The 64,498-nt window shown below is 38.8% G+C and overlaps 1 protein-coding gene across 5 annotated transcripts; it reads left to right on the forward strand.

The window, feature by feature from the left end:
• The first annotated feature begins 7,596 nt into the window (after positions 1–7,596).
• Positions 7,597–57,369, forward strand: TAB3 (TGF-beta activated kinase 1 (MAP3K7) binding protein 3). 5 transcript variants are annotated; one of them, XM_065677230.1, is made up of 8 exons: positions 7,597–8,062; positions 36,975–37,163; positions 41,105–42,239; positions 42,384–42,557; positions 45,689–45,849; positions 48,799–48,892; positions 50,083–50,166; positions 52,776–57,369. In XM_065677230.1, exons 2-8 carry the CDS (start codon positions 37,062–37,064, stop codon positions 52,922–52,924), a joined length of 1,899 nt encoding a protein of 632 aa, XP_065533302.1. In that variant the 5' UTR covers positions 7,597–8,062; positions 36,975–37,061; the 3' UTR covers positions 52,925–57,369. The 5 variants fall into 5 exon arrangements, with proteins under 5 accessions (XP_065533302.1, XP_065533301.1, XP_065533304.1 ...); XM_065677229.1 differs by adding an exon at positions 10,103–10,296 and having other exon boundaries at positions 7,598–8,062; positions 41,105–42,557; XM_065677232.1 differs by having other exon boundaries at positions 7,598–8,062; positions 42,420–42,557.
• Positions 57,370–64,498: the final 7,129 nt, after the last annotated feature.

Raw genomic sequence — 64,498 nt, forward strand, 5'->3', positions numbered from 1 at the left:
AAGACCGGTCCCAACACTTATCCCTGAGGGACACCACTCGTTACCGGTCTCCAGCTGGACATTGAGCCATTGACCGCAACTCTTTGTGTGCGAACTCTTTGTGTGACAGCAGTATTTGTTTCCAGTTTCCATATGCTTTATACTACATCCTTTTACTAGCTTTTCCCAAACAAACAGTGGTAGGTGGATCAAACCAGAATCATAACTACTTGATGTTGTGTGGCTTGATTCTTTGACTACTTTGAAATTATTATCAAGGAATATGTAACAGCTAGCAAAAAGACTTCAGCAGTGAGACAAATATAAGGAGAAGTGAAGACTTTTTTTTTGCATCAGCTGTCATCACGTTTCACTTCAGCCATGGTAAACCACACTGGAAGTTTTAGAAGCAGCTGCTACTATTGACCATGGCATCAGGTAGAAGGAAGGGGCAATATTTTTCAGCTACCTGGAGATGAAAGAAGTCCCGCTTGGAAACTAATGCAACTCAGCAAACAAGTTTACTAACAACTGAAACACTACGTATGACCTGATATGACTCTGACAGTTAGAAGCTATGTGCCCCAGGTCTACATGAGACACATTTGTAGCTACCTCCGCAAAATCTTGTGATTTCATACAATAGCCTGCAGTACCATAGTCTGCAGGACACAGTACTACAAGCACTAAAGTCATATTGTGCACAGTCCTTGAGAACCACTAATAATGTCTCATGCTCTGCTCTGGCCTTAGATTACCGTTAGACCTTTACAAAATTCACAGATGTCACAGGCTGTTTGCTGCCCCTAAATATTTTAGTATGGCTGAAACTGAACATTCCATAGTAGGCTATAAAATACAATCAAAACCACCACAGAACGAGATCTGTTGTATTCTGGTTAATGAGTAGGATCCCATGTAAGTATTTGGCTTTTATTAATATCCTGCAGAATGGTTGCAACTTCCTGTAGTATTACAGAACATGGTTTGAAAATCATTTTCTATCATACTTGTGTATCTTTCCAGGAATATAACAAAGATATCAAAAGGAAGTATTTGCATCCCAGTCAAAACACACTGCTTCTCCCCTCTGGAAAAACCCAGAGAGCTTTAACACTCTTTATGCCTCTTGCCCAACAGATATGAGTAGGAAAGCAAGAAAGAATCTAAGAAATATTTGATCCTGAGACAGTAGTGCTTTTTATATGCTGCACAGAACTTTTATGCATTCCCTTGAGAACAGGTATTTCATTTTTACAGATGGGGTTTCTCTAACCCAATCATTCTGTCTGCTCTTACCAGCAACCATATCTGATGTGATGTGGTAATCTGCTATCTGCCCGTATTCCTGTTCACAGGATAAGCTGGCACTGAGTGATAACTGGGCCACTGACAGTATGTGATGATGACTTTAGACAAGCAGTCAGTACAGTTCAAAATTACTAACTCCCTTTCAAATGTCACACCCCAGTGAAATATCTGGGAACTGGAAATACCACCCTGATAGATCTGATTATAGGAACTGTGGCAAAAAATGTTACTCTCATCTTCAACATATTGCAAACCAAAGTTAAGAAACGTGATTTTTCTATCATCATAATTTACAAACGTATGTCTTTTACCCCTAAGATTTCCAAAATCCTTAAAAAGCAATTTTACAAATCACATACCAATGTAGGCATACGTATATAACACATGTAGGCTGTAAATGTCAAAGTGGACTTACACCATAGACATTGTGTCCACTGGGGAAGTACAGCCACACCTAAGATAAAAAAGGACAGCTAATTTTATAGAATACAGTAGTCCCACACAATAGTACTGGCACAGAAGGAGCAAATGACGTCATTCATTTAAATTCCTGTGATCACAAGGAAACTCCGGGTATTTAGAAACCGGAATTGACCAGAGCACCAGAAGTAATTGTAAAAAAATACACAGAAAGGAATCAATTATACTTATTACCCAAAAGATAAATATGGACTTCATGTTGCTGTAGAAAACAAACCCTATTACAAATACTCTTTGAATTGTATTATTAAAGCCTCTGAACACTAACAAGAAATATGCATGCTCATAAAGGCATACATGCAAGCACGTCTTTTCACTTCCCTCACACTGCATATCCCACTCACTCACACTTACGCCACAACACTTACTCTATATGTTACTAGTGATTTGATTCAGCACTCTTTCAGCACCAAGTAGCTCTACTGACGACTACACCAGGGCTGCAGCAGTGAAGATGACTGTGAAGGTGTCGTGGTTTAAACCCAACCACAAACCTCGTTCACTCACTCCCCCGCTTCTTGCCCTCCCCCTGCTCCTGGAGGGATGGAGAGGAGAATCGAAAAGAATGCAACTCTCACGGGTTGAGATAAGAACAGTTTAGTAACTAAGGTATAACACAAGCCACTACTGCTACCACCAATAATAATAAAGGAAATAACAAGAGGAAAGAATACAACACCTCAGCACCAGCTGACTGATAACTCGCCCCACTCCCCCCAGTCAAGCACCAACCGATACCTCCTCCAACCCTGCAGTCCCCGCCCGTCCGGGTAACTCCCAGTTACATCCTGGGCATGACGTGCTGTGGTATGGAATACCTCTTTGGTCAGTTTGGTTCAGGTGTCCTGTCTCTGCTTCCTCCCGGCTTCCCCTCCTTCCTAGCAGAGCATGAGGCTCAGAAAGTCCTTGGCCAGACCAAACATTTGAGCAGCAACTGAAAATATCGGTGTTATCAGCTCTCTTCCCAGGCCAAAAAATAAAAACATAGCACTGCACTAGCTACTAAGAAGGAGAAAAATGACTGCTACTGCTGAACCCAGGACAGAAGGAGTACTTGAAACTTTCCCTAAGTTTTCAAGGATGCTTATGGAGAACCTGCATGCCTGTAGGATCTAGTTCTTTCAAGTCACAGCTTAAAGAAGTGTAAAGCAGCAAACCTAGTTATGGAAAATGCAAGAGAAAAATCGGGACTTCTCTATGGCTTTTCTTCTAGAAGAGTGAAAGCCAACTAAAACATGCATGCCCCATATTAGCTCTATTGCTCTTCCCAGTGTCTGCGTTGTACTCTGTGTCAGACCATTCCCCAAACAGCAGCAGAGTTCTGTCCTCACTTGCTAGACAAACTCACAGAACTTGAGAGGTATAAAGGTACACCTTTGAGGACATTCTAGTGTATATACAGATGTGATCATTGTGTTTTATGTCTGAGAGGGAGAACAGAAAAGATAACAGTAAGGGACAATGTCTTCCCACCACTGGCCCTACATGCACGTTTATTCATATACCAAGAGGCTCCCCAAACTACATTAAGTAGCCCTTCAGAGGGTGTGACAACTAACAGATGCTTGGAGTTGCACTTCACAAGGCAGAAAACATTCCACCTTAAGAAATAACATTTTTTGAATGCTCTTAGGAATCTTTTCCATTTTCTCAGAGGTTTGACTTCTCAACTTCAGTATTGCTGTGTTTACCTGCAAGTCCATCATATTGAAAAATTATGACAGGCAGGTGAAGCTCCTGACGACTGGAAATAAGGAAATATAATGCCCATTTTCAAGAAGGGGAAAATGGATGACCCAGGGAATTACAGACCAGTCAGTCTCACCTCTGTGCCTGGCAAAATCTTGGGGCAGATTCTCCTGGAAGGCATGCTAAGGCACATGAGAAACAAAAAGGTGCTTTTGTGAGACCTCACCTGAAGTATTGCGTGCAGTTCCAGTGTCCTCAACATAAAAAGGATATGAAACTGCTGGAACAAGTCCAGAGGAGAACCATGAGGATGATCAGGGGGCTGGAGCAACTCCTGTATGAAGATAGGCTGAGAAAATTGGGGATGTTCAGCCTGGAGAAGAGAAGGCTGCATGGAGACCTCATAGCAGACTTCCAGTATCTGAAGGGGGCCTACAGGGATGCTGGGGAGGGACTCTTAGTCAGGGACTGTAGTGATAGGACAAGGGGCAATGGGTTAAAACTTAAACAGGGGAAGTTTAGATTGGATATAAGGAGAAGTTCTTTACTGTAAGGGTGGTGAGGCACTGGAATGGGTTGCCCAAGGAAGTTGTGAATGCTCCACCCCTGGCAGAGTTGAAGGCCAGGCTGGACAGCGCCTTGGGTGACATGGTTTAGTGTGAGGTGTCCCTGCCCATGGTAGGGGGGTTGCAACTGGATGATCTTAAGGTCCTTTCTAACCCTAACTATTCTATGATTCTAAGATATCTTCATTTTGATCTCAAGTTCTTGATCTATGATCCCAGTTAAAACAGTAAGCATTTCATACTGTTCTCTCAGAGTCACACACTGACACTAATTTGGAATGGAAAGATAACTAGGATACCCAGTAGAGTCAAACAGCTTTACCGCAAAAGTACAAAGGCTGATGCACAGGACCAAAAAGTTTTGACTGAATTTGGAATCTAGCAGATGAGCTGTGCTCTAGAAATTCGTTTTTAGGGCATAGAATTTGCCTTAAGGCGAGGAAAGGCCTTACAATGTAATGAAAGACAGAGAAATGAGGTGGTCTTATAAATCAGCGGTATAGGAATTATTAAGGAATAGCTAGATGGCTTGAGAAGTTTAAACTGATGTATCAGGCCTAGAAGTTCTTATTTAATTCTGTAAGCAGAATTAAAATTGTTATACAAAGGATATCCTTCACTGTGAGCTCTGGTTCTATAGGCTTCCACTTAAATAACCCTGCTTAGACCCTTAAGTCTGCAACTTCTTGTACACAAGTGAACTACTACAGCAGTCCACAGGATTTTGACACTAACACAGGGTATTATCACAGGCCTACAGATTACTCTGTTTAGAAGTCATCCCAAGAGAAAATTATCTTCCACATGGAAAATGCTAAGAAAAAAATGGCACCTCCTTACTCTGGGCACACATTCCTGGCTTTATTACAATTATATCAATTACTTCAAGTACACAAAGACCAAAAAATGTTACTTCTTTTTGTAACTAAAACTATGACAAATGGATTCATACTGTGTTCTACTTTATGCACCATCAAATAGATGTATTTCAGTCACAAAACACACATTACTGACCACAGTGTAATAGGGACAAAGAGCTCAGTTTGACTTTTTAGATTCAAGACTTAGATTACAGTGCTTACATTTTAAAAAACTGCACTTTTGATTTGTAAATAGAAGTAACTCAGTATAGGATCTATTCAGGCAGAAAACATACAGACTACCAGAGGGCCGTTTTATCAAGGTAAGTTCCTGGCTGCAATTCTTAGGAACAAACATGAAGAAAATTGCTTTCTTCCAAAACAGGAAACTTGGGTCTCTTAGATTGCTGTTCATAAAGAAAAAAGGGGAGTAGAAATAACTACATTTTTGTTCTGCTTAAAATGAATGTAGCATGAAATTTGAATCCCAACCCGAGGCCTTTTAATGACAGATAGTAATAACTGCCATGAGCATTAAATTTAAAAAAGAAAAAAAAAAAAAAAAATCACACAAAAGCCAGGGGCATTTTCATCACGAAGTTATTACAGAACCAGAGTCAGCAGTTAATTCCACTTGACTCTGAGTTACTGTCTGAGCTGCAAGCATGGAAGTCTATCGAGCTTTTCAATTCATATATTACATTTTTTAAAATACAGAAAAAAGGTATTTTAGAGCACTGTCTGATACACTGGCTTCCACACAGCTGTCCAAGAACTGCCCTTATTATTCCGTGTCAGCTCTCCTTGTTTCCAGCTGCTAAGTCCCAAAAGAATCAGCTAAAAATACATCAAATACTTTTCTAATACTACTATTTCCGTGAAATCAATTGTTCTAGTTGTCATATGGATAAGAGAAGACAGAAGAATTGGATCAGCAATAAAATGAACTCCTTTCAGAGATGTGTTCAGCAAAGTTAAAACACATGCAGTCTTTGATTTCTGGGGTTATAAGGTACCTAATACCCATAGGATTTTCTTCCTAAATTCTTTAGCAGAGCACTGTCTCTGCTGTGATTAACTGTGAAGTTTCAAGACAAAATTACAAAGTCCCTGCAATTTCTGTTGCAGTGCTCTGCTTTGAAAGTGCAATGAGTGCAGATAAAGGAAGCAATTGCTAGATGACAGTCTTCCATTACAGTCTATTGCAGAGGATTACAGAGGAAAAGCATCCTTTCCAAACAAAAGAAACAAGAAAAAGGACTGGCTGCTGATGAACTGAAATGGATCCATGGAGCTCACTGACATGACTCTGCGCTGGTTAGCCAATACAAGCTGGAGCTGCAGTACAGAGGGTTTACAGGGAGACAGTGAAAATCAGTAGAGGAAAGCCTTGACTCAGACGTTGATTTGAAATATTTGGAACCAACAAATGCTAGGATAAATTAAGACAGTAACTGGATAACATGAAACATGCTGAACAAGCCAGGGCCATAATCCAGGGCACAGAATGTCTCGTGCATAAGGCTCAAAAGCCATACAAAGGGCTGTTTCTCATATTTTAAGAAAGTGAGATACTAGAACTATCCATTGGGTCTAAAAGTATGCATTTATACTTGGAAATTATGGGGCTTTGCTGGGGAATGTGCTCTTTGGCATCTTGATATTAATTGTAATCTCTGTTAGATAACAGTATTGAACTGAGATCCTGTTTACTTCTGGTTTTGCATCTTGCCTCTCCAGAAATGCTGGAAAGGCTTGGCTTGTTTCTGATATAGGGATTAGGATACAGGAATTCCTTAATTAACTTCACGCAATCTCTGACACAGCAGCCAAGGCCTCTGCATACGGAAGATGACATGGAGACTCAGTAATGGCAATACAAGATCACCCCTTCATTTCCCTGTTATCTACCACAGAGACAGAAGATGGTTACAGGATCTCTGCAACTGCTCTGATTAATTTCAGTGCAGTGGAGCTCCTATGGTTCTGAAGAACACCGGTTAAGTAAGCAGAGAAAATAATCCACATAAGAGATGCCAGCTAAACAAAAATAATTGAACGCAAAAAAAGTAGGCAACCTGCGACAGTATTTTACCACCTTCATTATAACAATTTCTTCCTCATGTCCAGCCTGAATCTCCCCTCCTTTAGTTTAAAACTATCACCCCATGCCTTATCGCAACAGGCCATAAAAAGCCTGCTCCCATCTTTCACATGGCCGCTTTTTCAGTATTGTAAGGCGGCAAATAAAGTGTGTCCGCACAACATACCGCGGATGATAACACACGCAAGTTTCCATAACAGCCTAACCACGCTCAGGAGTCAGCTTCTGCCAAGGGGGCTGCCCTCACAAGCGTGCTAACCCCCGTTCGCTGCATCTCGCTCCCGGACCCCGGGTGCTCACTCAGCCTCCGAGCCTTACTTCCTCGCTCGCCAACGCCTCCACACAGCAACCACCCCTCACCTCCCTGAGGCCGACTACGAAGAAACCTTTATTAAGCGCGCTTAGGAAAACCTTCCGGCGCGGGAGCAGACAGAAGGAATGTACGCGACTCCACGACACTGCACACCTCCCCACGCGCCCCTCACCACAGCCCGACCCCCTGCAAAGCCCCATACCCCTCCCACCCTCCACGTCTCGCGAGAACGTAGCTGGGCGTCGCGCGCGAGCCGCGCCATGCCGGAGCCTGGTCGGCGCAGGCCGGGCTCCTCCCCCCGGCGCGCGCCCGGCGGCCTCAGCGCCGCGCACTGAGCGTGCGGCGGAGCCCGGCGATCCCGGAAGCGCTTTCCGGCCGCGCGGCGCGCTCCAGGACCCCCTTCCCCCCGTTCCCTCCCCCCCCATCCCCTCTCAGAGATCAGGTGCCACACGGAGATCCCCCTCCCCACCTTCCCTTTCCCCTTCCCCCTGCCCCGCTACAGCCGCCCTCACCGGGGGGGCCCCGTTCTCCTCTCCCGTTTCTTCCCCCCCCCCCCCCCCCCCGCCGGCTTATCGCTCAGGAGGAGTGGGGGGGGTCCGCGCGGGTCGCCTCCTCGCGTGCCGTCCACCACACTCCCCACACCCCCCCACCGCCGCCTTCCCCTGCCTTCGCCGTCCCGGAGGCCCGGGGCAGAGCCGAGGGGCCGGGCGGGCGAGCGGGCATGCAGCCGCCGCCGGAGCCGAGCCCCCAGCGCAGCACGGTGAGGGGGAAGGCCCTGGGACCGGGGATGGGAAAGCAGCGGGAGAGGTGTGTGGGGGGCTGAATCTGGGGAGCGGGCAGGGCTGCCCCGTTGCCGGGGGTGTCCCATCAGGAACAGAGCGTGTATGGGTGGGGGTGATACCTCCGCGCTGTCCCCCAGCTCCAGTCGGCAGTGGGGTGAGCCGTACCCCACCCGGAGAGATGAGAGATGGGCTAGGGGGGAGACGGGCTGGAGCGGGGAGAATGAGCTGGCGTGGGCCGGGGGTGCCCGCGGGGTCGGCGGGGGCAGGGGTGTGGTGATGGGAGGGTGCTGGTGTTGATCCTGGCTCTTGTTTTGCTGCCGCGCTCCCACGCAGCGAGCAGGGAAAACTTTGGTCTTTGTGTTTCGAAGCCTTTCGGGAAGGGTGTCCGCCCAGGGATCCTGTGCGGGTGTCTGCTTATCAGGGGCTGTGGTGTGTGCTGGGCCGCAGATGCTGCTCTTGCTGTGTAGCAAAGACATAAAAACCAAGTAAACTCACAGGTGAAAGAGCTGCCACTGCCTCTTCGGCGTGTTAACTGCGGTATGATGATGCTGCTGATGTGGCTTGGCTTCTGCCTTAGAGTTAGAAGGCCCTCAAAGGTAGTAAGGCCTTAGTTATACTCTGTCCAGAGTCTTGTCTTTAGATCAGATTTGAGATCTAATCCGTTGTTTGTGTTGGCTGTTGGGAAGAATAGTTTGGGTCTTATTTTGGTTTGTTTTTTAAATATAGGTGGATGTGGTGAAAGGAGGCTACTTTTATGGCTTGATATTGTTCCAGTACTAGCATTTGACTGTGTGGTTGGTGTGTTTTCCCTTGTTCAAATATGACTTGTAATGTGATATTGGCTGTTCATTCCCTTGCTTTAGCAAGGAGAAAACGAGAGGAAAGGCAATTGCTTAGGTGGCTTGAGAATAACTCTATTTGGGAGTTTGGTAGAGAATCCCTATCACCAAAAATAGGGGATGGCCTGAGTATATCACACTGGAAGGTCATGGAAAAACTTGAAAGCAAGGCACTATGTTCAGGTAAATATGTGTAAAACTGTCTTTGAAGGTTTCCGTGATAACTAATTTGAAGATGCTATTAGTAGTCTATTGATATCTTTGTAGTGGATGAATACAGTAAATATTAGATAAATTAGCTTGAAAGATAGCTATTTATAGTGCTTTTATGATTGCTTTTATAAGTACGTTTTAGGATTTTTTCAGCTTGACGTGCAGTAGGTTTCCTTTCCCCCTCTTCCATGCCAGCCCATCCTGCTGATATATTGATAGGCGCCTGTTATTTTTAGTGCTGGTGTTCATGTTACAAAATTGAGTAGTAATTGTATATAGGCTCATGTTCTGTAGCAGGTCCACAACAGAAGAGACAAGTTCTGTTTTCAGAGAGCTTTGCATAAAAGAACTCTTAAAATTTACAGTTAGAGCCCTCATGGTCAAAGGTCAGTCTCTGGTCTGTTAGCTTTTCTTTTCCAGATCTGGAAGAAGAGCAATACTTTCTTTTGTCCTTTTTCCAGTATATTTTCAGTTAACATATTTCATGTAAAAAGAAGAAATATTACATTCATTTCCTCTTAGTAGTGAGAGACAAACAGGATTCTTAAAGTATTTCACAACATTTGTTAAAGCCTGCCCTTTGTCCTGTCTTGTGAATGATGTTAGTTGATAGCAACAATCTGAAGAATGCTGTAACAGCCTGTATTAATGTATGTATAGACTGTCGCAGTTCATCCATAAAATTACTGATGTGTCAGTTTTTACACACAGTAGTAAAGAGTAACAAAATCAGCACTTAAGCCTCTCTTTAATCATAAAACTTTTGGTTTAGGTACAGCGAGTTGGATAAGTGTGATGGATGCTTAGTATGAAACTATACTTTTATATTTAATTTTTGTCTGCCTTGGGTCATAACCTTTACTATAAATGATTGCAGATAAATGTGAAGAGGGTATGGTGAGATCTGTGTCCATTCTTTCTTGTTGTTTCCTGAATCTCATCAAGGCTTCTTTTTGCTTTCATTAGCTGTCATCTCAAGGAAGGCAAGACAAGTTGAATAGGTGTTGTGAAAATGTGTCTTCTCTTCCACCCAGCTCTGGTGATATGTCTGTGCTGGTGTCTGTCTGCGGAGTTGCAGAGGAGTAATGATAAACAGTAATCCTAATGGTAAAGGATTTCTTTGAAGTCGTCCAAGACAATACATTAATATGATTCTTAAGGTTAGTCAGTAATAGCTTGTCTCTTTCTGTACCCTCTCGGAAATTATGTACTATTTAAATGAAGTTAAGTTTTGGTTGCACTGGACTGTATATGCTTCCTCCTGACTTGTGTGATGATTCATTTTGTATGTATTTTTAAATGGCATAACTAGCCTCAAAGTACAACCTGCAAAAGTATTCTTGGTTAGGGTCGGATTTACCTGTTTCTTTATGTACTGCAGTACGTAGTAAATATGAAACTTAAGATGATTTTTTTTTAGTTATTTTTCAAGTGCCCAATTCTTCTATTGGAAAGATAGTTCAGATCTTTACTTGTAGAGCTGCAATGTTTCAGTAAAATCACTAATGCTGCAAGTAGAAGCCTTTATTTTAGTGCTGATCCAGATGTTGAGTAAATGACCAAATCCAGTAATTTTGCGGTAATACCAACTCTATTGTGTACGCTGAGTCATCCAGCTCAACTCTGGTACGACACATTCTGCTCTAGGAGTGTATGGTGCTGCTCTTTCTACTGTTGTAAGCTGAAGTAGGTGCAGCACCTGGTAAGAATGTACCTATGTACACACATAAATGTATGTGCAGTGAGTTATTTTTGTTACATGGTACCTTTATAAGGCAAGTGACAAATGGAGAGTGAATCTAACAGTTTATACAAAGCCTCACACTTTTTCATAGGCACATTTTGGACTAAGTGTTTTAATTTACAAGGTAGAAGAAATAACTGTGATTTGTGGTTTTGCAGTATTTTTTTCCTGTTCCTATTACTGTCTTTTCTGAAACGGAAAAGTAAACTGGAAATTGTTGCTGCCTAGTGCCTAAAATGATATTAGGATATTACTTTCAAATCCCTGCCAAACTTTTCTGGTGGTATTTGTCTCTTTTTTTGTTCTTGTTTTTGTTTTCTGAGTTGGGGCTATCCTTCAGTTACCTGTATAGCGTAAACTGTCTATAGAGTATTATTTCTGTATGGGCATAGTAGACTAAAATACTGTGTGAAGGGTGGTATTAGCTGTCTTGTTCTTGTGAAAGACCAAGAATCATTTTGTTGAGGTTGAATGTGTAGTGATATCATGGTGCAAATTTGCATATGTGAAACATTCTTTCTAAATGGAAAGGTGAGAGTTTTGAAATACTTGTTTAGGCTTATGTATGCAAATATTGAAGGTGTTGGTTGAAAAGGTTTCTAGAATAGGTTCTTAACTGATACTTAAAGTATCAAAGTTGTCCTTTGAAAGGCTTTCATATTGTGAATATGGTAGTAACACTTTGATCTTTTTCTCAAGCTGAAGAGACAAATTTACAAAGTCCAGTTTACTAGTGTAGATGGTTTTGTAATACTGAGTATCCATTTGAGTGCGTCTTATTCTGTGTAATGTGGATAGTTGGTCAGCAACTTCTGACATGTTGGTCTGTGCTTAAAAGATGGGACTGTGGTATTAGGGTCTACTAGACTCGTGCACAACTATCAGAAAAAGCATCACTGGAGCCTTTTTGTTGACCTGAGAAGCTGAAATGCGTCTGGCAAAATTCAGTGTGTAATAAGAAGACAGTTACATTGTTGCTAGTAAATCATGCAGATCAAGATGGGCAGTGAATTCTTAATGTTTGGGGGTTTTTTTTTTTTTTTTTTTTTTTTTTTTTTTTTTACTTTTTCTTTTTGAAGTTTAATTATACTAGGTAGGTCCCAGCCTATGTGTGTCTCTGTTTAATGTTGGGTGAAACTAAGGTTTCAATATCCTTACACCCCGCTGAGTACTATGTTAAATGTTTCTCCCCCTTCAAGTGCTGTTTCATAATGGACAGCCCAGCACCATAGTCTAAAAGTGAAAAATGTCGTCTCTGTTAGGGTTATGTAGAGCTTTGTGTTCTTAAGAAGCATTAGTTCTTGAATTCCAGGTGGGCTTTATTTTATTTGTGGCTTGAATTTGAATTGAAACATCTTCAATGCTTTTAAAATGCTTCAGGTTTTGTCCTAACCTAGCTCTATAGTAAGGAAAATTACTTGCGCTTTTGCTCTTTTCAGTGGGTAATAATAAGCAGGGTGGCTTCATAAGCAAACAGTAAAGCTATAGAAAGATATAAAGGTTGTTGTTCTGCTACAGTTAGTTTTTAGTAACCCGACTGTCACAGCTCAAGTATAGATGTTTTCCTACCTGCATGTGGGCTTGCTGTTGGAGAATTAAGAATGTTTTCTTAAAAACACCTTTCAGCAAGTTCAGTCAGTGGTGTTCTACATGCAGTATGCTTTAATGAAACACTTGCTTTCAGATGAAATTATGTATCCACTAAAGTGTGTTAGTTTGGAAAGTGGATCAATTTCTGTGATACCATGGGTGATCTAGGGATACTTTTAGGAAAAAAAAAAATCTAATATTATGTGTCTTGGATGTTGTGGCAGGAAAATAAATTGGATACTTTTCTAAAGTGTGTTTGCTGCTGACTGCTTCTTGTTAGATTTGGTAGTGAGATCCACAGCAGCACTAGTATTTTAATCTCATTGCAGCTTTCAGTTTTACTTTTCTTGGTTATGCTCTAAGTTAACTTGTCCTGAAGTCTCACCTGTTTGAACAATTCATACTGGTTTAAAACGTCATAACTTCCTGAGATAGCTGGCAATTGGCTTGCTTTGTTCTATGTATGCCGTAGCATTTGTCGCATTGGTATAACTCTTTATTTCTTTTTGTTCTGTAGTCAGTTTGTATACTTTGGCTTAACTCAACCTGTAGGCTTTTATTCCTAGCACTTGAAAAAAATATGGATTTGTTTTCTTTGTTTTTTTTTGTATTGAACATGGGATCAGTAATAGTTCAGAGCAAGCAGAGGGGTGGATACGGTTTTGCTTGTGGTTTTTTGTTTGTTAGGTGTTTTTTTCTTTTTTACCTGGATATTGTGCAAGTTATAATAGCAATATAAAAATCGGCTTTCATGTTGATGTTTTTGAAGATCAGCTTGCAAACTTAGTAAGCCAGGCATTAAGTCTTACGTGGGCATTGCTATTGAAGTGTATCTGCCTTCTTTACGGAAATTCTTAAGATTGTCTTGGTGCAATAGTAATTGTCACTGTAATCTTGCTAATGGCAGATCAGAAATGACATGTCCAGATAAGGCGAAGTAATAACTTGGTACAATTTACTGTGTTGCTTCCTGTTTGCTCCAGAGATGTTAATAGGATATGTTTCTATTAGCAAGCACTTCTACATGAAATGTTATCTTTCTTCCTGCTGCTGACTTGGAGGTGGCAGAAACTTTACTATTTTTGGGGTAGCTTTACTGAATGCCACTATATGTCCTTTTCTGGTACAAATCAAGTTTCAGCTGCTGGATGATCTGGCACTGTGCAGATGTGTTTTTAGTTATCTTGAAATTGCCAAGCAACTGAACTCAGAACACTTAAATGACATTATATGTAAAAACAGATATTTTTGTCAATGCTTTTGTGGATTAGCATGGGTTTTGCAACTCATTAGTAAGTCTTAAATGGACAGCATGGGGTAGCAGTTATTTTAGTCTGGGTCTCTGCTTCATTTCTTGCTGTTAGGACAGCATTGTGAAAATGTGGTTATAAAAGCTTGCTTGCTGTTCCTTCATGAGCATCAGTGTTTTATACAGGTATTTCAAAACAGATCTCACTGCTGGTCTGGAAATGTTTCATGTGTTGTGAGCTTATGAGCTTTTTGAGTAATTGTTAAGGGTGATGTATGCAGTTTTGTACTCTTGCTTCTGTACTGAAGACGTTAGCCTTTGGTATGTACTGGTTTTAGTAGCAGCTACTGATAGTGGGATAAGCTCACGTCCAGCTTCCTTCTGTGTTGGTTTGAGCTTATTAGTACTTTCTGTAACAAACATATTATCTTACTGTTGTTTTCTTACAATATCCAGTTTAAAGGAAGAGGGGATAGAAGGGGAAAGCACTCAGTACTCTATCTGTTGCAGTGGAGTTAAGTTTATAAATGACAGAATGTAGCACCTCTTAAATGAAATCTGCCTCTGCTTTTGAAGCCCTCTCTCGAGATACAGTAACTGCTGCTGTTACTTTAAAAGTTCCAAGTCAAGCAAATGTTCTGCCTGCCGGTCCTTTTCCAGATTTGGGAGTTGAGGTTAATGAGGCTGAAGGTAGCCTTAGGCGTGAGACCTAAGTAAAATCAGCTCTTTTGGTCTGTCTTCAAAAATGATCTTCTGCTATGGTGAAAAAAGAGAGGGTGGGGGGAAGGTGTGAAGGGAAGAAAAGTCAGAAAGTCACCGAAGTATTGAAATAGAATTCCTTCATATAGGAGGAAAGGGTCTGTGAGAGGGAAATGAATTTGTGGCTTGTCTAAAAATCAGCTTAAAGTTTTCCAGAGACAAGAAAGAAACTTCTCTCAGCAACTTTATACCACAGCTCCTGATGCTTTTAGTACTGTTAACTGGATGACACCTGTGTTTAGTAACGTGGACACTGAGGGAGGGGTCTTCGCTGATCTTTCTGTTGTTACTCAGCAAGGAACTAGTATCAGCAGCACTGACATTGCTGGTACTGTGACAAAACAGTACTTCTATTTCTGGAGGAACAGGAAAGCTGCTTTTTGCTAGCTGAGACCACTGTCTGTAAAAGTTGTAACAAAAATGCATGACACGTCTCCTAAGAGCATATATTACCCAAGATGTGAGCAGGGCATGTTTTTGTTATTTCTTATCTGTACAGTTCAGTCTAGGCTTTTCATTTCCAGAAGTCCTGGTGCAGTTTGTTCTCACGTATGTCTGTTAGTGAGAGGTCAGAACACAGTGTTAGTGGACAGATGTCTTCAGTGTGATGGAGGATTCCCCTCCTAGAAACAACAGAAGAAACGAGGGAAGAGAGCCTACTTGCAGTCATGAGACCTCACTTGGAGTATGGTGTACAGTTCTGGTGTCCTCAACATAAAAAGGACATAGAACTGTTGGAACAAGTCCAGTGGAGAGCTATGAGGATGTTCAGGGGACTGCAGCACCTCCTGTATGAAGATAGGCTGAGAAAGTTGGGTCTGTTCAGCCTGGAGAAGAGAAGGCTGTGTGGAGACCTCATAGCAGACTTCCAGTATCTGAAGGGCGCCTATAGAGATGCTGGGGAGGGACTCTTCATTAGGGACTGTAGTGATAAGACAATGGGTAACGGGTTCAAACCTAAACAGGGGAAGTTTAGATAGGATATAAGGAGGAAGTTCTTTAAGGGTGATGAGGCACTGGAATGGGTTGCCCAGGGAAGTTGTGAATCCCTAATGGTGTTCAAGGCCAGGTTGGACAGATCCTTGGGTGAGATGGTTTAGTGTGAGGTGTCCCTGCCCATGGCAGGGGGATTGGAACTGAATTATCTTAAGGTCCTTTCCATCCCTAGCTATTCTATGATTCTACTCCTCTCATCTTTTAGGGAATCCATATCTTCTTAAAGAGAAAATGCTGCTTTCTATTCTGGTGGTTGGGTTTTTATTGCCAGACTCACTGAAGCAGTCCCTTTGTGATTGCTGATCGTGCACTTGATTTCTCCAAGAAGTGTATGAAGGGGAAGTGGTGTTAGGGAACTGGCAGAGAAGGATCAAAACAAGTTTGTCTCTATTATTCTGTGAATTCAGTTTTAAAATAACCACAAAACCAAACAACAAACCCCCAGTTCTTTTCTGTCCTGTCCTGTGCCCGTCTCTGTCCTGCATTGATTCCTGTTAAAATCTACATCATATGTCATTATTTAGTCCATCTTTCTGTCAGAAGAATTCTCTTAATGTCTTCTGGATTTTGGAAAGGTCCAAAAGGTCAGGGTTTTGTAAGTCCCTAGAATGCTAGAAGAAGAGCGAGTTGTGGTGGGACTGTTTAAGTATTTTTCTTTGATTTATAGACTTTGCTTCAGGAGGGAAAAAAATTAGCTATGACATTAATGTTTTATTATCTCTTATTCTTATGTTTTTATTATGTGATATGACATAGATTCCAGAAAATACATATGTGCCTGGACTTACGTACAGTGTAAAAATTACAGTCTTGTGACAGTGGCGAATTCCTGCTTTGGGGCTATTCTGAATAAATTTTCTTGAGCATAATCATTGGTCTACTGTATCCACTTGTTCGTTCATAGAATATTTGAGTTTAAGCCTTGTTAGCAGTAGTTTGTAGTAAATTCTACTGGTATTTTGAATTAGTTCCTAAATGCTGCATTCTGAACTGACCATGTTTATATACTTTTTTTGCCACTGTTAGTTGTATTGCCAACAGTAAAATGGTTAAGATGATTGCCACATGCTTATGTAAGCTGCACTCATTTTTAAATCAAACTATTTATGGTACAGGCTATTTAGTCTGTTCAGAAAATGAAAACTCTTAAATGCATTCCCCCTGAGCATGTAGATTTGCTTAGACCTTTCTTATGTCTGAATCCATGAGTTTGTTTTTTTTTTTTTCTTACTGTAGTGGGCTTTTTGTACGGGGTTTTCTGAAGGGTTTTTTTTGTTTTGTTTTCCCAGCAAGTGTATGGTGCACTTAAAATTTTAGGGCAAGATATTTCTGTGTATAGTAGAATTTGAGAATTATGTAAACATGTTATGTAATTGTAAATAATCTCAGTTTTCATTAAACTGCAGTAAATGTCAAGCAACCAGAAAAACATGATGGTTCGGATTATTTGTTCATGAGTAGCGATGATCCCATGTGATGTAGCATGAGCATCCTAGGTCCTTGGTTACCCGATTTTATGTACAGCATGACAGGGTGCTACTAGAAGATTATATTGCAGACAGATACTCTACAAAAACATTGATGGATTATTTTTATTTTTTTTTTCCCAGTATTCAGGAAGTATTATGGTGGTTATTTCAGGAGTGCATTCTTAAAAAGCAGTGAAATATTTATATTGCAGTTGAATTAAACAGTATTTAACTGGGGTTCTTTTAACAGTTAATTACATTGCTAGCTATGAAAAAAAGAATGCTTAAACAGTAAATGAGTTTATGACAGTGTAAACCCCCAGATTGATTTATAATAGCTTGTTGTTACGGATATATTTGAGTACATGTAATTTGTGTTAGGTTTATGAATTAAGTTGGATAGTCAGAGATGAGTAACGTCTGAATGTATTAATGTAATAATAAAGTTTTCTGCTGAATAACTTTTCAGGAGGGATCTGTGAAGTTTTCAAACTTTTTAGGTGTTTGTTCTAATTCTTTCATGACACTAAGTTAAACTCATATCACTTCTGTACATCTAATATTAAAATACTAAGATTTTTAAGCACACTGTAGGTATTTTTACATACTTTGCCCTGCTGTTTGGGTTATTTTCTCTGTTCTGTGATTCTTGTTTGCTAATCCCTGAAATTCACAACTAATCTGGACTGTTTTTTGTTTTCCTGTGGTCAAGGCTAAGAACTCTTCCTGGTTCTTCCAAATAAAAAGAAAGTGAAAACTCAGGCAGGTTTTCAGGTGACCTGTGGACAGTTAACTAACTGTTCACTAAGGTTTAGTTTCCTGGCTTGCTTGAGCGTAAATGATTTGGATTTCACAGGGATGCTCATTGTTCTATCATTTAACCTCGAAAACAGGAGTTCTAGAAATGCTATCTGTTTTCCTTCACTGGCTAAAACACTGAGTAAACTATGACCAACCAGATACATTGATTGCAACCAAAACTATTGATTGCCTCATTCATTGCAACTGTGAGGTGCCTATGTGTCCCAGAAGGAAATCTGTAAATGAAATCAAAGATTTATGACTTGGAATGCTTTTGGAATGCTTTTGGAATGGACTAATTTGTAGTAGTCTTTTCTGTCTTACCTAAAGGGAGAGTCTGATTCTGAAATCTCCCTGGTGAGATCTCATCATGCCATTTTGCGATTTAACACTTCTGTCTCTCACCCCTGGCTGCCCACTTCTCATTCAGTGTTTTGTAGCTGATTATATCACAAGGTTTCATGGGATTTTGAGGTGAATCAGGGAGTTGATCTAGATTGAACTAGTATTTAGGGCTTGTAAATCAAAGTGCAGCTCTAATAATGTTCAGTTCACCACTTGGTCCCTAAACATTTCTGCTGACAAGGGTTCAAAGAAAGGGAGAAGCAAATTTTTTTCAGAATCGTTGTAATTTTGCTGGTTTAAAGTGATTATAAAACAGTCGGGTGAGACTCCCGATGTGATCATTTTCTGTTGTGAAAACACCCAGAGTTTGCATTATAGCTAAGCATTTAGTGTCAAGGAATTCTTCCCTGGACAAAGAGATTATTTCCCCCAACCATCCTTCAAAACTGATTTCCTGAAGTTAAAAGGGTTTTGTGCCTAATGCTTGCTTGTTTCAATTTTTTAATGTTTTTCGGAGTTCAGTGACAGTACCAAACCCTCTCTGTCTTTTCTGGGATTGCTGCTGTTTGTTCAGTGTTTTCAGTTGTGACACTGTATGCTGGAGAAAAAAAAAAAAAAAACAAACAGATGCACTTGGATGTTAAGTATTTCTTTTCTTTATAAATGTGTATTTCTGCTTCTCTGCATAGAAGGGAAATAGACTGCAGCCTTATGCTCCCCGTTAAAAAAGTTTGTAAGAAGCTTAATATTTAGGTGTAATTATGTTTATAATTTTCAGTTTTGTGTGGGTTTTTTATTTTTTTTCCTTCTGTTAATTATTTTGAATTTCTGATGTTTAAGAATTACCCTTCTTCTCCCTTTTTTCTGTAAATAGCATTCAAAAGCACCTTAATCACAGAAGTACTAATACTGCAGAATTTACTAGTAAATTAAATCATTCTGCTTATTCCCAGACTAGCCTAGGTCATGTCTATTCTGTTACGTAGTCTTATCTAAAGAAACATAATTGTTTTACACTAGTAATTTAAAATCTGACTCAAAATGTGAAATACATTTGAAAGTCCAATTTTATTTAGTTTAAAGCAGTTGTAGGAACAGTTCTGTAAATTGCAAAAATGTAATTTTGAATTCCCGTAATGAGACTTCCTTTAGTTCTTTGGCTCTTACTTGAAAATAATAATTTGAATTTTAGAAGTTGCTTTTTGTAGTAAGTTACTAAAAATTCTCACCCTGCATACAATTTAAGCATGCTTTTTATGATTCTTTCATGTTGGTGTTCAGTTACTGACAGGTTTGGTAAAAGTAATGAGTACTTTGACGTAAATTCGTAGATAGTACTACAGTGTTTGAATTTGTAGCTTAAGTGTATATCTGTTTTTCTTTTTATGTGCAGTTTCTGTTTATTCTAGAATCTATTCAGTTGAATTGAGTGTGTATAAATAATGTCTTTACATTCACATACTTGAAAATTTGTTGATTATAAAGGTAGTGTCTCATTAGAAGACTATTTCTCTGTGTCTGATTAACTTTTCAAATACATAAAAAGTTGTTCTTGTAATCAAAGTGGTTGAGTGTATGTGACAAATTATCAAAATAATAGAACTGTATTTAAGCAAGTATGCACAGAGAGTTGAACATAAGTTTTCTTTTACAAGTGTTCAAATTTGTGTGAAATTTATATTTAACTAATTTGAAAATTAGACAAAATGTGTAATAAGACAGTTGAATTAAGATAACTCCATAGGTAAACTGTTGGAGAATTGGTGGGCCTCGAGTGTCCATGGTCTTGTGTATACCTGGAATGGAGTCTAGTAATCCTTCTTGGCAGAAAAGTTTGCTAAAATACCATGCTATTACATAAATATGGAAACTGGGGATTCTTTTGGTAATGGTTCTCAGGTAAACATTATTTTTAAAAAGATTCCACTCCTTCTTTTTTTTTTTTTTTTTTTTTTTAACCAAGTAAACCCCCAGACTTTAGACAGTGACGGTTTTGATTTGCTAAAATGGAAAACTGCTGATGTGAAATAGTCATTAGCATGACTTGTGCATTATATGAGTTCTTTAAAAGAAAATTTTATTTATTTCTTTTTTTTTTTTAATCTGATGATGAATCAGAGGAGCGGGTATCTCTCAAAGATATCCAAATACTTAATGTACATATTTGTCTAACAGTTGAAAGGAACAGAGAACCTGCATACGATTATATAGTCTAACTTAACAGTTCTGATACAGTATTGCTTAGCTCTTCTGGCCATTCAAGTATGGAAAACAAATTTTAACTACACAGCCTTATTTAGCAGAATTATTCTGAAAATGTGCTTATTCATAGCATTTTAGAAGTATGTTTAGATCTAATTTTCAGATAGGTTTGTATTCTATTTCAAAATAGTGTTTAATTGTCCAGAAGTGTAACATAGCTTTCCATCCTGTACGGAAAGAATGACACAGAGAACAAAATAGACTTGTGCTTAAACAGCAATATATATGCCAAAGATTTTCAGCTCCTTCCCTCTCCTCATCTAAAAGCAGAGAAAACTCAAAGCATACACTTGAGTCCAGGTCATGGAACTGCTTGGAGTTCCAATTTGTTTGTTTAATGCTTGTGAGAACTGGGAAGAAGTCATTGGGCTGTTCCGTTAAGCAGAGTGTGACTACTTGTACTAGGATTTCAGAATCAAAGCATCAGATTACAGTGTTATTTTAAGGTATTTTTGCTTTCAACCTCTTTTTTGTTTCCTAAATGTACAAGTCTGTTACTTTGTGCTGCTTGTGTCTAGGGCAGACACTATGTGTTGCTTATTTGCTTCGGGGGAGTGCTCTGGTGGCAGTGTGTTTGGCTGGCAGGGGCATGACTGCAAATTTTTAAACTTCAGATTTTTCTGCTGTCTAAACTTCTTGTATACAAGACTGAATTTGATTCGTGGGAAGATACATGACCCTGATTTTTTTCCTCTGTGTTTACAGCAAATGATGCTCTTCAAAGACATCAGGGAGTTAGACCAAAATATGTGTTTCAGGTTGAAATTCTTGGTGTCTACATGAAGAGCTGGGCCTTGAGCAACCTGGTCTAGAGGGAAGTGTCCCTGCCAAGGCCAGGGGGCTTGGAACTAGATGATTGTAAGATCCTTTCCAGTGCTAATTATTCTGGGATTCTGTGCTCCATACTGTTACTCTCTACAAAACATATGGACACTGCCACTTACTAACAATATAGAAAACAGCAGATTGATTAAAGAACTAATATCATATCTCCTTATTTGCTGCAGCATCTAAGCAAAGAAAACACTGTACCATGTGTACTGCTGCTACTAGTAATAGTAATGATAAGGGAAATAACAGGAGGAAATAATATAAAAGGGAAAAGGGAAAAAAACAATGAACACAAGTGATGCACAGTACAATTGCTCACCGCCCACCGACATATACACAGTGCGAACCAAGCAGCAGTCCGTCCCTTCCAGGTGACTCCCCCCAGTTTATATACTGGGCATGACTCTGTGATAGCAGATATCCCTTTGGCTAGTTTGGGTCGGGTGTCCTGTCTCTTCTTCCTCCTGGCTTCTCGTGCCACCCTTCACTGGCAGAGCATGAGAGACTAAAAAGTCCTTTATCAGGGTAAGCATTACTTAGCAACAACTAAAAAATTGGGGTATGATCAGCATTGTTCTCAGACTAAAGCTGAAACACAGCACTGCATGAGCTACTAGGAAGGAGAAAAATAACTGTTACAACTGAACCCAGGACACAGGTGAAAGACATTTATGTTCTTGTACCTTGCATCTGCACCACTCAGACTGTTGGATAGATATTGGTTGCACTCTTCAGTTCTTGTGAAGGTGAATACCACTGAGCATGACACAAATAGTAGGGCAGTTTTAGCATAAAAAGTGTTTCAAGCAGGTCTTTTACTACAGCCTTACCAAGTTATCCATAAGATCTTGTATATCCCATAAGAACAGAGAGGTCTGTTAAAACAAAAAGGGGCAGTGCTTTTGGAGGATGCAGCTACCTTGAGCTGCTGGACAGCGTCTTGTTTCAGGGAGGTGAAATAATCCAAACCTCTTTAAGAGCAAAATGAGTTAGCAACTATTTTAAGTTGGACCTGTCTTTGAGCCCTTTTTATTTTTTTTGTTCTTCTAAAGCAGGATTATGAGGATAGCTTCCTAAAAGGGAAATGAAATCAGTGCAGTTTATCCTACCAGCCTTAATGGAGTACAGTAGGGCAGGTCAGTGTAGAAATAAGAAATACTGATTGCTTTAAGTGTTGTAACATGCATGTTTATCTTACATTTGGAAGAATATTTGTCATGTAGAATAAAAATAAGGTATTTTGAAATGTGAAATTGTGAATACAGACTTCTGGGAGAAATCCTGTGGAAATCCAAATGTGTGCTTCATTCATTTTGTCTCTTATTCAGATTTAGACTTTTTTTTTCCTGTAGCTGTATCTGATCGAAGTGAAATTTGCTTCTAACTTCACCATTAGACAGCCCATGCAGTGTCAACTGTGGAAAGACTGGCTAGTAGTGAAGGACCTGTTTCACTTTGATTTGTATACTGTAAGCCTGTTTTTTTTTCTTTAAAGTCATGGAGTTGTTTAATATGTCCCAGCTGTAGCCTGTGATCACAGGCTCTGTGAAAGAGGGCTCTAGCTCCATCAAAACAAAATTGATCTTTTTATGCTCAGCTATATGTGAAAAGTCATGTGTACTCCAGCCAGGAATTGCGTTAATCTCATCACTTGAATCTGAAACTTTCTGGCCTGGTACTAGACCAACAAAAATAAACAAATGTTGTGACTAATGATGTTGCATCAAAACGAGTGTGACCAGCAGGTCGAAGGGAGGTGATCCTGCCCCTCTACTCTGCTCTTGTGAGACCTCACCTGGAGTATTGTGTGCAGTTCTGGTGTCCTCAACATAAAAAGGACATGGAACTGTTGGAACAAGTCCAGAGGAGGGCCATGAGGATGATCAGGGGACTGGAGCACCTCCCGTATGAAGACAGGCTGAGGAAGTTGGGGCTTTTCAGCCTGGAGAAGAGAAGGCTGCGTGGAGACCTCATAGCAGCCTTCCAGTACCTGAAGGGGGCCTATAGGGATGCTGGGGAGGGAGTCTTTGTCAGGGACTGTAGTGACAGGACAAGGGGTAACGGGTTAAAAGTTAAACAGGGGAAGTTTAGATTGGATATAAGGAGGAAATTATTTCCTGTTAGGGTGGTGAGACACTGGAATCGGTTGCCCAGGGAGGTTGTGAGTGCTCCATCCCTGGCGGTGTTCAAGGCCAGGGTGGATGAAGCCTTGTGTGGGATGGTTTAGTGTGAGGTGTCCCTGCCCATGGCAGGGGGGTTGGAACTAGATGATCTTAAGGTCCTTTCCAACCCTAACCATTCTATGGGAATACCAGCGGCCTGCCTGCAGACAGTGTCACTGAGTAACCAAGATGTTAGGACTGTAAACCACAATTTTCCTTAACCTACCAAAGTCGTGACTGAAAGAGGGGTACAGTGTTCTTTGGAATCAGTTCATGCTGTTATATAGCTATGAGTGACCTATGAGTGATCGTAATTTATAAAGCTCCTTGTTTAACATTCAGTTGTTAGATAAATCAGTTTCCAATCCCATCCTCTGCTCACAGCACACAGAAGAGCACAAAAGTTATTTGGCAGTATGAAGTGGAAATTCATATACTTTGGTGCTGGTGACTGCCCTTTTACAGCTGCTATCTGTATTTTTCAGCCTGCCTTTTCTGGTGTTAAAACACGCAATTTGGTGCCAGGCTCTCTGTGAGGAAGAGGGCATGCTAAAGCTTTTATCAAGTCAAGCTACTGGATACCGTTCAAGTCCTTTGAAGCTGTACAATAATTTTGGCAGGAATGCATCACTGCATCTTAGGATGAACAGTTGTATTCATATTCTGGTCTTTCCATTATCTGTTTTGGCTTGTCTTGTTTCTGGCCTAAGATCATGGAACAAGTGGATCTGAAATAATCTAGACTTCCTAATGGAGATAAGCCATTGAAGCAATTGAACGAAGGGCAGCTACAGCTTTATCTGAGTGTTGATGATTTAAGCATTACCTTATACTACCAAGGTTTCCTGTTGCAACAGTTACAAGGTAGACTTTGATTATGAAAAGAGGGAAACTCACAGCTTTCCTGCCACCAGACTTTTTTTTTTTATCCTATTAATGTTTTTTGTAGAGAATGCTGAAGTGAGTGAAGAATGAAAACATTTCAAAATGTTTTCTGCATTGTATAGTATCTAAGGCACATCTTCCCCAGAAAGTCAGTCTGGGGCTAAGCAGAGATAAAACTTTCTGTCTTAAAATAATGCTAACAGAAGATGAATGTGGCATTAAAGGAAAAAAAAATACATTGCAGAAACAAATGTCTAATTTCAATGCACTCTTCCCTCCCGTTCCCAAAAGCAAAAAGAAAAAAGAGAAAAAGGTTTATGCTATGGCTTATATGATGCCTATATATGCACAAATATATAGCTGCATACACACATGTGTGTATATATATGTAGTTGGCAGATAATGTTTTAATTGAAGGTATCTTTTCTGTTTCACTAGGAAATTCAGTACACCAAGTCCTCAACTATGGCCCGCACTCAAGTGTCTTTAGATGTACACATGATTATAGATAACATCAATGTGCTAATATGTTCTACTGGAATAAACATATATAGATAAAATACAATCAATATAATGTTATGTGTAGCTTCTTAGTAGGACCTCTTTTTCTGATACCTTTGTGGGTAGATATTCACGCAGCGTCTTGTCAGAAGGTACCACAAAATAGGCAAGGTTCATTTAATGGTTCCTTATCTTAACAAATTCTCCTGGAATGATAGAAAAGACTTGTCCAGTATATTTTATCGCAGTTAGTTGTGTCAAAGAAACTTATGCAGTCTGGTCACCAAAGCTTAATTCAAAGTTTCTAAAGTGGAAACTGATGTTTTCTGGTGTGTAGGGAGTATGTAGTTCATATTTTTCTGTACTGTCAATCTTTTGCATTGCTCTGTATTGACTCCTGTCTGTTCCTTGTTTTTTCTGTATCTGCTCTCCTAATTTCTGTTTTACTTTTTGTTGCCGTTTATATGCCCCTATCCACTTCCCTCCTCTGTTTTCTCTGTGTGGAATCATACCCTCCAGCACTATTTTTTGCTGGGGATCTTGAAATCCGTTTTCTTATCCCCTCACTGGACTCCACTTCTTTCTAATCTAGGGTTTTTCTTCTAGCTTAAGGTGGCCAAAGTGAGGAGAGACTAGTGGTAGTCATGCTACAAAGTGTTGCATAGGTGTTCATGCTTCCCAGTACATTTTCTTTTCTTTCTCAATTGTTCATCTTGGGTATAAGAGTTGTAGTGAATACATATATATAATTTAAACTAATGCTAGTCAGTATCTCCTTTTATCTCTGCAGGAAAGTGAATACTTCTTTACAGGTGTAAGTATGTTTTAGAGTAATCTAGTCACTGCAGCAGAAAAATCAATGTTTAAGACATGGTGTGTTACAGAAATTGTCTGTGTTCTATCCACTCTTCATATATGCGGTTATCAGCAAAACAGGAATCTTTTGTTTTAGTCAGTGTATTCAATTCAGAGTATTTTCAAGGGTTGTCATATAAAAACTCATCAGAGGCTTGACAGAGAAATCATACTGGTGTGGTTATTTTTAACTTGTTTACAGCACTGTTACTGTTAGCCATCACAGAAGTCTGTCCGGGATATTTCAGAAGCAGAAAACTTGATGTTTAACCAGCTGATTCAGAACTTTTTTTCTACCATAAGAATGGCTTAATTCAAAGAGTTTAGATTTTCTTTGGTAGCATAAACAGTTTAATTTTTTAAAGTTTGTTTTGTCATAAATTGTTGTCATAGCATGGTTGACTAAAAGGAATGAATTTACACTTTGTAGTTCTTCTACAGCTTCAGCTGATTCTGAGAGGATGGTCAAGCCTTTACTTCACTGTGAAATTGTTTGCTGAGCCACCCAAGTAAATCCAATAAGTGGTTAAAAATTCAAATGGTATAGCCCTTAATGCATGAAGTGCAATAGTGTGCCTTTTATGGAAATACCAGCAGGCTCTGATGACTAATGTGATTGTGTTGCTTTTATTCTGCAAATGGGCAATAGTCTCTTAGATTTATTGATAGCAATTCATTTACTTGGAGGAAATGTTTTTAATAGGAAGAAGCCCAAATCAAAGTGAGAAGGTGAAGAGAAATGAGGGAGACATTTAGGCTAAACATGTGAATAGCCGTTTGTATGTGTAGTGGTTGATTTATGAGTGTAGTTAATGCTGAAATTTCAGAAGTTCTGTGTTGGTAAACCAAATGACAGTTTGGTTCATATTTTTTTTAATTGTGATTGTTGTCTTCAGACTTGTTGAAACTTCTGGCTTTAGTGAATACTTACAGCTGTGAACTCCTGCAAAAGTAAGTACAGTGTTTCATTTTGTGGAAGTCTCCTTGAAAGGACTCAGTGTATTTTGACCAGTGTAAATATGTCTTGCAACAAAGCCTGTTCTGAACGTCTTAAAAGCAAATTCGAAGTGTAGCAATGAAATTGTGATGCAGAAGCAGGAGCTAATGCTGAGAATCACCTTGTGTAGGAGCTATCAAACATCTCTTAGGCTGGAACAGTGTTAAATTCCTGTTGAGATGGTTGAGATTCAGATTAGTGACCTGCAGATAAATCTCTGTTCATAGCAATAGGTGGAGACATTTCTTCAAGAAGTGTTAATCTCACACTTCTGAGAGGGAAGCTCACTTTCTGGAACAACTTGTGCATTAAACAATAGTCAGTATTTTTTGGAGTTTGTTAGCTCAGTTTCCCTCTAGTATAAACCTCAGGTTCTAGTAATTGTTTAACTTGTAAGTAAGAATAGCAGACTGTACTTAAAAAGCTGAAGTTTATGATCCATAGATTTGCAGTAGACTTTTCCTCATGCTTTATAGTATATACACAGTTTTATGTTTTCTTGAATCCTTTCTTGGCTCATTTTGATTCCAAAAATAGGATATAATGGGAAAAAAAAAAAAAAGAAAAAAATTAAAAATATTTAATCATTATAAAACTGCTTTTAGCAGAGCCAACGCTTAAGAGTTTACAAATTAAGAAATCTGACAATGTGCTGGTTCACTGCCCCAACCCTTATTTCACAAATACTCATTAATCATGTATTGTATGCCCTGGTAAGAAAGCCAGTTCATTGTCCTCATAGCTTTTAGTACTAATGTGATACTTGGGATAATCTTGGGATTATCTGTGAGATACAGAAACTCACTTGTGTTTACAACTTTTAGTTGCACCTAGTGCTCTGCAGAACTATTTTGAAGGTTAGTACTTGTTACATAGTAGCATCGTTCCTGCACTAGCTCACACTGCCTGGAAAACCGGCTTGGCTTGTAACCTTTATTTTGTAGCTAGAGCTGCTTCTAGTTGCTCCGTGGAGTGAGAGAACCATAAAATCCTAATGAAGTATTTACTAGTATCTGTGGTGGCATCTCAGTATATAAAAGAGACTTATAAGAAAGATGGAGGGATACTTCTTATCAGGGTCTGTAGTGACGGGGGACTGAAAGAGGGCAAGCAGGTTTAGATTGGGCATAAGGAAGACTTTCTTTACGGTGAGGGTGGGTGAAGCACTAGAGCAGGGTGCTCAGAGAAGTGAATGGCCCATTGTGAGAAATGCTCAAGGCATTTGGATGGGGATTTGAGCAACCTGATCTAAGCAAGAGTGTCCCTGCTCTTGTCAGTGGGGTTTGAACTAAATGATCCCTAAAGGTCCCTTTCAACCCAAACCATTCTCTGATTGTGATCTACTTAGAGGAATTACTGGCCAAGAACCTGTTAGCTACTTGCTAAAATGAGTATCAGTGTTCCAGTTAAGTGGTGTTCTTATTATCATTCAGGTTTTAGTATCTGCTGGTGTTGTGTACCTTGTAGTTGTTAAAAATAAATTCTACTTTGTGGAGACTTGTATATAGGGTAGAGATGACTTTTACTCCTTTTGCTTCCAAAGCAGTGGGATAAATAAGGTCTCTTATTGTCTAGTACTAGTCTTACATTAAAGGACAGAAATTTAATCATGACCACAGAACAATGTGTGACTAGTTTTGAAAATGTTAGATCTGTGCAAAGCAATACTTCCAGCTCCTTTTCCACCTGGCAAATTGGTCTCTCGGTGCCTGATTATTTATATATTTTTTGAATCTGTGTAAATACTAAACTGTCTGTATTGTTCTCATGACACTTTTTTGTGTCTTCTATCACAGATGGAAGAGGGAAAACAGTAAATAGATAACACTAGTCCATTTAGGTGTTGCTGGCTCACAAGGATGACAGACCGTAATGTAAAGGATAAAAGCAAAGTGAACGCCAAAGTACATGAAGCAACACAAAATATATATCTAAGAGAGAATAACAATTGATCATGATTTTTTAAATTGTAGTAGCAACCTGTGTCATTAACATGCTTGCCCACAGACCACGGGTGAAACCTCATGATGCTTGAGTCCTATTTCTAGACAGTGTCACTGTTTCAGTTGTACCAAAAATGGATTTCCTCCACCCAGGTTTCTCTTACCTCAGAATTGCATATTACTTTTGTGTGACGAAGACGCACCACATTATATCACAATATTCTTCATTTACAGAATCTGTGGAAATAATTTCAAACATGGATAAAACTGTTTATTGCTGAAGTTTAAGCTAATAAAAACAAAACTAACCACCAACACCCCCACCAAAAACCACATAAACATACAAATAAAACCCACACAAAACAAAACAACAAAACCCCCAACCAAACAGAAAAAAAACAAGAGAAGGGATGTTTTCATTGATGAAATGGGAGCATAATGCAATGTGATATGAGAGTATTCTCATTCATGCTGGCTTTAATGAATTAACATGCTATCTCAGCACTCTCAGCTGCTCCAGGCCACCAAAGGATACATCTGTGTAACTACTGTATGGCTGTGTAACTATTCTATGGCTAAGTGGACAGGGATGTCAAACCAAGAATTGTCAGATGACCTTGTGTAACTTTATCATATGAGTTTTATTTTCCTCGATACTTCTTTATTATGTACGGTTTTGGTGTCCTCAACATAAAAAGGACATGGAACTGTTGGAACAAGTCCAGAGGAGGACCACGAGGATGATCAGGGGACTGGAGCACCTCCTGTATGAAGACAGGCTGAGAAAGTTGGGTCTGTTCAGCCTGGAGAAGAGAGGGATGCATGGAGACCTAATAGCAGCCTTCCAGTATCTGAAGGGGGCCTATAAGGAAGCTGGAGAGGGACTCTTCATTAGGGACTGTAGTGATAGGACAAGGGGTAATGGATTCAGACTTAACAGGGGAAGTTTAGATTGGATATAAGGATACGGTTCTTTACTGTAAGGGTGGTGAGGCACTGGAATGGGTTGTCCAGGGAAGTTGTGAATGCTCCGTTCCTGATGGTGTTCAAGGCCAGGTTGGGTAGATCCTTGGGTGACATGTTTTAGTGTGAGGTGTTCCCCTGCCCATGGCAGGGGTGTTGGAACTAGATGATCTTAGGGTCTTTTCCAGCCCTAACTATTCTATGATTCTATATTGGCTTCCTGCCATCCAGGAGCTTTATGAATCTGTTGATCTTTACAAGTGAACAAATGTTAATCACGAGATGACTTGCCAAACCGTGAAGTGTTTTTAGTGATGCAAGCATTCATTCAGAGCGGTAAAAGCAGTATGCTGAGCTCAGCTTTCAATATTGACTGCTTTTCTTTTGTTGAATTTAATATGTCTGTATGAAATGACAAAATGTCTTTGTATTCTATTGTACGTATCTTTCTTACTGTGTGAAGCAATACAGCCCCAAAGCTGTGGTATGTATCACCCTGTAATAAAAAAGCATCCATAACAAAAGGTCATTGTGATTTGTGAGGTGGGAGAGTTGTTCTTAGTTATATATAATCCTAAAAATTATTTTAGCTGGACTGTTACAGGGAGAATTATTTCTTGTTTTTTTGTCATACATCCTGTTTAAACAGTGAGTGTGTGACTAAAGGTAATTGTGAGGGAAAAGTTGCTCCCAAGGCACTGTTATAACAGTATAGTTTCTTGTATTTCTGAGATTTTACGATCTTCCAGCTAGCAAATCTTTATAAAGGTCTCGCATTACCATGAAAGTATTCACAGGCCTTTGCTGCAAATGCAATCCAAAGTCTTAGCTGGATTGATGTGTTATTTGTGGGATGAGTTAATTGGTTTCATTTGAATGGTTAAATAGAAACTTAGTGTACAAAATTGTTCTCTTTATTATTCCCAATACCAGTATAGCCTGATGACTTTAAGCCATTTGCAGTCAGTTTTATATTCTACTGCAGGCCCCTTTGAATTTAGGCCAACAGTGGTTCCAGAGGCTGCTCAAGGATTAGAGGTGAGATTATGTGATTTCATCTGCAGCCAAGTCATGTGCCAGGCATGTTTACAAGGCTATAATTGGGTTCAGATGCATTAAATAGTAGCTATGTGTGGGATGGGATATTAAAAAAAAAAAAACATGTTTCTCCTTAGTTAATGCTTTGTGTGAAGCAACTGAGATTGAATCAGCATCTTCAAAATTCATGATCTCATACAAGCTTATTTACAAAACTGTTGATGTAACAATTTTTCTGCTGTGAGTTTGCAGTCATCATAGGAAGCATCACAGTAATTATATACCTTAGCATCTGCATGCGTATTGAAATATGGAAGTGGCATAGGGATGTAATCATGACTTTGGCTGAAGTCATACTTACTTGTTAAAACCACTGTGTTAGGTAAAAATCAAAATATATTAATACTTTGTCTAATAAAGTACTTTCTAAATCTGTTAGCTGAGCTAATTCCCTTCTTGTCTTCTTATATTTTACTATTGGCACGCAGTGTATGGAGGATATTCTAGCCTTTGGAAGAATGTAACCAATGTGTCAACAGAGATGTAGAAGGTATCATCATATCAGTGATGAAGAGCTGGCTGCCTGTAATCAGTTGGTCCACCATGGTTTTCAGAAAGAATTTTTGTAGAGAACAGTGTTGCATGGACTGTGGGGAAGTGACGTGGAGTTTGAAGTACAGTTTCAGTTCTGACCTCTTGCTGGTGTGCCTTCTGAGTACAGCTGACAGTAACCTTTCTTGTAGTACCACAACCATATTCTTTAACTCCAGTATTGATCCTTTGCAAAAAACCCATTCCTATTTAATGCTGTTCATACAAGAACAGCTTCAGTTCTTTCATTCTAAGTCTGCTTCAGGTGAAGAAGGTACATTTTTGTTACGGCTTTTATTGATCAGTTGTCTTATCTTTGCTGAAAACAGGGAGGTGATATTCCTGGTTCTGTATCCCTTCCTACGTTTTACTCTTTTCCTTTCCACAGTGGTGTGATATTTAGTGGGTATTCATTGTTCAAGGTAAGCTTATTAGAATAGTAAGAAGTGGTTTTAATTGTTTTAGCAGGTTGAGTTCAGCTGAGATGGCTGGCATCGGAATAAAGGTAGAGAAAACTATTGAGTTGTGTATGAGTTGTAATTCACTACAGCTGACCTTACTGCATTTTCGTGCTGCCTCATATACAGTAAATCTTTGCATCCTTGGAGGACTGTAGCTGAATCTCTAGATGACTCTGGAGGAAGTGAAAGTTTGTCCACATCTATTCTAGAGACTAAATTGATATCTACCCCCTAAGCAGCCCTTGCTTATAGGATAACTTCATTCAGGAAACTAACAAAAGCATAGTTCACTGAATAGTGTTCAATTTATATATATGCATATGTAAATAAAAACTTTGAAATCCTTTCCCAGTAAGACAGTTTCTAGTGACTTAGCTTGTCCATATTAGGGGTTTTTATTCGCAAATAATATAAATGCTTTGGATTAGTTGCTGAATGTGAGTGCTGAAGCTGGAATAGGTGATATTTTACTTTTGTGAGAGGTGGAATGTTTTCGCCTGATTTCTTTGGCCATAGGGTTTAATAAAGACACTTGTAGTAAGGAGGGTAATCTTTTAAATGCAACTTAAATCTTTGTTTATGTTATTTAATTTTTACAGTTGGGAAAATAATAGACTATTTGGAGGATCCGTTATGCACTGTGGCTGGTAACGGAGTACACCGTAGTTCAGTACCTGGATGATGTTTTGGTAGGATTATTTCAATACAATACAACACCTTTAATTTAGGAATCTAGAAGTAAGTAGTCATGAAACGTGAATGTCCTAATATATGTTATTAATAAGTGTTTTTTCAATTATATAAAAAAGTTCTGATCTAGACAAAACTCCTTTACTTCCTAAACGCTCTGTGTAGTCTAAATTTGCTGTATACTTTAGTAATATTACTTTGTAGAGCTAGTCTAGTAGGGCAGGGGTTTTTGTGCTGCAAGCATGAATGGTCTGTTCTGTAAGGCTTTTCCAGTGCCTGACCACCCTCAAAATAAATCACTTCTTCCTTATTCTAACCTAGATAACCCCTGTTTATTATTAAATAAATATTTTATTATTAAAAATATGCTTATTATTAAATACGTATTTTATTATTAAAATATGTTTATTATTAAATAAATAATTTTTGAACCAAAGATATAAAATGTCACTCCGATTCAGAACCCGTGCCATGAAGCCAGTTAGTTAGCATGGCTTTGAAAACAAAATGTCGTGTTTTAGTAAAATCATTGCAAATGAGTGTTAGGTTTTTATTATTGTTCTTCAATTTAGGGAACATCATATTTGTCTTTTGGACATGCTCTCATTTTTTATTTACCCTGCTATTTTTGGTGAAAGTAAAATTCTGTATTAATCCAGATTAATGAAACAGAATTTTAGAATTCTGTATCTTTTTCTGCTTCCTCAGATCCTGTCGTCTTCACAGTTCTTCCTCTGTTTACTGGCAGAGAAGAAAATAAAGGTCCTGTTCATGGAGGATATTCAGACTGTTACTGCTCTTCTGGTTTGGCTCAGAACAGGACTAAAGTTCTGAGTAGCACTGATACCAGTGTTACTCAGAAGTTTCATGCCTAGATGCCAGTAGCAAATACAAACACGAGGTGCTGCTGTTGGGAAAGAGATAACAATTAGGAATTACTGTCATTAGCTTGGATTATGTAACTGTTTATTGGATTTGCTGCTTTATATTTACTGCAAATGAGTTTAAATGTCTCTTAAAGTCAAAGTCACTTTTGCTTGGTGAAGATGTTTATATATTTTGTCTTTTCTCTTAGCTTACTGATTTGTGTTAATTTTGTCCTTTCTGTTCTGGAGATTCCATTTTTAAGAAGTTGTTATACTGTTGTGTCCACCTAAATTGTAAAAAGCAGGATGGCTCTGAGGTGTTGCTTTTATAAACTGACTTTTTTATTATTGTGTTTTGTCTTACTGGGTTTTTTCTTCTTTTATCCTTCAAGACCCAACTGCTACTATAAGACTCTTAACAATTAACTTTAAATTGATAAGGCCTGAGAAACTGTCTTCCAGGTATCCTCTTTTCTGGAAATTCACTCAGGAATTATTTTAGTTGCTCCAAACATTGTAATTGCATAAGTGCATACCAGTACATAATTTATAAATGCCAGATAGTATCTGTTGACCTCCTTTATTTTTCACTTTCGATCATTACTGATGATTCATGTATTTTCAATTTAGGTGATTTAGTGCTTCAAAAATAACAGTAGTGAAATGTATTTCCTTTAGCATATATTTGAACACATCTGTGGGGAATATCAAGAAAGTAGTAACTGTACTTTGTTTTTATTCATTCTTTTAGAAACGAGGCATCGGTTGATTGATGAAGCTGTTGACTATTTCCATAACTTGCAGGGTACACAAAGGGTTTAAGGAAAGAAGATAAATTTAAGATAATGTTTTGCTGTATGTATAATTTGGACGTCTAAAAGGTGTGGAAACCCGATTAGTGTACTTGTTTAGGGCTCAAGTAATGCTTTGCATAATCCTCAGATTCACTAGCGGCTCCCAAGGTCATCTGTGTGTGTTAACGCAGCAGGACCAATTCTGCAACAATATCCTTTGGTTTTGTCATTAGAACTTCTGTGTGTGTAGCAGTGTTAATTTATTCCATCCTCATGAAATACTTTTCAGCTGGAGTTTGGGTATTCCCAGTTCTTTTGAAAGTTACAAATGAAGTGGCTTGCTTTTATTGTGACTTTGGATTGTTTTTTGATGTGTTCTGCTCTGTGAACTTTCAGTAATTATAAGGCTGGTAGTGTAGTGCACCTCAGCACGTCCCTTAGCCTGTGCACACTGTGAAAGAAAGAAGCTTTGAAGGATTGCTTTCTTAGTCTCTTGTGGCTCAGCAGGAGTTCTTCTCTAAGCATGTTAGCTGTGTAGTCTGTGCTGTAAGCTCTTGGCTCTCTGAACAACTTGCTTCTCCACCTGCTGGGTGCTGTGGTGCAACGTGGGAAGCAAATATTGTATTCCAGCCAGTTTGTGCTTGCTTAGAGTGGTAAATGTGCAGTCAGCTGTAGGCAGGTCAAACAGAATAGGCAGGACAAAATGCTGGATAATGGGTACAACAAAGTGCTGGGCTCCTGGATAAGGCAGTAGTGAATTCTATGGTACTGGCTGAAAAAGTAACAAATTTCCACAGTACTTTAAGCATGGAATCCAAAGAGTTCTGACTAAATATGTGTTCATGCTTCTCAAGATAACTATTTCAGGTTTCTTATAGTCTTTTCAAGGCTATCGGTGTAACTAGAAGCTTCAGGTCTTCAAAGTGAATTTTTGTGTGTGTATGTGTGTGTGTGTGTGTGTGTGTGTTTAAAAGAGAACTCTGATAAAATTCATAGCTGGCCAGTAGCCCATATTACATTTGCATTTACATTTGAAGAGGGAAGTGATACAAAGGCTTTTGTTTGTGCAAATTAATTAAAATTATTATCTTCTATTTCAGATTTTCAAATACTGTCATTTGTTATTCCACTGGAGTTTTTAACTGCAGTTTATTCTGATAGGGTATTCTTCATTACTGCACTGTATTCCCTGCCTCCTCGGAAAAGGAGTGTCTAGAATCACATAGAGCTTGACAGCTGTACGGTTTTCTTTGAGAGTCCATGTGCTGGTCTGCCTTTCAGAGTATGATGTTTGTCAGTTATGAAAAACAAGTTTTATAAAAGGTCCCCTACTGTGAGTGTAGCTACAAAGTTTCAGATAGCTTTTGTAGTTAGTGGAAACTTGTTTCCTTTTAAAATAAAATGGGGGGTCTGCAGCTTTACTGCAGTGTACAGAGCTGCATTGTGATTATACAATGTAAGTTTACTATAGCATTTCTTAAATCACAGCAGAGTAGTTCATATATCTCGCTGTTCTTTAAATTTGTCTCATTTATCTTGAGACAGTGAGTGATATGACAGATGTAACACTGGATACTAGAATTTATCAGATATGACAGAGAGAAAGCCGTCTGTAAGCCTATGTGTTACTTAATGAATGCTTAAAAGCTAAAAAGGTGTTCAAAAAAAGTAGCCACATAGTGGAGCGGACTTGACTTCTGCTTTTGTTGTGGTGGTGGTTGTTGTTTTGCCCCTTTTCAGAGAAAAGAAGTACTATTTTGAAAGGGGTGAAAAAAGAAAGGCATGGTTATTAAATACTCAAAATAATGATTAAAAAAAGAAAAAAAAAAAAAAAAGAACCAAAACAAACACCAAAGCTTTTTTACACTAAACCTGACATTTCGTATTTCTTTGAAGACGTAGGAAAGATACAGGGAACTGTTGGAGTTTATTACTGTGTAAAGTTATGTATATGATTGTGCTGATCTGTTGTACTGTTCTAGACTGCTATTAGCAGTGGAGCTTAACAGGTGAAAAACTGACTGTAGTACACTGAGGTTGAGATAGCATGATGCAAACATTGGACTTCAAGTAGCTAATACATTACTTAATCACCAAGTCTGCTGGTATCTGACTTTCATTTCTGTTCTTGAGCACAGGTACTACATTCTCTGCAGTTAAGAATTCAATTGAGTAATGTTGGAAAGTCTTTGAAGCTTAGCAATAATAGATGTGTTATAGGGGCTATTGTGCACCACTTTCATGCAAATTCTTTTTGAATCTTTACTTAGACTTCAGCTACCTTTTGATTACTACTGTGATGATAAGCCACAAGTGAGAAAAGCATTTGTTGACCCACACTTTATTTGCCTTCTAGCAGTCCTTGGATATTGAAGTTCAGATAGAATCTGTTTGCTGTTGAATGCAATAATCGTGAAATGGAAGGAGGGGGTTTTGTCACTTGCGTTAGTGTGAATGTAATAGGTGCTTTGCAAAAATCTGAAATAGATCCTCATCATAACCCTAAAAAAGACTCTAAAGTCTAACTCTTGTTGCGTGTTACAAAAATTGCTTGCAGCTTCTTGGATTTGTAGTGATGTAGCAAGGAAAGAGTTTAAGCCCTATTACTAGAGGAATATTTTTGGGTAATTGTGCTTCTTAGTTTTCCAGCATGTTATTGTTAGAATTTTGCAAATAGCATTTATGCTTTGTGACAACTTCAGGCTTTTCTGCAAACTGTTCAGAATTTCACTGGCAGTAAGTATATAGGAGTTCTGTTTCATGTAGGTCAGATTAAGTTGTGCCTACATGGTACCACAGGGGGACTGTGTAAAGACCTATACTAGCACATGCCAGGGAAATGTTGTATGTATACCTGTGATATATTAAGTGTTTTAATATCAGATTTTGAGACATGATGATTCCCATTTTTTGTGTTTTAAGCCATTGTCTCTCTTGATATCTAGATCTAAAAATGCAGTACAGTAATTCTTTCACAGATGCAGCTGGGGAAGGAAGAGAGTTGTGATGGCTTAGAAGATACTTGATTTTGTGTTCTTTCTTACAGAAAATGCCGGAAGCCTCAGAAGATCATAATCATTGGAAGGCCTGTTGAATTCCATTTTTTGGTAATCTGGAACATCATCAGTCTGGCATGGCGCAGAGCAGTCAGCAACTCGACGTTCAGGTACTCCATGATCTCCGGCAACGTTTCCCTGAGATACCTGAAGGGGTGGTGTCTCAGTGCATGCTTCAGGTATGGTAAAGAGTTTTAAGAGCCTGTGTTTTATTTCTGAGGTATAAAAATTCATTTTCATAGTGTACATGGAGCATAAATTTTCATTCTTCCACTTTTAAACAGTGGAAGACTGCACTACTTGAACTTGTGTCCTGTCTTCCTGTCTAAAAAAAGATTTTAGAATTCTTCACTTACGCTTGTGGGGGTTTTCCTGCTGACTGTTCTTCCTTGTCTGTGTGACCTGTGACCCTATGCATATAGGGAATAAGGGAAGTGGCTAATAGGATGGTTATTGATGATGGCTACATAAATAACATACTGGGAGAGATTTTAGCAAATAATGACTCATTCTGCTGAGATAAGGAACTGCCCTAAGCTAGGAATCTAAAGGTTTTCTGTCTTCATAGTGTCTTTTTGCCATGGCTGTCTATCAAAAGGTTTATTTTCACTTCTCTGTTTCCAAATCAGGTGGCAGTTCTTTTTTCCTTTCTTTTTTATTTTTCTTCTCTTCTTTTCCCTTTCCATTTCTTCCTTCCACCTTCATCTAAAATCACAAATTGGAAGTGATGGGAAGTGATAAGTGACCATACATAATCATCTTCATAGTCTTAGTCATCTGGAAATACCTTCCATTAATGGAAAGATTTAGGAGAAGAATAGAAACATACAAGATCTTTTGGCTTTGTGTGTCTGTGGCTAATGTAGAATCTAATGTGATAAACTGCTGGAGATGAAAGTAGTGGCAGAGGAATAGATTTAATTATAACTGTAACTTTTGAATTGTGTGTCTTCTAAACCATACAAATACAAATTAATTGATTTCAGACAAGAAGCCCTGCAATGTAAAGCTTTACTTATCCTGATGTTCATCTCTTCTGTACTGTTAAGTACATTATCCTTTTAATGAACTGTGTTTGTCATAGACATCTTGAAACCAATAAGATTAAACTGCCCCTAATACTGCAGAAGTATATCTATACTATAATACAGTGATATTATATATATTATGTATATTATATATTGTATGTATAGCTGGGTAATGTTGCAAATATCTGTCATTTTTTTTCCAAACCCACTTTATATTTGTTTTAAGATACATGAGCAGGTTTCCATTAACGTTTTGCAATACATGCTCTAGATGTAAACCAGGGTGTGTTTTGGACCTATAAAAAATTGAGGGTGCTTTGAAATGGCAAATATATTCCATATTCTGAGAAAATCTCTCTACCTCCACCCTGATGAAGTGACTTGGAGTCTATGAAGTTCAGTTTAGAAATCAAGTGGCTTTTCATAGTGGTTAGCTTTTTTTGAGATAGCTGTCTTGGAACTGTGATGCTGGTTATGATTATTACAGGGTCTGATTCCCACATGTTCTGGTTTTATTTTTTCCTGTGATATATCTGGATATTTTCATTGACGATTGGAGTCTAGAAGGAAAGTTTCGCACAGAGGGAAAGTAGTCAGGGAGAAGTATCTATAGGGTTCATCAAACATAATTGCTGGACTCTTCTGTCTTCTGTCATGTTCAGTAGTAAGTCTTCATCTGAGATTCTTAATATGTTTGCCTGATAGTGGAATCATATGAAATTCTGGGAAAGTAATCTTCACTTTAGCGTTAAGACTGACTAGGTATCAGTAAAGGACTGATATGACTTTCCAACTAGTGAGTAGGCTGTTGAAAATTGTGCTACAAGGTCATGTGAGTATTAATATGTATACAGACTTTACATGGTGATAGTATTTGAAACAGAAGTGAAACCATTAGTGGCATATATTCTTTAGGATCGTAATCTTAGCACACTAAGGAAGGCGGGGGTGTATGCATCTATATATAAATATGTACACACTCATTCTGGTAGGAAGTGCTGTATGTCACAAAAGGTAGAATCGTAGAATCATAGAATAGTTAGGGTTGGAAAGGACCTCAGGCTTTGCACAAGTCCAGGTAGATGACATCAACTGCTTTACCCTTGTCCATCAGTTCTTGTAGCCCCATCATAGAAGGCCACCAAATTGGTCAGGCAGGATTTCCCCTTAGTGAAGCCATGCTGGCTGTCACCAAGCACCATGTTGTTTGTCATGTGCCTTAGCATGCCTTCCAGGAGAATGTGCTCCAAGTTTTTGCCAGGCACAGAGGTGAGACTGACTGCTCTGTAATTCCCCGGGTCTTCTATTATCCCCTTCTTGAAAATGGGGGTTATATTTCCCTTTCCAGTCATCGGGAACTTCACCTGACTGCCATGATTTTTCAAATATGATGGCCAGTGTCTTAGCAACTTCATTCGCCAGCTCCTTCAGGACCCACAGATGGATTTCATCAGGTCCCATGGACTTGTGCACATTCAGGTTTTTAAGATGGTCTCGAACCAGATCCTCTCCTACAGTGGGCCCAAGGTCTTCATTCTCACAGTCCCTGAGTCTACCTTCTAAGACCTGGGTGGTGCAGTCAGAGCCTTTGCCAGTGAAGACCGAGGCGAAGAAGTCATTCAGAACCTCAGCCTTCTCCAAATCCTGTGTAGCCAGTTCTCCTGAAAGCTTCCTCAGGGGGCCTATGTTGTCCCTTGTCTGTTTTTTGTTTGCTACGTACCTAGAGAATCCCTTCCTGTTATCCTTAACATCCCTGGCTAGGTTTAATTCTAACTGGGCCTTAGCCTTCCTAACCTGGTCCCTAGCTTCCCGGACAACATCCCTGTACTCTTCCCAGGCCGCCTGTCCTTGCTTCAACTTTTTATAAGCCTCTTTTTTCATCTGAATTTTCCTCAGCAGCTCCTTATCCATCCAAGGAGGTCTCCTGGCCCTCCTGCTACACTTCCTTCTAGTTGGGAAGGTACCAGTCTTGGATCACATGTAACGAAGTTAGGGTCCTGAGGACCAGATGTAGTGGAACTTAGAATGTGGTGTGGTTTTTTTGTTTGGTCTTTTTTTTTTTTTCATTTAACTACTGTTTAAATTAAAAACTGAACCACAGCTGATCAGCTGATACAGACAGTTGCATAAGAAACTGGGGAGAAAAAAAATACACTGTCTGGATGGCTTTCTAGTGGTCCTGCTCTTAAAGAAAAGCTATCACTTATGTCATTCTTTGAACAAGACTAGATTAAATTAGGGAAAGATTAAGGGAAAGGGAATTCCCCATTATACTTTTTATTTGCTTCATAATATGTCTGTACAGTTTCAGCTGCTGGCACCAAAGAAGACATGAAACATTTTCAGGGGTTATTTGGTTTCTTCACTGATGTATCAATAAACATTTTTATTTATTTATTTATTTATTTATTTTTAACCTTGATTCTGAAAGGCAGTTGAAATTATGTCAGAATTGTAAGGTGCTTTATGGAATTGCCATACTTTTTGGAGCAGTACTGATACTGACTTTATTTTTAAGACACTACATTCTGCTGTACCAAGCAAAACTGTTTGTGGTTTGTTTTTTGGTTTGTTTTTTTTTTTCTGTACCAAGAAAATTCTGAGCTTTTAAACTTTCATGTAAAGAGAAATACTCAGATAAACAGTAAAAAAAGGTGAGAGCAGTAAATGCTCAGGTAAACATTAAAATGTCATCCGCATTTTGGGTTCAACTTTACAAAGTTCGCAATTTTGATCTAGTTCAGTTTGATCTGTGTTGCTGCTATTAGAAGCGTAGATACCTGTTCCTTGGAGAAGATGCTGAGACTTCTAACCATTGCTTTCCCCAAATGTGGACTTGATTTTCTTAATATGTCATACTGTAGCTAGTGTAACCATAGCATTTTGCTAGATGCCATGTGAGCTGTGTACTACTTACATACTGTGACTTGGTGGGTATTACTTTTATGTCAAAATTTGTGTTTCTGAGATGTTATCTGTAGTTGTATTCAAGCTGGGCTTGACTGCAGCTTCAGTTGAATGCTTGTTGAATGCTAAGCAGTGGCATTTTCTGTTGCCATTTGACGATAATATGTGTCCATTCTTACTCCTAGAACAACAACAACCTAGATGCCTGTTGTCGAGCCCTCGCACAGGAGAGCAACAAATACTTATATATGGAGTACCATAGCCCTGATGATACCAGAATGAATAGAAATAGCCTTTTGCACATTAATCTGGGTATTCATCCTCATACCAGCTATCATGCAGGGGATGGAGCTCAACTTAATGGTGGTCGTACACTGGTACATAGTTCAAGTGATGGACATATTGATCCACAACGCACAGCAGGTAAACAGTTGATATGCTTAGTCCAAGAACCACATTCTGCTCCCGCTGTTGTGGCAGCTTCTCCTAGTTACAATCCATTTTTCATGAATGACCAGAATAGAAATGCAGCTACTCCTCCTCCACAGCCACCTCCACAGCCATCTTCCATACAACCAGGAATGAACACGTCTGCTATGCAAGGCCCTCCTCCCACGTATATGCACATACCTCGGTACAGTACAAATCCCATTACTGTTACAGTATCACAAAACCTCCCCTCTGGACAGAGTGTACCCAGAGCTCTACAAATTCTTCCACAGATTCCAAGCAATCTTTATGGGACTCCTGGCTCTATTTATATAAGACAAACATCTCAGAGTTCTTCAGGACGACAGACTCCTCAGAATACACAATGGCATTCATCACCGCAGGGCCCAGTTCCACATTATTCTCCCCGTCCTCTACCTGTGTATCCCCATCAGCAGAACTACCAACCTTCTCAGTATTCTCCTAAACAACCCCAGATCCCTCAGTCAGCTTTTCGATCACCACCGGCATCTCAGTGTCCCTCTCCCTTTGGCTCTCCTCAACACCAAGTTCAGCCTCCTCAGTTGAGTCATCAGAGTTCACATGTTTTCATGCCTCCTAGTCCTTCAACTGTCCCACCCCATCCATATCAACAAGCATCCCAGACTTTTCAAAAACAAGGTGGTCCCTCTGTATCATATCTTCCTACTTTTGCTGGATCGAGTTTATCCAAAGGTTCCATGAATAAAATAGAAATTACAGTTGAGCCACCACAAAGACCTGGGACTGCAATGAACAGAAGTCCTTCACCAATAAGTAATCAGCCATCTCAACGAAACCAGCACCCGCTATATACAGCCACTACTCCTCCTTCAAGCTCTCCATCAAGAGGTATGTCGGGTCAACCCAAACCTCCATTTAGTGTTAATCCAGTATATATTACCTACACTCAACCAACTGGACCTACAGGTGCACCAACACAGTCTCCTCGGGTAATGGTATCTCAGCCAAACCCAACCATTTTTAAAATCACAGTAGGTCGAGCACCGACTGAGAATCTTTTAAATTTAGTGGACCAAGAAGAGCGTTCTGCAGCACCAGAACCTATTCAGCCTATTTCTGTAATCCCAGGATCTGGAGGAGAAAAAGGAAGCCATAAGTATCAGAGAAGTTCTAGTTCTGGATCAGATGACTATGCTTACACTCAAGGTAAACATTTCACCCTACAAATTGTATTAATGTAAAATGCATTTTCAGCTTGATTTTGCTACTTTCTAAGTGAGAATTTTTGAACTGTTCAGAGAAAAATAGGAATTGCACCAAAAATGTGTTACTGAGTTTAGTTTGATTTTTTTTTTTTTTTTTTTTTTTTTTTTTTTTTTTTTTTTTTTTTTAGAAAATTTACCAAGTTTCAGTCTAATACATAAAGAATTTCTGAGTTTCTTAAAATTGTTATGCTTTTGATATTGGGTGACTCCTTAAAAGAAAACATTACTGCTAACAGGAGTAACTAGTTTGCTCAAATACTGTGTGTCCAGTTTGTAAATTCTGAGCTGTCATTAATATGTTTTATTTGTTCTGTGTTTGGGTGCTTTATAAAACCACTTCTGCAGGGAATTCGAATTCAATTTATTTGCCTTAGATTGAAGAGTACTAAGTGAAAGTGGAGCGTGAGGTAGGATTGCAGTTACAGTTACATCTGGTGTCAATAAAAATTTTTATTTTGAAAGGTATTAGAATAATTATTTTTAAGAACTTAATCAAAAGTTCACTTCTTCCACTTAAAATTTTCAAACAGGAGGAAGTGATTGGCAGACAAATTTTAGGATGTGTGTTCTGCTGCATAGGGATAGAATGTGGTTAGATTTGATGCCATGTATAAATGAAGAATTAAGTAATTTAGTAAAGAAAAAAAAATAAAATCTGACCTTTAGCTGAAAACTCTTTTTCTCAGAATAATCTGCTTTATAGATTTGAACATTTAAAATTGAGCAAAGGAATCAGTCTGCAAGCAAACCAATCATTTGGGTTAATGACAGAATGACAATCAGTAACAATTACTGGAAGAATGTGCTTTTTTTCTTGTGTTTGGAAAAGAGAGTCTATTCCTTCATTGTTCCTTCTAGCCTTCCTTTCACTTTAGAGAGTTGATATAGTGGTTATAATGCTGCCCTGTAGTTCTTGATTTCTTATTTTGCTTTATGTCTTTTGAGCTTTTCTCACTCATCAGCAAGGAACTGTTCTGTACCTGGTAGACCCAATTAGAAGTGTTATTTAGAGAGAATGAATGCTAGCAGATGTGTAACTCATAGGCCTTATGTTTTGTTTGATGATGTTCCTATTACTGTTAGCTTTGTTAAAGATTGTAGGTTACATGAGAAAACTGTAAGTAGCTTCACATAACTGAAAAAAAAGCATTATGAAATGTAGAAACCTGGTTTTACTTTTGCACCTTTGATGGGATTTGTGTATTTGGAAAATAAAACCAATAGAACTAGTTAGTATGTGCTTTCTGGGAGGCATCTGTTTTTGTGGCAATACCTACCACAGCTGGGACTTTATAGAGCCTTTGGTATTGTTGCACTCTGAACTCTTGATGGAAATAAATTGTAGAAGAATAAATGTGACATTCTTTACTACAACAAAAGACTTATAAAGAGGAATGTATTTAACAGCTTACTATAGGGAACGAGTTTAATTTCCTTTTGAACATGAACCATTGTGAAATGTATTACCAAAATCCATTCTGATGTCAGCACTTGCACTGTTTCTTTGTAGTGTGAGTCATGTTTGATGACTTGGTCTAGAGTATAATGCAAAGCTATGCAATGTAGTCATACTGGGTGTTAAGTTGGAAGTCACACAAAACCAAGGTTTGATAGCAATAGTGCAAAATCATACAACCTGGCATCTGTACTTTTAATTTTGTGATCTCTTAGACTACTTCGACTTAACAGTGCTTCGACTTACACTACTTCAGGAAGTAGGGAACAACTTTGTTCAGTAATAGTGGTGTCTATACTATGGAAACATCTGATGTTATACTTTAATAGGATTTTCAGTGCACAGAATACTGACAAACCCCGCTGCTTTTTATGCTGCTGACTGTTTGGGTTTAGGGGGTTTTTGGTGGGTTTTTATTTGGGGTTTTTTTGTTGTTCTGTTTGATTTGTTTTGGTTGTTTGGGGGTGGTTTTCTGCTCCCCAGTAAACTGCGTCATATTTTTGCTAATTTTTCTAACTTTTTTTTTTTTTTTTTTTTTTTTACTGCAAATATCCGTGAGCTATGATGTGGTTTTTCTCTCCCTGTGTTGGATAGGGGTGAAGAAAAGAGCAGGTACTGGCCAATGCTTGTCTGAATACCCACAGCAGATTTCTTTTGCTTTTCTCTGTCCTGCTAGACTTTAATCAGGTAAAACCAGCCAGATCAGAAAGTGCTAAGTATCACACTAATTGTCTTGCCCAGTTTTTGCATCATGATGAAATACTGAGAAATGCTCTTCCTGCAGAAACTGAGTATTATTTTCTAGCTAGTCAGAGTTTGTTCTTTGGCTTCTGTGGGAGCTCAACATCAGTTTGTGACCAAGAGTCATAAGTTTCAGTACCAAACCAGAAATATCAGAGAATGATTACCAGCAGAGGGAGGTTGAATCAGTGAATCAGATCTAATGTAGAATTGAAGACCCTGAAGCACCTGAGCTGCCTCTGCTTTTTATTTTTGGATTCTCTGTCTGTTTTATTGAAGTTGTATAGATTTGCCTTTGGGCACTGGGAAACATAGAGTATTGAGAATTACAGTACTCTGAAAAATCTAAGACTACTTTAAAGTTGTTATAGCATAATCTGTAATAGCAGTGGAAAACTGTTCAGGACTGACATTTGGCTAATGTCTCAACGCTAGTGTGTCAGCTGCTGTTGAGCAGCAGATACAAAGTGTGTTACCTTCTGATCTTACCTCTGGTATTTATTTTTTTTCTTTGCCAGTACAGTATTAATATAACTAGGTTGCTGTTGCATCCCGAGAAGCTGTGTCCTTGTACAGGTGCCTTTGTATTTTTGAGACGAGAAAGACCAAATGCAAAAAAAGAAGCTTTGACCAAAATGGTAATATCAACTTCAAGTTACTGTCTAAAGCGTGGTTTTATTCTGGAAGAACTTTGTTCTAAATTGTAGTTCATTTGGCATGAAAGCATCTTCACACTGGTACTTGGCTGCATGTTTATGATCACTTTTTTTTTTTTCCCCAGAAGGGTCACTCATGAATATTATGCGTAAGTTGACAATTCATTTTTCTGGGGTTTTGTGTGTTAGTAACTATTTCTTTTCCATGTACAACATTAGCCTTGCTGTTACATCAGCGAGCAAGGATGGAGAGATTAGCAAAGGAACTGAAGCTTGAGAAAGACGAGCTAGAACGCCTGAAAGCTGAAGTCAATGGTATGGAGCATGATCTAATGCAGAGACGGCTTCGAAGAGTTAGCTGTACAACTGCAATTCCAACAGTAAGCAATTTGTTAGTATTTTAATTCAAGATACAGTTTTATTTTTTATATTTTCATGAACTGCAGTATTACAAAAAAGAAAAAAACCCCAACATTTTGGGGTATAAATTCTTCGATCATTGAAGGTGAATTTTTGTGATTTCTTGGCTTGTTGTAACCCAGCTCTTGTAATTTAGAAGCAGATATGTGTCCAGCATTCTCAGTGTTCACAACAATTTCTGAAACTTGTATAGAAGTGCTTTTCTGGGCCACAGAACTGAATAGATAGTTACTTTCCTAACAACCTATACAAGTATGTGTTCAAGTCTGTTTAAAGAGCCCACACCATATACAGCTTGGTGTTCATGAAGCAAGGTTTCACTTTTTTGAAGTTATTTTGTTGTATTGAAGCATTTTGTTGTTTGAGGGGTTGCATCTCATATGCAATCTATTTCCCATTTGGTATATGCAGATTATGCCAAGTGACTTGGTGGCCAATCGGCAGTGTTGGCTCAAATAGTTGGCACCTCTCTCTTGTCTTTTCCGTATTGATATTTTCTACCTGTAGAACTTCACACCTGCAAGTGACTTTAGTCCAAACGCCTGTATGGCTCTGATAATAGAATTCATTTGACTGAAAAATACCTTCCAGTTTGAGCAGTTGTTAGCCAAATCAGTTCAGACTTACTCTCTGTGTTGACATGAACAATGCACACAATTGTAGGCTGGGAGGCATAGTAGGGACTTTTAGCTGCTTAACTAGTACAGCCAATGTATGTCTCCCCTGTTTCAGGGCAGCTCTTCACAGATACATTCCAGGAAGGAATACAGAGGTATTGTCTTGAGTGCAGGGAGGAGGTTAGGAAAGCCAAAGCCCAACTGGAGTTGAGTCTGGTACAGGATGTCAAAGACAAAAGGAAGGCTATCGAAAATGTGGGCCCATTGCTTAACAATACAGGAAGCCTGGTTACATAGGACATGGAAGAGGCTGAGATCGAATGCCTCCTTTACTTCAGTCTTTACAGGCTTTCAAGAATCCTTACTCCAAGGGAACCCCAGGAAAAGTCCAGATCAAGGAAGGTATACCTTTGGTGGAAGAGGATTAGGTCAGGGAATACTTAAGCAAAGCAAATACACCCTGAGGGTCACGGTCCTGGATGGGATGCTGAGGGAGCTGGCATATGTCATTGCAAGGCCATTCTGTATAATCTTTGATTGATAATGGTGTTTGGGAGAAGTGACCAAAGACTAGAGGAGAGAAAATGTCACTTCTGTCTTCAAGAATGAATACCCACAGAACTATAGGCTGGTCATCCTCACCTTGATCCTTGGGAAAGTGATGGAGGAGCTAATCCTGGAGACCCTTTCCAGGCACATTAAAAGCAATTGGTAGTCAGCATGGATTCACAGAGGAAAAGTCAAGTTTCAGGATTGAATAAACTTCTAGGATGAAAGTACTTTCCTGGTAGATATGGGGAGAGCAGTGGTTGTTGTTTATCTAGACTTCCCATAAGGCTTTAAACATAATCTCATTTAAGATCTTCATAGAAAAGCTGACGAAGTGTGGGCTGGATGAACAGCAATGTGGACTGAAAATGGGCTGAACAGCCAGGTCAAGAGTGTGGTAATCAGTGGCACAAAGTCTGCTTGGAGGCCAGTGCTAGCAGTATACTGCAGGGGTCAGTGCAGGGTCTGACCCTGATTAATATCTTCCTTAATGAACTGAGTGGTGTGGCAGAGTGTACCCTCAGCAAGTCTGCTGATGACACAAAACTGGGAGTGTTGTGCTGCCGTTCAGAGCAACCTCAACAAACTGAAAAAACGGAGTGGCAGGAACCTAACGCCCAGTACAAGAGAGAGGTCATACTGGAGAGTCCAGTGAAGTGCTGCAAAACTTATTTACCATCTCTCCTGTGAGGGCATGCTGAGAAAGCTAGGACTGTTCAGCCTGGGGAAGAAAAGACTTAAGGGGTTCTTGACAATGTATAGATATACCTGAAGGGAGGGTGCAAAGAGAGCAGAGACAGGCTTTTTCCACTGGTGCCCACTGGAAATGGACACACACTGAAACACAGGAGGCAGTGAGCACAAACTGAAACGCAGGAGGTTCCCTCTGAACATAAGGAACCACTTCTTTACTATGTGGTTGACTGAACACTGGCACAGGTTCCCCTGGGAGGTGTGGAGTCTTCATCTCTGGAGATACTCAAAAGCCATTTGTCATCTGGGTGGAGGGGTTGGGCCAGGTGACCTCCAGAGGTTCCTTCCAACCTTGAACTCTCTTGTGATCTTGTGACTCTGTGATGCTAGAATATATCCTAGGATAAGATGGTTATTCCTGCATATGTGTTAATAATCACTGTTGCTAGCACTAAGAATGTTTTGTATTGCAGTAACTTCGGGTTTCTTAATGATATGCAGATATATGGATTTAAGTAACTGATTATTCTGTTAAGAATAATTACTGCCTTGCAGCACTGAACTGTTTAAATATACTGAGTTAGAAGGTTTGTCGTGTTGGAGCTCCTTGGGGTGATGCATATAAATAAACCTCTGACCTTACTCCGTTATAATCAAATAATAATTAATGTGAGCTGCAGCTCGTATGCTGTTTCCTAATCATCTCAATGTAAGCTCACATAACAAGTCATCAGTTTATGCAGAATTTTGTAAGGTGCATAATTTTATAGCCTAGCTGTGTCTTCTTACTCATTAAGTTTAATATTAAGTAACTTGTTAATTTTTGCCAGTTTGATTTGTTTTCCTCCTCAAATGCCAGCACAAGAATATTTTTTGACAGAATAAATTGGGTTGGGGGAATGGGACAGAGAGTGGGTTCTTGGCTTTCTTTTCAGTGTCTTATCCATATTCAGTTTCTAATAAAGCTGTTACAGATATAGCAATGTTATTTTCATGTCATATAAGATACTAACTTTCCCACAACTACTATTTTGGGTTGTTTCTTTCTAGCCTGAGGAAATGACCAGATTGAGAAGCCTCAACAGACAGCTCCAAATAAATGTTGACTGCACACTGAAAGAAGTTGATCTCCTTCAATCTAGAGGTATACAATTGATACTTAAAAAAAACCCCAAAAAAAAACCCAACAACAAAAAACCACCGTAATTTGTGGGTTTAATAATGACTAGGAGTGTTGATTTCCTTGAGGGTATGAAGGTTCTACAGAGGGATCTGGACAGGCTGGATCAATGGGCCAAGGCCAGTTGTATGAGGTTCAACAGTGCTCATTGCTGGGTCCTGCACCTGGGTCACAATAACCCCATGCAACAGGCCTGGGGAAGAGGTTGTAGTGAGGTAGGTACCAATCTCTACTCCCAGGCTGCAAGTGATAGGACAAGAGGAAACTTACAGTCTATATACCTCAGGCGTAGAAACAGGCTGCCCAGGGAAGTGTTTGAGTCACCATGCCTGGAGGTATTTAAAAGATGTGTGTGGGACTTACAGACATTGTTTAGTGGTGGGCTTGGCAATGCTAGGTTAAGGGTTGGACTTGAACATCTTGAAGGTCTTTTCCAACCTAAAGTATTCTGTGATTCTAATGTAGCATGTGCTCAAATTTGGATACTTAGACTTTTTAAAGTTCACTTTTCTTTATCACTACCAACTTCTTCTTCAGTTGCAACCTGATAAACTTGACTTTCCAATATTTCTGTTAGCCAAGTTAAATTATGTTACCAAGAAAGTGGTGACTTAAAGTGACTTTGTCAAGAACAAATGGAAAAAAAAAACCCAACAAACTGAACACAAACCAACCAAAAAATGACCATTTTTAAGTAAAGATTCTTTGGTTAAATTTTTACCTGTTTGCTGATGAAAGCTCTGACCATATAATACAAAACAGAGGTACAGGTTGCAACTAAGAAGTTGGCAAGCAGAAATCTGCTTAGGTCTTTTAAAATCCTTTTTCTATGACAGAAACTTTGATATAAATACAGTCAAATACATTGGAATATGCGTACTAGGAATGCCTTCTGTAGAAAAATTTACGTTTTCACATATTTTTAAAGCAATACAGGATGTTGAGCTGGAGTTGATTCTTCAATATGGGATTGTCCTGTAAAAAAAAAAAAATACTAGAATCAACACAAAACTGAATATATGTGACAAAAGACTACTCAGGAAAAAGCTCATGTATAGTGTCATAATAAAAAGACATTTAAAATCTGAATCTCTAGATGTTCATATTCCTGGCGTATGTATGTGAATAACCTTCTCACTTGTCTTCCCTGACAGGGAACTTTGATCCAAAAGCTACGTGTAACTTCTATGATAACATAGAGCCTGGTCCTGTTGTGCCACCAAAGCCATATAAAAAGGGTAGGTCAACAAACAAGTGTCAAGTTACTTAATGTGCATTGAGAGAGCTTTTTTCTTTTTTTCCTCTCCTTTTTTTTAAAAATCCCTGTGATGACAGGAAGCAATTCTAATGTTTGTAATTTTTCTCTATATATGAACCAAACCAGAAAGGTTTTGTGTAAGTACGCTAATCCTGGCTACAGCTTGTTTTCCTCAGGCAGCTTGTTGCAATGAATGCTCCATTCATGTTGCTTCTAAATACTGTTATTCACTCTTAGAAAAAGAGTGGAAAGTATATAAACTTTTACATGTTAACTTGAGCTTCCTAATTAAGTTTTTTTAAATACTTTGAGATTGAAAGTTCTTTGTCAGGTTTGTTTTGCTGTCCTCTAATATGTGTTAAGTTTTTATAGTTCAATTGGTTTATTTTATGCAAGTCTAATTGGTCACGGCAGTTTTTAAAATTTGCATTGTATTTTAACTTACCTGGTCACACTTTAAGTATTTTTTGTGCAGAGTATGCAGTAGCCCTGAATTTTTAGCACAGCAAGAGCATGAGATGTCTTTAAGGACCAAGACAGAACACGTTTCCTCACATAGCTCTAAGGAGATAACGGTGTCCCACTTGTACAAATTCATTACTGGTTTCTAAAATTTTTTGGGCTACTTGTATAGTATCTAGGTCTCATATGCATATTGGGGCACTTCGGTTTTATGTATGCACAGGAGTTAAGTGTTTAGTCTCACTTCTTGTACAGTGGAGATTCAGTTAGTATATCGCAAAGTGACTCAACACCTAGTCACTGTTCAGTAGCTTTCTGAACTCCACTATATTTAGTGGTGATTTTTGCGCAGAATCCTACCTATTGTCTGAGGTATTTTTTTGGACCTTTTGGTTTGATTTTGTTGTTTTGGTTTTTATTTTTCTTGCTGGAATCTGTGAAAAGAATGGTTTCAAATGTTAGTGGAAGTTTTTAAACACTTTCTGTCTTTTTGCTGAAATAGCCAGTCTGGGATCCTGTGCTCTGATAAAGAGAAAACAGTGGTCTCATCACATACACCATTTTCAGATAAAAGATTTATAATATTTGTTTGGTTATGTAGTTAATTTAAGGCCTTGCTACTTCATGATATGTAAAGAGTTTCTGTTTATTGCACTAGCCTATTTGATTTATTATTGCAAAGCAAAATAACATGTAAAACTTACACAAAATAAGTGATTTTTATTTGGCAGTTGGAAAGATAATGTATTGTGCAGATTTGACTAGCTTTCTCGTTGTCTGTCAGCTTACTAGAGATCAATTTTAGGGCTAGCGTACTGTCTTCTGAGCTTGGCTTTTAACCTGGAGTCATCAAAATTGTTTGGTTTGGTTTGTTTTTTCCCCCCATTCAAATTACAGTCCCCTAATACTCAATTGTTGAAGCTGTGGGCAGGCAGACAGATCTGAGCAGACAATGGTTTGCTCTGTGCTGCTCTCTGGCCAGTCAGCATGATGCAGCCTAGTGCCCAGCTACTTGCTTGCTTAGAAGGAATTTGTTGAGGCCAAGCCCTGTTAATGTAACTATACTACTTCTTGACTGGAAGAAGGTTTACATCTAAGCAAGGAGGTTACTTTTGTTTTCTTTAAGTATGTCTCTCAAGGCAAATCTAAATACTGTTTGCATTAATGTTGCCATCAGCCACCTGCTAGACTTCTTAGCAGATGACAGCAGTGTGTGCACTTTGAATTAAAAATTGCAGTCCTTATTTTCAGAATGAGTTTTCTTTTAATTAGGCTGTTCTACAGATGTTTTTTTAGCAGATGCATATCTTAACTTTACCCTCTGGGTATGCGTGCAAATGTTGTTTTAAACATTAACATTTTATAAAGTGTTGTTTCCTCATCCTAGGAGTATTTGTCACTTTTAGTTGATTACCTGCAGTCTTGAAGTGGTGGTAGGAGAAATCGGGTAATCAAGTCCGTGGGTTAATACCTTTGTATGATTTGCATATGTATTGACTTTATGAGTGAAAACACTTCGGTGCTGCCTCACATACATACATCCCTGCTGCAAAGCCATGATGAATTAAAACAATCATCTCGTTTTGGAACAGGCCTTTTATTTTATTTTTATATTGTAGTTTCGTCAGCCTGGATGAATGCTAGATAAAGGTGCAGACAATAGCTCATCTCTCAGACTGTTTGAAGGAACTAAGTTAGAAATAGTCTTTTACTTCAGGTAAGGTAGGGTTATTGGAATTTAGAATTTGGTAAGAGACTGCTGTATGTAAAGCTGTGAAGTCATTCCTTAACAGGATGGCATTGCAGTGCCAGTAACAAACTTTTCAGTACATTTTAAGCTATTAAACCTTTGGCAGTATCAGTGGCCTAACAGTGGTGACTGCTCTTTTTGTTTTCATTGTAGTATGGTGACTACTTTCTAGAAGTGAAATACTTCAGTATTTCACAAACTGGAACAGAAGTGCTTTAGCAAAAGACCTGTAATGTTACCTGAGTGGAAAGGTTTCCACCTTCACTTTAAAATACAATGTTTAATGAGGTGACAAACCATGGTAGTGTGATCTTGCCTATCATCCCTTTCTTCTGGAAAAAGAAAAAAAATACATGTTTTCCTTTGGCTTTTTTTAGAGCATCAAAGCAGCTCCAAACAGACTCCACGGACTCATCCAAGAGATGAAGATTTTGAAGGGGCTCCATGGAATTGTGATAGCTGCACCTTTCTAAATCACCCAGCACTAAACCGCTGTGAGCAGTGTGAAATGCCGAGATACACCTGAAAATCAGGAAGGGGCTGCATTGGGTTGAAAACAGGCTCTCAAGCCAACAGCTGTAGGAGAAGGAAACACGGGGAACCTTTCAGTCCATCTGCCCGGCCTTTGCTAGTCAACAATCTTCATACTGCAAGGGGTGGGAGTAATGTGGTAGGATGTTTCTGCTGGTGCTACACTGAAAATGAACTAATTAAAGGTGAAATTCTTTCTTATCCTGTCGCAGTGAGCAAAGCAGAAAATGAAACCTGAAAATGTAAAAGGATTAATTTTGGGAAGAATGCATACAGGAAAGCAAATAACTACTGGTGTTTAGTCCTGTGGTTATAGTGGCTCAAGGAAAAAAAAACAAAACAACCTTGTTTTTTGTTGGTTTTTTTTTTTTTTTAATATAAAAAATTATAGGATTCTTAGTAATGGTGTGAAATACTACACTTAACCAGAAACTGAAGAGCCAGAGCTGACTTAACCTGGCCACAGCTAGCTGGAAAACAAAGGCTCCCTGTGCTTCTAGATCGTAAGCTACTGAAAAAAGGAGAGAGATAAATGCCATGATAAATTTTACAATGTATAAAAAAACAAGGAGAAGGGTATTTGTAATGCTGCTTTTTTTCAGGGTAACTTATGTCTACAAAAAAAAATTGCTGTTTGAAATAGTAACCTAAGGTGACTAAATGAGATACCGTATGAGTGTTACAGAGAGTTTAATCAGAGGTAATTTTTTACAATCCCTTTTCCTTGTACAGTGCTCACCTGGCTGTGTCAACACTGGTAATAAACTAAGAATGAATTCTACCGTAGTACAGACAAAACTACTGCTGCATGCTTTCATTAGGCCGTTGTGTTTCAAAGCTAAAAGTATGCTTTTATATACAACAATCGTCTAAGCCTGTGCTGTGTATCAGCACAGCTACATATGCCAAACACAGACTACTCCAAATTCAGTTTGGAAGACTTGAGCTCAGCCATGGTTGTGTATGAGAAGACTTTTACCCAGTTCCTTAGGCCTTTTCAGCTTCCAATTTGTGAAGAATTCTTGATGTTTACAGCACAGAAGGTACTTTGTGCCCCAGTTCAAAGTTAGCTGAAAAACAATCGATTAGCTCTTCAGTAAAGGTTTATTTGCACATTGTTAATAAACCAGCCTGCATAAAATAGCAGATGCCAGATCTTGAAAGATTACACACCGCATTCTTTTTATTTTGTTCAGGAAATACTTGCCGTAGGTTGAAGAACACAAGACTTGCAACTGAAAATCACACTGGTACTTTCATGCATACGATATACTGTATTATAAAAGTGATGTTCAATTTGTTTGAATGCTTCAGGTTGCTGTAATAAAGCACTCAATACTTGTGAAATCGAACTTGGGTTTGGGCAGCTGAATGATTATGTTACACACTGTGCGACTGAGTAGAATGTTCTTGTGTACTGGTGAGAAGCTGGTACAGTGCATTTGAGTTTTTTGCATCTGATTCTTTGTCAAGGGATGCAACCAAGCACGTCAGCTGAATCATGGTAATTGACTTTGCAACTGTGAGGCAAAATGTGCTAGCTAAAACTTAGCAGAAGACTACTTCATTTTAAATAGTTTTTAGCTCATGGCAGCCACATCTATATGGTCAGTTATCACAATTGTCTTGATGTGTGATAAGATGTTAAGCTGTGGTAGAACAATCATGTGTCTGAATCCTTTTTTAAAATAAAGCAGCTGTTATAAGGGGTGTGGAAGAAAACTCGACTTCACTGCTCAATCTGGTGTCTTCCCTCCCTGCAGTTTATAAAGGTAACAGTAGAAAACAAATTGTGATCTTAGATGAGGAACCAATATTTTTATCTAGCATTTTTTTCAGTATGTTCTTGCACTAATTAAATCTTCAGCATAATCTCAAATAAGCTAAGAGAACTCCAGCAATCAGTGTGTACCACTGATGAGCAAAACAAAGTCAAAGGCATCAGAGCTAGTTTTCCTTCCTTCCTAATGATTTATATTACTATGTGGGAAGCTCATCACGTGTGGAAAGGAGTAAAAAAAAAATCAGTGTCAGTTGAAGTTAGAAAGCAAATATTAATTTTGGTCATGTAGGTAGACAGTTTCACAAAACTGAGATAACTAGAAAACAGTGCCATTGCTGTTATCAGCTGTATAATGAATTACTCAAAACAATACCAGTAACTTCATGACTTTTCTATTGTGATGCCTTTGCCTTTGTATTATTTCAATTTTCTGTTCATTTGTACTAATGCTGAAGTTCTAGAAGCATTTGTTTTTGCTGGAAATACAAAATGATAACAACTGAAATGAGAGTTAGCAAATGAGAATAGGTGTGTCATGCATCAATACAGTTGTGCCGTTTTCAGACAGAATAAATGCTACTTTTGAAGGGGGGCTAGGGGAGGAATATATGCAGTCCAATAATTCCCTGCACTGTAATAACCATAAATGGAGACTTGGAGTATTTTACTTGTAGTTTCACCAGAGGAAGAGAAGGAAGGCTGCCATGACAGCAAAATGCTTTTTGGAAGACTGAGTGAGTGCAGTTAAATTTCAAATGAATTCCTTCATACCAATAATATTACTCCAGTTTTTCAATTACTCTCATTTTTGCTTGTACAAAAAAAAAAACCCCAATGAATGCTTCTGTTATGTTCTTTTCTTGTAAACTCCCATCCTTAAATATTAATAGTAAAGACTTTACATGGTGCTTGAATACTTCTAGTTTGTTGGAATGTAAATTGTATTTTGAATATCGGAAGATCCATTTTCCTTCTGAAAGCAGGTGGCGCCGTACACACCCCAACCGAATTGTAGATTATACCAAAAAGATTGGTTTATGTAATATTTATTGAATGCACATAAAACCCTAATGTCAGCTGGCATACGAAATGCACTGTATTGTATAAAACGTGTGTGTGTGTGCGCGTGTTGTGTGTGTGTGTGTGAATGGTGGGATGCTGATGCCATTGTGTTGAGTTAATGCACTACTTTGTGTTTTGGTTTTGTTTGTTGGTTTTTTTCTTAATGACTGAGCTTTCCCTCAACCATGCTACTAGATTGATAGAGTTTGTAACTGACTTGGACATTCAGATATTCAAAATTACTTCACTTTTCATGGAAATTTTATAAAGCTTATTTTGTATTTACTGTGCTATTAAGAATAATTCCCTTTTAATTATAGAATACTACTGTAGTTCTTTAAAAGTTTATTTAGAGTGGGGCTTGTGGAAAATGATTCAGAATATAGTAAACCAAAAGAAATCCTGAACTTTGGATCTGTTTTTAATTTTATGTAATTAGTCTTTTTATGGGTGAAGAGGAGGAAAGGGGTGGGAAGTCAAGCAAAAGGAAGTCCTTTGTAAAATGTAGTCTTAGATCAGATTGAATTGTGTATCTGTGTGTCTGTGGTATGTGTGTGTTTCCCTTGAAAAATGGGAGGTGTGGTGAAAACGTGTAATAATTCTTAAAAGAGCTGGTCTCAGTACTTTCTGATTATGATATGCTACTAAATGACATTTAAAGAAAATCCAACAACTTTTCATTCAGTTACTTTATCCCAGCTATACATCTCTCATTTCAATTTCTAAGTACTTTTACATTTAATGTTGATTGTAAAACCCCTTGAAACTGAAATAAAAATACTTGAGTTGAAGTGGGGACAAAACCAAACCAATAAAGAATGTTTTAAAAAAAGAATGTGAGAATATTAAATATGTTGAAAACAAGCTTGTCATCAGGATGATAGTTTTTGTTTTAAAATTCAGTGATATACCCTAGAATGTGAAAATGACTATCCTGATGAGAAGTGGACAGTTGGACATAAACAATTCATCAGCTTGTTTGGTACCGCAGAATTTACATGCTCTGTGCTACAGTGACTCTAAATCCCGTAAAGAAAGACAATGTGTACAGGTTTCACATCTCATAGTCAGTACTGTTTCTATGTGCTGCTTCATTTGTTTCGTTTCAAAATGTCAATATTATACAAACCTAGACATGACTGAATTCTGCCAGACTTCTTCAGTTTGGGGCTTTCACTGCTGCTTATGTCCATAAATATTAATGCAAATATTTTCCTTGGGTTTGAATAATCAGAAATCAGTGGAGTTAATGCAATATTATAATCCTGGATTTTCACCTTTGAAACCGATTTTAAAAGAAACCTGTGTTCTTGAAACTTATTTATTTATGGTGACACCAGTGTATCTAATCCATATTTCCTGCTGTGTGAAACCCTGTTAAATTTTTTCATTAAAAAAGAAGACACAATCTCGTTTAATCCTGTATATATGGTGTCTACATTCTAGATTTGTGTATGCTGTGAATGAACTTATTACTAAGAGACGAAATTGTATAAAAGCATTCAGAGGCTATGCATGCATGGTACCTCCAGAAAGTGCATACTCCGAGTTGCAGATTCCTGCAAAAATAAATTAATAAAGCTAAGCAAACATCACATCCTGCATTTGTTCTTCTATGTAGTAGGAAACATTGAAAAAGTGCAGCCTTTTTGCTTTCATAGCCCAGTTATTTTTGGTCTCTCAGTAGAGCCCTTAGCGATAGCAAATTTGTTTCATGGCTCTTGGGGGTTTCTTTTCGTGGTTGATATAATTCTCATTAGGCAGTTGCTGAATATAGAACTGGGGTGCAAATCCTGTCCCTGTGAACGCAGACAGCTTTTATAAGCGGGAGTCCCATTTAGATGATTTTATTCTGTGAAGCCCCTAGTGTGGAAACAGGATGTAGGATGTTCGGAGTGTGAAAGTGGGCTCATCACTTTCCTTTTACTTTGGAATGGAAAGCTCTCATTGAAAGAAGAGCTTTCCCTGCTCCAGCAGGTCGTCACTTTTGGTTTGGAGCCTTCACTGCAGGCATTCCTGCTCATGCTTGATTGTAGTATCTGGATTACAAAAATTCCATCTTCTGCTGTAACCTCTTGCAGAAAGGCACTGCTCTGGGAGAGGATGGAGAATTTGAAATGCATAAATCAGTTTGCAGGCGATTTCATTAGTGTGCCTTCTCAATTATCTTGAGAACATGCAGTTTCAGTCATTAAACACATTCTGGTCTAACAACACCACTGCAACTTTGTGTTTGGGCTTTTCTCAGCAAACATATGTAAGGATTTAGTTTTGCATTCCTTTTGCAAAATTGAATTTCTAAAAAAATTTAGGATAGGTTTGTGTTTTAATCAAGCATTTCATTAACTTTAGAAATTATTGCAGTTGAAACAATGTTTTAACAAAAGTTTCAAAGCTTTAAAGAAAAGTTAGAAAATGTTAAGGTACCTGTAAAATGCTGATGGAGAACACACACAGGCAAAAAATCACTAGGTCTTGCAACTGAGTGTCTTCTGTTTTGTTGTTGTTTCCCTGATCTCACGAGGAGTATCTGCCTGGAATAACTGCATAAACCTGGTTGATTTATTCGTAAGAACTGCTTGGTTTTGACAGTACGGCACCATGTCTTAAACCTGTGGTGCTTAGAGATTTGTCTTATGATCTGGTGAGTACTCCAGCAGTGAAGTGCTGGTACTTCTGATCAGTCACAATGATCTATAGTGCTGGGTAAGTACTGTGTATTCTTTAACTGCACCCTTTGTGACTGTAAATACACTTTTAGGAAGGAGGTGACTGAGATAACTGATTTCACCTAACAGCTGGATGCAAATGTTTGTGTACAAAGTGGGTTATGTGATGTTTAGTGGAAAACTTGTAAAGTTGTTACAGAAGGGGCTATGTTTTTGGATAGATGGTCTGTGATTGTGACATGTTCTAGTTTGACGTAAAAATCAGGCCAGACCCATAGAAGCATCTTGGAGGAGTGCCACTATTTTACAAAGTATTTTCTCTCTAGGAACAGTGGTGTTTTGGTTTAAAGAAAAAAAAATCATAAAACCTTCACTCTGCAGATTATTTTTTTTTTCTAGTTAGGCAAGACTTAAACCCTTGAATGCATGTATTTGCTGATTTTGCAGGTTCCATTTTGAATATTCTGACAAATTAAGTGTCCTTTATTCCAAAGCTATAATGATCTTGCTGAAGTTAGTGAGGGCTCCCTTGCTAGTTTTGCTTTTTAAAAGCAAAAAGGTAGATACAGTTCTGTTACTACTTTGGAAACAAGAAGCCTCTGAATGAAGAGCATGAAACAGAGGTGCTACTTGATTTTAGATTAAAAACTTCATCTTTTTGCAAGTGTTTTAGGAAAAAAATTTAGGCATGTGGAGGTGTTTTTTCGTAGGAAAAATACAGAATATTTCAGGAAAAAATTGCTAGGTGAGGGAGGTTATCGTAGGTTTGAAAGCAGATATTCTAGTTCCAGACTGGTGCAGCTTGTCGATATGTTGTATAACTGGTACTGAATTCTGGCACTGGTTACTAAGTCCAGGAGTAGTAGCAGTGTGCCCAAAACTGCTGGTGTACAGCTGCTCGGCTGAAACAGGACGCATGGCATGTTTGGGAAGCATGTAATGGCCGCTTACTATGGCCCTGTGTATCGTGCTTGTACATGCAGCCAGTAGGTGACACTGGGCTTCCCTACCCTAAATCGAAGTCACAAGTCACAGCTCAATGGATAGTTAGCACAAGTAGTTAAGGGTTCTCTGCTGGTTTGTTCTTATGCATCCTGAACTGGTTTGTTCTTATGCATCCTGAACCAGCCTCCCATATCCCTGGCATTGGGGATCATTTCTCACCTGGAATTTTTCTTCTTTAATTTTGATTCTATTCAGTTAATTCTAATGACTTGGCAAAGCTGCAGTTGCTTTTGTCAGAGTAAACTGGTCTTTTTGCAGATTATCCCATGCACTGGAGAGTGCCTAGTGTGACTCTGCCCTGGGTCTCCATCCACATGTGGTACTCTGCGGACCTAGCCATCAAAGAAGAGGAGAAAAATAGTCAAATAGACTCTCCAGGCAGATACAAGCAGGGTCTGAGAAAGCTTTGGAGGGAACACCTTATATCTTTATGATGATTTGTGAATTCTTTCCCCTGATTAGATTTCTGTACATGCTTTGCTTTCTTCGTGCTGAACAGCTGTGGTGGTGAAAAGCTTTGGTCATCTTATCACTGCAGATACTGAAGCCTGATGGATTGGCTTGGCTGCTGTTCCAGGTAGCTGATTTTTTACTTGATTGTTTTTTCCCCCCACATTTGTCCTAAATGATTGTTCATAAGCCAAGCAGACGTTCTTTTCTCTTTTTTTTTTTTTCAGTGATCATTATCTATGATCATGGAACTGTCACTCATTATCTTTCAAACTGTGAAATTTTCAAAGCTCCAGTGAGTAGGTAATGAGCTGTGTGTTCATTCACACTGTTCTTTACAGCACAGATACTTCAGGTCAGTGTTGTACTGCACAGGAAGAGCTTGATAAATACTCTATATAGCTATAAAGCAAACCTTAAAAAACACATACCTTTTTGAAACTTACCTCAGGCTTTACTACTACTTTTTAATGTCTGAGAAGCAGGTGGTCTGACTTGATCCTGTAGTGCTTTCAAGAAGCTCAAGCCAGTGCTGCTTGAAGTAAGCATTGTTTTCTCTGGTAAAACAGCAACTGCCAGACAAAATGTGCATACCTTGTTTTGTACAAGTGAAATACTTGAATCAAGTCTATTCTTTAAATATGTATGTTGGCCTTAGTTATCAGATATTAATCTATTAAATAAAAAGCCACATGATTTGCATGCAGAACATTCTCATCTTGTAGTCCCTGTATTACAGTATTAAAGCCAAGAGCCATCAATCAGATTTTTTTTTAACAAGATCCATTTTACTTGCAACTGCAGTAATATTAAATTTAACCGAACGTAGCATGATGTGCCCTTTAAATGTTCTGTCATGTTTTGTTAGTTGATTGCCTTCCAGCTCTAGTCCAAGTTGAAATACATCTTGCTTTGGCCAAGGAGGGTTCCCCAAGTATTTGATGGTTCCTTGTCTGAGGTTATTTGATAGCAGTTTTTTACCAGTTATAACTTTCAGATCAGTAGCAGTTCTTGGTGCAAATGTTCACCTTGTGAGCATCACCTTCTCTCCAGCAACACGCTTGTAAATGAAGCAGACTTAGACATTAAAAAAATCAAAGCAGATTAACAATGAACTTTTAAAGACAGCTCTGTGAGTGTCCAACAGCTGTGTGCATGCAGGATCTGTCATGAAAAATAACCTTCATTGCTGAAACGTTATTCTGAGACGTTATTCCATCTGGAATAGCAGTTGATGCAATTTGTATCCCAGGGCAAGAGCCAGTGTTCATGTAGAACTTCAAGTGATTTCCCGCTCCAAATTTAATCTTTCAGAAAAGCAGAAAATGGATTAATTGTATCAATATGCTGTTTTGACTGCCTCTTTCCTAGGTTGCTAGTTAGCCCCTAAGTTTGGCTTTCCTCCCCCCTCCTCAGCGGGAATGAGGTACAAAGCCCTACCATCTGTGACTCTTTACAATGTCTGTTTTTTCTAATAAAACCTCAGTAGAAATTCTGTTCTTGGTGGAGGTTGACTATTTCAAATCCAAGTTATGTCTTCTCTATAGCTAGAGCTGGGAAGCAGAAGTCATTTTTCCTTCTTGGCTTTCTGATCTTCCTGATCTGCTGACATACCCCAGGAAAGAAACATAAAGATGATGGCAGAGTAATAGCAGGATGCTATGCTAAATACGGCTAAGCTATTTAAGCGTATTTTGGTTGTGACACGAATCATCTATCCACCAAGGAGGGAAATACGGATGTTTTCAAGAGCTATGAAAGACACCAACTGCGTGAAATTCCCATGTGGTGATACCTGGCTTTAAAAATGAAAGCAAGTTTGTTACAGCAACAAATGCAGAGTGTGTAAATCTTTCCCAGTAGCTTTCAAAGCTGTTCCTTAAAACTGGAAGTGAAAGATAACCACTTTGCTCTTTTTCCAGCTCACTGACATAAAATTTATTCTATGTTAGAAACAGCTTTGAAAGAAATTCTCTGCCCTGACAAATGAGGGATGTGTTTCTTATCCAGAGAATTAACCTACTGTCTCCCAAAGAAGGATTTTTTCTTGTCCTGGTTTTTCTAACTCCTGCAGTTATTCAGATCTTTATAAAGTTGTGCTGTTCTTCAGCTGCCACATTTTTTTACCTGTCTTTACCAGCTGCAGGCAAGGTCCTCACTAGTCTGACACTGGAGACCTGCTGTGTGACAGGTACACGTTTAATCTAGATACGTTTAATAAACCGCCATGCCAGTGTCTTATGAGGTGGTCCTATTGCTGATCCGTTAGGAGTCAGAAATCCCAGCACCACCTTGGACACGGGTTCTTCTCTCTTGGGGATACAAGATCCTCTGATCTCGGTCACCTCTCAGAGCTGCTGCTTTCTTTGATTTTGGGGGCAACCAAACTGAAGTACCCATTTTGAAACCGTGCTGGCCCAAGTGCAGCATATGATCCACAGAGATATCTGGACATCTCATGGTGCCCATGTAGTGCCTGGTAGCTGACTCTTGCCTTTTTTCCATGCCCAGCCAGAAGGGAATATTTTGGAGCTCAGTTCTGTGTGCGTGGGTCCTGCTGAAATGAGGATCCTTCATGTGCATCTGGTTTAGTAAGCATGTTTTAGCAGATTAAGATTTTAGTGGTAGAATATTTGAGAAACTGCAGTCAGTTGTTGTTTCAATTCATAATATTCAGTCTTTGGTGGTGAGAAGAGTCAGATGAAAGTGAGGAATGTCAAGAGAAAAACTAGTTATTTACGTGAAATTCTGTATTTAGGGCATTGTGATTAACTTTTTAGTGGTTGTGGTTCACTAAACTAACTTAACAGTTAAAAAAACTCGAAGACAGTGGGGAAATTTGAAATATGGGCATCTTCCTCTCAACCTGAAAACATCAGAGAGATGCAATATTGATCATGCACAACAGCTGTATGAGCCCACAGAGTTTCTTATTGCCCTCTGATTAGGAAAGCCTAACCAAATGTTGCCAGTCTGAGGCTCGCCCTGGGTTTAGCTCTGTCATTTTTTCCACTTACATTCATTTGGTTTCTTCTCATATTGACAGATTTTTAAATTACTGAACACTCACTGAGCCATCACCTGCAAGCAGGAAAAATGCTTTTGGACCATTAGCATTTCATGTATCTTGTGGGTAAGACTGGACGTGGGAGACAAGCTCCACTCACAGTGGGAAGAGAGTGGCTGTGCTGTCTTGGTGTAATCTGTTGTAGTACATTATCTTTGGTTTACCAGCATTTGAAAAATCAGAGTGAGAAGTCTGCAGCATATTAAGACACCTCATGCACTGTAGAAGAGACACAACCTAGACTGAGGTTCTAAATGTCACACCATCACTGAAAACCCCATTGCTTGCTTTTTCCCCTTCTTTTTTGAGTCACTGTTTAAAAAGAAGTGAGGTGGCCCCATGTGCTGCACTACTCCTAAACACTGCAGAAAGATGCACTAGTAGCACTAAATCTATATGACTTAGCTCATCCAAGCTGGCAGGTAAAACTAAGATGCTGGTAAAGCCCAGATGTTGTGTCACAATGTACCTCTTAGTGGTCAGGTTACGTTTATTCCCACATTGCAGTAGGACGAAATTCCTGACAAGTTGATCCCAAAGCCCTTTTGAACGATTTTGGCTATTCCCTGCAAAGAAGTGTGTTATCTGAGCACTGAAGCAGTGGCCCAGTCTTCCAGGAGGAGCAGGAGAAAGGGGAAGAGAAGGAGCTGGGAGCATGGGTTGTGTGGACAGGGCAGCAGTTACACCCTGCTGTGCATCTGTTGGGTTTATCACCCTGGCAGATTGTGAAAGCAACAACACTACAAATCAATCTCAAATTACATTGTTGTGATGCACGAGCTTCTCAAACGCAACATTTAGCTATTGTTTGTCACCTTCCAATTCACGGAGTTTTGGAGTTTCCTGGGGTGTTGTTATACTGCAGTTAAATCACTGAATTCAGCAAGAAAGCTACCTACAAAAGGAGTACCCACGATGCGAGCCACAAGATGGGTACTCTTATCTGATTTGGCTTCACTTTCATCGGGTACACAAATATTGGTAATTTCACGTGGTGTTTACCTGCTGTGTAGGCGAGCTATTTGGTAAGGTAGATATGTGTGTGTGTGTGTGTACATACACAACTATGACAGATAACCCAGTTTACTGATAGCTTGTAGCTGGTCCCAGTGGAGCTGTGCACTTGCATGCGTTGAATTCATGTGTTAAAACAAGAAGAAATGCATTATGGTGTTGAAAAGGTAGGAAATCCACCAAAAGGTGTAGTAAAAAATGGAATTATAGCCAGATAATTTTTATTGTAGCTTAGGAAATTGGCTAAATCTACTAAGTTTTATAGGTTTATTTTTTATAAAATAAGCAAATGCTCAATAATTATTTATAGTTGATTTTTCTTTTAAGGGTACTGGTACAGTAAATTTTAAGGCTCCATAACTTGCTGCACTGTGATTAATCTCTTAAAAACCTCCATACTAAATCTAAATAAGCGAGACAACAGTTAGAGGAAAGCTGTTTAACCAATGAAGCAGAAATAAAGAGAATAAAAACGCATCAAATGCAATTTCTGCAGAAACTGAATTTTATTGAACACAA

This window comes from Lathamus discolor, chromosome 4, assembly GCF_037157495.1.
Source record: "Lathamus discolor isolate bLatDis1 chromosome 4, bLatDis1.hap1, whole genome shotgun sequence".
Lineage (NCBI taxonomy): Eukaryota > Metazoa > Chordata > Aves > Psittaciformes > Psittacidae > Lathamus > Lathamus discolor.

Bases quoted from the DNA above. Each gene is read 5' to 3' on its own strand.
- TAB3 (XM_065677229.1), top strand. From the start codon at position 37,062: ATGGCGCAGAGCAGTCAGCAACTCGACGTTCAGGTACTCCATGATCTC. The intron at 37,164-41,104 runs GTATGGTAAAGA...TCTTACTCCTAG, and splicing joins TGTCTCAGTGCATGCTTCAG to AACAACAACAACCTAGATGC. The intron at 48,893-50,082 runs GTATACAATTGA...CTTCCCTGACAG, and splicing joins TGATCTCCTTCAATCTAGAG to GGAACTTTGATCCAAAAGCT.